Raw genomic sequence first — 71,037 nt, 5'->3', positions numbered from 1 at the left:
CGTAGGTGGACACGAGCGCCAGCCGTATGGCGTATTTCGACATGAAGCTGGCCAGGTCATTGAAGGTGACCCTCGCGTCCTCATACTCTGCCTCCGCCTCGAGCTCGAACCATTCCTTTTGTGCCTCGTAGGGTAACCTCCTGACGATGCCCTGCAGGCTGGAGGGGCCAGGTCTGAGGTTGCCGCACGTGCCGGCCTTCATCTTCTTATTGACGTTCCGCAGGAATCTGGCGAAGCGCTCGTAGTCTCCGTCCGTCCTCAACTCGGGCCAGTTGAGGGCCTTCATGTGAAGGGCCTCGAGGACGTTATCGTGGTCCGCGTAGGTGTCGTCGAGCTTGATCATGGCGGCTCGCAGCGCCCTTCCTGGGCTGAACTCGTCCTCAACTCGGCAGGCTTCGACTAGCTGGTGGGGCTCACCCTTCGTGAGGGAAGACAATAGGTCGAATTTCTCGCTGTCGTCCATGTGTTCGGAGCAGGCCTCTATGTTGGATAAGAAATGGAGATAGGCGAGATGGTCGCCGTCGAAAAGTGGAATGGTGGAGGGTGGGAGGCGCCTATTAATCCGTTCCGCCTTCGCTGAAAGCTCTATGACGTCCAGGAGCTCCCGGCGAGTCAGGCCCTGTTGTGGACGATCACTTGTGTGACGATCACTTTGTTGATCCTGGGGCGGCTGACGTTGGGAAAGGGTGGAGCCCGTGGTGGACGGCTCCGGGTCCAGGTCGTGGGTGACCGTGGTGGGCGGCGTGTGTGTGCGTGCGTGTGTGCACGCCATGCGAAGCATGGCGTCAGCGGCCTTGAAGTGGGCGTGGCCTCGGAGGTCATAGATGTCACACTCGTAGTACGTCCGCCGTCTGGCGTACTCTGACACAAAGTCCGCCAGGTTGGCGAAGGCTATGACGTGCCCCCTGTCTTCGATGTCGTTCTTATAACGGCGCCAGTCAATCGTGGCTACGACAAAGGGTAGCTTCATAACAATTCCCCGCATGAGGTTGTCGCGGGTGGTACTATCGTACCTGCCGGCGTCCATCTCCCTGCTGGCGCTCTGGAGAAACCTCGCAAAGTCGTCATATTCTTTGGCTGGGGTGTTGGGGAGGGTGAGGGGCTTCCAGCCGAGGGCCTGTCTGAAAGGCACCTGGCCCTTGGCTACAAAAAGGCTTGTCCAAGGGTCCGTGTAGGTCTGCTCGAGATGTCCTCCAGCGAGTCGCATATGGTGCATCGTCGTGGAGGTCGTAGTGAGCTGTACGGTAGGTGCCGTGGGCACCGCGACCGCTCCTTGTGCGGCGGGTAGTGGAGTCCATTGTGCAAGGGCCTGCACTTGTCTGCTCAGTGCGGGCAACTGCTCGGACACGGCAGTGATCTGTGCAGTGATCTGTGTCCAGAGAATCTTGTCAGGCTTTGACTCAGGACCGCAGGCGAGGGCTCTCGCCCGGTATATCGCCGTGTTCATCTAGTCTGCCTATGATGGTCGGTATACTAATCTCGGTAAGCGCTACTGGTATCGCTTGCAATCAGTCGAGGTGGCGAGGCTCTAAGGCTCGAGGACCAAATGTAACAGAGGTACTGTTACGTCTTCGATATATATTAAGGACTGTATCTCTTAGGCGCTTTGGGATCTTATGACTGTCGCAGTATCGTCTGGGGCTGAGGCTCGAAGCGGCTCAGCGGGCTGTGAGATATTAGGTATGGTTTCTCTGGGGTTAATTCCTCCAGTACAACTCTATGAGAGTATGTGATCCTATCTCAAGTCTTCCAGATACTCTTCAGTTCTCTTCTAACAGCTGATCTGGCACCCGCTCGCGCCTCCCGCTGTGCTTAATAGGTGGGACATGGTGTCGTATGATCTTAGGGTGACGTCATACTGACGCTACGTCCTTAATCGGGACGATTGTCCCGTCGTCATCGTCGTCTTGGCAACAGTCCTCCTTCCTACAATAAACCACACATAAAGAAACATCTGGTTACCCTTCAACATGACTCATTCCAGACATGGAATATGACAACAATAACAAAAATAGAGCACCGAAGTCCTGACGTCAATGCCAGTAGAGGGCGCTGTTCCGCTGGTTCGTGGCTTTACTTTTTGTGTTGATATCCTCATTGGGGAATCTTAGATCGCCTCATATAAGAACTGTGTTCCAAAAATAAACACACCACCCTGGCGATTTTACTCATATGGATATGAAGCATCGACTGAAGGTGTAAATGTACACATTTACCCAAAGAGTAACACTATATAAACACTAGAAACGAGACAAACAACCCAAAGACTACATTTCCCATGAACGCGGCGGCTGCTGTAGGGACAGTGATTTCAGATCCGGAAGTAGTAGTTCTTAAGACTTTTAAGGCAGAATTCATTCCATTTTCTCCAGAAACAGGCTGTATCAAATATGAATGAATATCATAAACGATGCAGAGCCACCCCCCTGACAGAAACGCCAGGGTGGTGTGTTTATGTTTTGAACACAGTTCTTATATGACGTGATCTACTAAGATTCCCAAATGGGGATTTCAACACAAAAAATAAAGCCACGAACGAGTGGAACAGCGCCCTCTAGTGGTAGTGACGTCAGACTTCTGTGCTCTACAACAACAAAATAACAACAACAGTCAACATATACAGTAGGCTATCCTTAAGGCTCCCACGGATAATTGCCCACAGGATTCTATGGAGCAAACCACTGGATGGACCTGGAGGCTCTGGAAACACAGAAAAATAAAATACATTAGCCTAAGCAGACCTAACAAAGATATCTAAAAAAACGTCTTCGAACAACCATCCCCCTCACCCTTTACTGATTCCGGCAGTGTCCCAGCCCACTCATAAACTGCCACACTTGCCGAAGTCTGTAAAGGGGATATAGAATACCACTTGTTAAAACAAGTCACCATATTAATTACAAAAGCAATAACATTGGTTAACAAGTTTCCTTGTTAGGCTGAATAACCGCAAGCCTCCAAGTCTTTCCCCAAACACTCAAATGCACGCAACCTGGTCACCCCTTTTATGCCCTCTTCTTAGAGGTATAGTGCTACATTTGTGACAATCATGTAAACGTGTTTTGACTAAACGCAATACCGGTAGTAGTCCATTAAGCTTCATTTAAAAGAAACAGTGACACTCAACAATTATTTTGTTAGTACTGAATTTAGCTTTCATCAAAATTAATTGTAAAGAAATGCTTTGGTGTTGCTACTCACAGGAGATAAACTTTGATTATGTTTTCCCTGAAACCCATATGGTCACACTTGCCCATAAGCAGCCTCAGCTCTGAGAACCTTCCGGAAATGTTTGGCTCCTGCTCATTTGGGCTCTTTCACCATACAATCTGTTTGTTCTTTTCTCCAAGGAGAATGGTCACATTTGACCTTCCTATCGCCAGCTGTGCTGAGCTCCAGAGAAGGTTCCAGGCATTTTGTCTCTGTTTTTATGACCAGAGGGATTTGTCCTCGGGGGCAATGGCAGCGTAGAGGATAGAGAGCCAGAGCATGCTGTTTCAAATTGCTGGACTGCGTGAGAAAAACATCACTCCTGCTTAAGTGCCTTCCATGGCGGCCCACCGTTAGAATACTGTAGTTGTACTTGACAGCCCCAGTGGACACCACTCTGGGAGTACTGGGCAGCTCCCAGTGGACTGCAGTAGATGACTGTGATTGTACTGGGCAGACCCCAGTAATAGTAGAATTTTGTGCTTGTACCCAGCAATAAACACTAGAACACTGTGGCTTGACTGGGCAGCTCGCCAGTGGCCAACAGTAGACCAATTTTGTTAATGAAAACAAGTATGAACAAGAAAAAGTGCTCCTTGGAGCACAGGTCTCCGCCAGGTCAGGTACGTTATTGTGGCCTCCTGGTGGCGCTATAATAGGCCAATGTGAAAAGGGTGCCATTTATTCTCAGGTCGTTCACGGCAATCGGACACTGCATTCATGATTTGAGGCATTTGTTCCAAAAATGTGATTTGCTAAATTAGACCTGCTGGTGGCGCTATAACAGGCCAATGTGAAAAAGGGTGGCATTTCTTCCGTGGCCTAGTGGGAATGTGTTTGTGAAATTTCACGGAAATCGCATCCTCATTAGCCAATGAGGATGGAATATGGGAAATCGGACAGATCCGTGTTGATCACATGACTAAAGAGATGCTGTGTACCGATTTGCATGATGTTTGGATAAAATCTGTAGGAGTAATGTAAAAAAATGGGTTTTGCACAAATCGGCCTCCAGGTGGCGCTATAACAAGCCCATGTGAAAAATTTGAGGCAGAGGTTCTGAATTGGCATCCAGGGAGTGTGTGTGCACAGTTTCGCAGCGACCGGGCCAACGGTGCCAGAGATTAGCTGCTAACACACGGACAGGACACACGGACACACACACACACGGACACACACACACACACACACACGGACGGAGGGTAAAACATACTCTCTCGCCATGCCTTTCGGCCTGGCGGAGACAAAAATGTTCAGCAATGACCTTTTGTCCGTGATGAAACCTAGAATAAAACAAAAATAAAAATGTACCTTTATGAAGACAAAATATGAAGAAATGTTATACCAGGCATACATTGACATTAATTCATGTTTGAGGAAATAATTTACATGACCTGCATGCATTCCTTTCAGACTTACAGAATGAGATAATTGCAGAGCAAATGAACAAACCCAGTGCCTTGTTCATTTGGGCAGTTCTTGCATCTACAAGATTGTCTAACGAGGTGAACATCACCACAGACACAATGTCAATGGTCAGACACTCAAATTGTTTTATTTCTGTAATATGTCAGCAACGTACAACGCAACCTGATGGCAATTAATTAATGTAGAGAGAGCACACATCTTGTCCACTGTGTCTGTCGCCAGAAATGGTTAAAGACAAATTATGTCAAAGCACGTCGGAGGTTGATATAGACAAAGATCAGCAGAGATCAGTATAATCACTGACAATTCCAGCACTCGTAGCAATATCCATTATTGTCCTCTGGTCAGTTATCTTACTTTACAATTTTTTTAGCCTCAAATCAAAACAGAAAGATCATAACTTACCTGTTATACATTTACAGAAAAGACCAAAATAACATAAATAAATGAGAATGGCTTGCAGTTCCTTAGAGCTTTGGTGGCCCTGTCAAATTGCACAAAGCCGGCAAATCAGTCGGCTTTACATTACATACTTGGTTGACAGGAGTAATCCTGTCCCCTGACCACCTCCACTAACACTCTTTGCACAATATGTTTTCACACCACAGTCTATTTGTCCAAAGTTTGTCCAAACCACAAATACGTCAATATTTGAATTCAAACTGTAACTTTGCCGTCAAGTCTGAAATGTGGACCTTGTTGACTCAACTCGCCAGTGCTTATTTATTTATTTAAGGTTAGGTTAGGCTCTGTTATTTTACTTTAATGTATATTTAACATTTAAATATATTTGAACAGCTATAGATTAAATGTAAAACTTAGCACTATCTGAAAATAATTATAGTATCAGCACTCCTAAGTTAACATTATGTTCATTTGCAGTCAAATGGCCAGAGGGTTATGAGACGGCGGACGATCCACCAGCAATGGACCAAATGCCTGTCCCTCAGCATAGAAGAGTGCTGCATTAAACTTTGCTTTTCCCACCAGGCTAAAACAGACATCTGTAATCTGCTGTCAGATGATTTGCAGACTAATGCCAGCAGTCACTGTGCACTCATTGCTGTCAATGTCACTGCAGTGCTGCATTTCTTTGTAAGAGGTGCCCGGCCACCCCTATGGGAACCCATTCCATCAACGTCCAGGTCATTTGCGATGCAACGTGTAATGTTACACGTGTATTCACAAATGATCCTGGATCAAGCTATGACTCCATATAGCCAACTGTCACTCCTGCAGATTTCCAGAGGGATCCCCCTGAAGGGGTGCATGGCTGTTACGGGACAATGGCTATCCATTAAAGACATGGCTAATTACACTTTATATCATGCCGTGACCAACTTGTCACAAACACAGGGTGAAATGAAGGAACACAAGACAAGGACAGCTCAGAGAACAGCAGCTTTATTGCCATGTGAATAACAGAGGTGCTCTCTGCCCACAGCCATGCGTTAACAGCAAAATAACTAGGAATGTGTCCTCCTCGAAGTGCAGATCTCTGCCAGACTGGGTTTCCTACCCAAGGCTGTGTTAGTTGTGGGTTGCAGCCATCAGGACATCAGGAGGTTTTGTAGTGCATTCTACACAGGCTCCCGCTCCTCCAATTTGGGGAAGATTGGATTTTGCGTTCATAATATGGCTTTTGAAATAGGACCCATTCATGTTTCTAATTTGTCTTTTGCTGGTGCGGGTTCTCATTTTCAGGAACCAGCTGCTGCACATACCCTACATAATCACAGTGTGTAGATAGTACCCCTGAGCACCACGGACAGAAGCGCTGTTGCAAAACGCATGTCAACCAAGTTTTAGGTAGCCTAGGCTACAACTTTTTGTGCTATGTTTATATCCTGCCCGTGTGACCTAAAATACCTAATCACCTGCAGCTGCGCCTGTGAGTTGGCAGCCACCCCTGCCTCCCCTACACACAGACGGCACCTAGACCATGCCCCACTATCACACATGCCAACAAAAGTCCATGGCATTTTGTTAAATCGAAGAAAGAGGAACAAAGAAAAAACATAGCTGAAAATGTGATATAGGTCAGGTTTTAGTGAAACATTATGATTATACAGCCCTCAGAAGGTCACAGCATCCTTTGTGGCATGTTGTGTGTTGCATAACATTGCCATGTGTCACGGATGTCTCTTGAACATTAATGAGGACACATTACAGGACCTATAGAAAGGCATTATGCTGAACTACGTGCCAATGCCAATTAACCCAAATATGCCAGCAGCAGCATGGGCACTGAGGGATCAGCTGGCAGATGAACTGTGTCATCTGTAGCCTGGCAAGCCAACTGACTGGCTTTGTGCAGGGATTATTGTATTTAACTTAGATGTTTTGATTTACTAGGAATGGCAAAACTGTTATGGATGAATAAATAAAAAACTAGACTTTCGGGAAAAAGAAAAAGACTAACTTGAGTGATTGTTATGACACATGAGGAGAGTAGGACTGAAGTGCATAACAACTGGAGGCAGAACAGGTGCAGTACAATAAGTTTATTATAGAGCGCGGCAGGCAGGCAGGGTCAAAACCATGAAGGCAGTCCAATTCAGGCAAACAAATCCACACAGGGAACAGGCAATAATCCAATATCCACAGGCAGGTTAAAGTCTAAACACAGAAGCAGCTTGAGCAGAACCTGAGGTGAAACTATTAAAAGAATGAAATAAATCTAACATTAGAAGGATATGGGGCCAAAACAGAATATTTGGTATACTTAAAAAACAGCAAGGAGTCCAGTCTTACAGGCAGCTGATGAGTAACAACAGGTAAGTTGTCTGATGATGAGTGACGGAACAGGAGTGTAGCTGGACTGAGGTGACAATGGGTGCGTTCGGAAATACAGCACTGAGCGCACTGGCCAATACAAACTAATAGGCGAGTGCGCTCCGGTGCGCAATTTCCGAACGCACCCTAGGTGACTAGATCTGACCATGGCTGTTCTTTTGCAGTTACATTACACAATTAGTTTTTATTGTACCAATTTTTTTTAAATACAATTATGCCTCAAAAGACGTGACAAAATGTAGTAGAAAACAAAAACACTTGGTACATGTAGTCCTCCCAAATACTCGCACTGCTCTGTCTCTTCCTCGTATTATACACTGGACATCAAAAATTATAATATCATTAAAGAAAATAAACACTCTTGGTACACTCTTCTCTTGGCTCGCACTGGCTACCCCGGGCATCCTCTTTCCTCTAGAGAAATAGACTACAGAGGAACATTTCATGCAGTTCTCTGCAGCGAGGGACAGAATAGATACCATCACTTATGACAGTCACCACGGCCTGTTCAAAGGATGACATGCTTGGCTCAACTCTATTCCTTTTAGCTGATGACACCTGGCACTGGCTGGTGTGGGCTCCCTGGCACTCCGTAGGCTTGGGATGCCTCGTTCTCGCTGGTGTAGGGATCAAGAGTGAGAGTCGATCACCTCGGTCTCATTGTTGTTGGTGAGGGATGACTCCTCGAAGCCTCCAGGCACACCATGACTGGCGGGGCCAGGCACGTTGTCACCGGAAGGTTCAGGCATACTGTCACTGGAGCGGCGAGGCATATTGCCACTGGTGGAGCGTTACTCCATGAAGGGTGAATTGAGGACATTACACCAGGGCCTGTTGCTGACTGCACCTGCCCCACTTTGCCTTTCCTTCTCCTTTGCCCTCTTGTTAGTTGTAGTGTTACCACCAGTAGTGCTAGTGTTCGTTGCAGTGTTAGTATTGTTAGTTGTAGTGATGGTTTTAGTGTTATAGTGTAGTGTTAGTCTCAGTGTGAATTGTGAGCATCGCTACATGGAGGGCAAAGAACTCTGGGTCACTGATAAGTGATCACTCGGTGTGGAGAGCAAACCAGGTTTCACTGCTGTCATTGTTACACCAGAGACAAGAAGCAGACAAATCTGGTTTACTTATACTATCACTCATGTTTTTTTGGGGTGTGCATTGCCGCCGTTCGGAACGCATACACGCTCAGAATCGACTTAACACTCAGCACTGAACTTCACTAGTTTGTAATACAACTTCCAAGTGTGAAGTTGATCAGATGAACAGTTTTCGATTGTACATAGATTATATTGTTGAGGATAATGTGTGCAAACATAGTTTAGAAGGAGGCGGAATGGGCCCGGACGGCTGGCGTAGCGGCGCCTAGGTTGCTAATGCGTTCCCGACGACCTTTGCGACCTTTGTGTCACTCCCCATCTCTAACTCCCAATTTCCTGTCAGTCTACTGTACACAATCAAATAATAAAAAATGAAAAATGAAGGAAGCGGAATGCATGGACTATAAACACGCACATAACCAGGTGGGAAAAAAATCATTATTGTGTGTGTGTGTGTGTGTGTGTGTGCGTGTGTGTGTGTTTTTGTTTATTAGTTTGTTTGTTTGTGGCAAAAAATCCAGTCTATTTTAGTGACACACACACACACACACACACACACACACACACACACACACACACACACACACACACACACACACACACACACACACACACACACACACACACACACACACACACACACACACACACACGGCGGAGCTGAGGGAGTAATTACGTTGAGGTTCACCTCAAAACCTCAACGCTGGAGCTATTCTGGACATCTGGGGAAAACAAGGAGGACTGCACTCAGAGCAGGCCAGCTTCAGTTACTGGGTTAAGATCATCTAGGATGACCTATTGTGCAGCCTGGAGCTCAGATTACTGTTTAATTGGTGGGTTGGCCCGCAGATCCCATGAATCATCAGCCACTGTTGGTCACCACCAAAGTACCTTGACCACAGGGATGGGCCTCTGTCCCTTTTTATGTATTAACCACATGAACCCTAGCGTCCCTGTTCATGGGCGAACTTTAGGTCAAAATAGCAGATCTATAAGCTCACAACACGTGAGCTTGTAGAATGCCTATTTTTGGCTAAAGGTTTTGGTGTACAGGGGAAAAAGGAGAGGCCATAGCCCCCTCGACTCTGTTCAATGAAGTACATCTAGGGTTCAAGTGGTTAATATTTATTATATAACAGCAAAACTTGTGAAACCGTTCAAGACATATCTAAAATACATGTACAGTATGTTACACATTGTAAGCCTAATACATGGTCCAGAATATGTTTTTACATGTTCAAGTTCAAGTTTATTATGTCCCAAACTGGGCAATTTATGTTACAGCAGATAATGATAAGAAACTCCAAAACACAATAAACATACATACACAAGACATAAACATAGACATAGACATGATCACTAGATCCAGATAATAATAGCTACCTCTTCCTGCTTCCATTATTGAAGGCACGAATGGAAGTAGGTACAAATGAGAATGTTGAAATGTTGAAAACTCCAATCTTACAATTATTCTGCCACATTTGGCGATGAGAGCAGTGAACTTGGAGAATTGTGGGTGAAATAGTGACACAATATGTCACTGTTATGCCTGGGAGGCCTGCAAATCATAATAATAAGTACAGCTGGTCCAGATTTAAGCACAAGGGCAAGATATTCAAAGGTTTTCTTAGTGGGATAGTGGGAATTCCACCCCCTCTTTTTGTCTGTCTCACTGACAGACATTCTGGCAGACATGCCTCAATGCTATGTCTAACCAGGTTTCAGTTAGTGCAACATCAATAATCATATAATTAACTGTACTATCATTCATTTAAAATGATTTGGTTGCTAGAGACCTACAGTATTATTGAACAGAGATAGGTTTATAGTACTAGCTGGGTCTTAAACAGATTGTGGCCAACAGGGAATAGATATCAAGTTACAAAGAGTTGCAGTATGAATTGAAGGCACCGTGTTTAGTCTTTTGCTCACCACAGGAATGGGAAGGGTTGTAGGCAGTGAACCACATGAACCCCAGCATCCTTAATCTGGGGTCTAACATTCGGCGACAATAGCATGCGTTGTGAGCTTGTAGGACGTCTATTTTATGTCAAGAGAGAGAAAAGCATATGAGCCAAGTATAAACCCCTGGGTGACTCTGCATCAATAAGTATAGAGTTGAAATGGTAAAATATGATCTCTCAGTTAGTGGTAATAGGGAATATATTGGAGGATTTGCCCTGGGTCTGAGTTTATTGTGGAGAATAAGCTACAGAGCTCAGAGTCTTTACGAGTTCTTCCATCCTATAAGTGAACCCCAGATATGGGTAATTGAAAATGTAGTTCAGCCCACTTCAGGTTCTAGATGTGTTAAGCGACAGAAGCCTGCTAAACGTGTTTATTGCTGTGTTTCCTATTGGTAGTGTTCCACTGATGAATGAGCATTCACTTTGCCAATCATTTTTGGTGGTCTCCAGTTCTTGCTTAAATTAGATATTAATTGTTCAAACCTATTCTGCAGTAATAGCATCAGTGATTACTGATTATTAATTGGTGTTGAGTGGGAACGTTTAGTTGGTTTTGTCTGACAAGCTAAAGCAGTTTCAGGAATTGCATCTTCCATCTCCCAGCAGGCAGCAGCATTACATTCAGGTGGCTCAGCGGGCTTTAAAGTAATACAATGCAGAATCCCAAATAACGATTTTTAGCAACCTCTGCTGGTCACTACCGTCACTGCATACAATTTCCGTAATCCTCGATTACCCAGAATTCCATTCGTTTTCACCGGAAGCCGGAAGCGTTTCAAAAAGCGATCTTTTAATTGTTTTATACTATCTACGGATCGTTTCTCTTAGCCAGTGGTGCATTAGTTACCATGAGCTGTGCTTTCTTTTTCTGTTCTTTTTCGATCTTCCAATCCTACATTATCTTAACATCAGCGTGAGGTTCCTTTTTGTTATAGCGCGGTAGTTCCTGGCCAAACAGGAAACCGTTGCGGTAGTTCCTGGGGACGTCGGCCACGACGTCATGACGTTGGCCAGGAACGTCATTTCCCCGGGAATGTCCCCCCAGTCCACTTTCAATAGAAAATATATAAATAAAAGGCTTCCGGGGGTGAAATTCACGGAGTGGGTGTTGTGAAACTTTTGCCACTCGCAAAAGATATACAATTTAACTTTAGTTTTGTTGAAAACGTTACCTAGTATTACTTTAATTGTGCAATTTCACTTCGACCAAGTATTATGGAGTTTATGGTGTCATCCAAGACCAGTCATACTTTCTGAGCCTGCTGCATTGCTATGGTAGTTTACCAATAGACATCCATAGCATGGCATGTTCTTCTGAATGCCAACCATATTCGAGTTTCAACCACAGGGATCTTCTGTAACATTTCATGGCAGACACAGATGATTGACAATTGACTTTAGAGTAGCCATTTGTCCCCAGGACGGTAGTTGTAGCCTACAGATTCAGTCGGTCTGGCCTATGATTACCTTCACAATGTATAATCCTGGTGATGCAATTGTTAGAAGCAATCTAACAAGCAGGAAAAAAGAGTTTGTTCATTGTGTTTCGTTCATTGTGTTTTTTTTGTGGTGAACATGTCACACTAATGCACTATACAGAGCTTCACAACAAAACTGTCAGCATCAGTTTCGGTGTGACTTATAATAGTTTTCACTCTAAACTGCTGGTTTAGAGTTTAGGTTTTAGGTGGTTAAGAACGTTGTGTGACCTTTGTGAGATCATGGTGAGTGGTTGAGACCATGCTGATTCAGACACAGTGACTGCCAAGCTGCTGAGAAGGGAAGGATCAGTTCTTTCTACTTTCTGTTTACAGTCACACATGCAGACATTCTTTGGCTGTCTGTCTGTTTGTGGGAGCATGTACTGTGCATGCATGTGGGTCACTATGTGTGTGTGTGTGTGTGTATATTTTGGGTTAGTTTGGGCCAGGTATCCAATGTTCCCTGGCAGATCATTAGGGTGGAATTCCACAGTTGCGTAACCACTGCTCTCCAAATGTTGTTTCCCAGAAGTTTGCCATGGGTTTTCCTAACCTATCACACACACGCGCGCACGCACACGCACACACACACACACACACACACACACACACACACACACACACACACACACGCACGTATAATGAAAACATAAGCCCCCCTGACTCCTCCGCAAACATGTGCCCTCCCACCTCTTTCAAGTGGAGTTTCCCAGTTTTGCCAAGAGATAATCCCTCCCTCCCTCCTCACACTATACTAACAGGAGCAGGGAGAGAGGCCTCAGTCAAACAGACACAGTCACAAGATCCAGAGATACACTCAATTTGCTACATAAAGAAGAAGAGAGAGAGAGTTACTTTTTTGAAGACGATCATTTAGGGAGCGTCTCTCTTTGGACCTGACTGAGTCTTATTTTAAAGCAGATTGTGGCTTTTATGTTGCTCAAAAGACTACCATAGTGAGCTTTGATTCTCTTCTGAACCCAAAAACCCTTTTCCTGCAGCAGCTCCTGGGTCTGTGTAGCTGAGGCACACAGAGGAGAGGCATCATGTCAGGACAGGAGAAGAAAGATAGTATCTGTCTGGGTCCTGTGGGGACGGCGGCCGAGCGTGAGCTGCTGTGTGTGTTCGGGACGGGGGACCTGGGTCGTTCTCTGGGTCAGCGTCTGCTCCAGGCCGGCTACAGGGTGGTTTATGGGAGCCGCAGACCCTACAGCTGTGGGCCCCTGCCTCATGGAGCTCAGGTACTGCACGCACGCACGCACGCACGCACGCACGCACGCACGCACGCACGCACGCACGCACGCACGCACGCACGCACGCACGCACGCACGCACGCACGCACGCACGCACGCACGCACGCACGCGCTCACACACGCACGCACGCACGCACGCACCTACTTGTTCCTTTTCACCTGTTTTGTGCACTTTAATATTTATCTCACATAGTCCCATATTTATTTAGAAACAACAAAATTCTATCTCTACCTCTATCTATAATCCTTATCTAACTCTTGGGAGTCAGATCAGGTGGCCTATATAGTGGAAGTTATAGCAACTGGATTAAACTTTAGGCTATAATCAGGCTAAACACACATGATAATTAACCACAGGTTCTGAGGACACAGCAATCCGGTTTTAGGGATCATGTGACTATGTATTGTATTAAGTGTGCAATAAAAATAAGGTTTGTTATTGTTAGCGGTAGTGTGTGTGTGTGTGTGTGTGTGTGTGTGTGTGTGTGTGTGTGTGTGTGTGTGTGTGTGTGTGTGTGTGTGTGTGTGTGTGCGTGTGCGCGTGTGCGTGTGTTCATGTGGCGCATGTCTCAATGTATTTTATGTTGTATACATTGAAACACAAGATTTGCATTATGCTTGTTTGTATTATGTATTATTGTATTATAAAACATATATAACATGTATTATTGGGTGGATCAGTGCATCTATAGTGCATTAGTGTATTGTTTACATTGGTGCTGTTCTTGAATGAGTCAACACAATGTGGCATGTGTCAACAATGTGATGCGTGTATGTTTCTACTTTGGTGTGTGTGTGTGTGTGTGTGTGTGTGTGTGTGTGTGTGTGTGTGTGTGTGTGTGTGTGTGTGTGTGTGTGTGTGTGTGTGTGTGTGTGTGTGTGTGCGCGCACGCACGTTTATGCAGGTACTGAGTCACGCAGCAGCAGTCCAGTCAGCCAGTGTGGTCATTGTTTGTGTTCAGAGAGAACACTATGACTTCCTGCAGAGTCTGGCTCCGGAGCTTAAAGGGAAGGTACGTTTCTATGCATCCAAACATCACCACACAATGCAGCAACTAGTCCTTTTTATTTACATTTAATTTCTCTATCTGTAGTATCATGAAAAGTGCTATACAAATACAATGCTTCAATAAATATTACTGTTATAATAACAATAATAATAATAATAAAAACTATTATATTATTGTTATAATGTATTATTATTATTATTGAACTTATATCGTAATCTGACTTCGGAATGATACGGGTCACTAACAGGAAATAATCAAGAGGTAGGGAAGTCATGATGTTGGTGACTCTTACATGGCTGTGATTGATTGAAAGGTGCTGGTGGATGTCAGTAATAACCTGAGGAAGGGTCTGTACCCCGAGGCCAACGCAGAGTACATGCAGAGGTGAGACAGAGAAACTTAACTCCCCAACTTCTCCCTCCTTTACTCCACAGTGATGGAATGAACTTTACAATGCAGTCCAAACAGCACCTCTCTAGTCTAGTGTATCCTATCCTATCCTATCCTATCCTATCCTATCCTATCCTATCCTATCCTATCCTATCCTATCCTATACTATACAATCTTCTCTCCTTTGATTTTTTTCCCCCAAAAATGATTAATAGGTAACCAAAACTTCTAACTTCTACACAGGCTATATGCAATTCTATCTACTAACTACTGACTAGAGACTATAGAGCCTTTAATGGCCCTATCATTTATTATATAATAAACATACAATAAACATAATGAAATATGATGAAAAATCATATTATCAACAACATAACATTAAAAATAAAGGGATCAAGTGAGGAATACAGTGTTTTGTGTTCTTGTGAACAGGCTGGTTCCTGGTGCGTCTGTGGTAAAGGCCTTTAACACCTTGTCTGCGTGGGCCCTGCAGAACTGTTCGTCAGACGCCAACAGACAGGTACAGTAATTAAAGAGAGTTGACTGAAGCCTCTTCTGTAGCAGTGGTTCTCAAGCCGCGGACCCCCATCTGAAAATGTTAAAATGTTTTGTGCCAGGGACCCCCAGAAGAGAAGATTTGTGTAACAAAAAAAAAAAAAAAAACAATCAAAATCTTCCAAAGATCTTTTGTGATTTTTCAAAGATTTTCAAAAATTGCAGATGTACAAGCTCGCAGGGCGGGCTATTATTTTTTAATAGCCAAAGTATAAAATATGGTTAAAGTGGTTAAAAATGATTGTGAGGCTATTAACTAATTATGTTGGGGACGCCCTCGAACCCCTGGGGTTCCCCGGACCCTTCTTTGAGAACCACTGCTCTACAGCACTGTGCCTGCTACACACCCACAAAGTCATGCTTTGTAATGGTTGAACTGAGTGGAGCCAAGTGCAAGTGCTGAGGTTAAAAAAAGCTCAGCAAAATAAAGGGATGAGGCTTCACTTGAGAACTAAATACAGGAATAACTAAACGCTGCTTAAACACGATGGAACAAAAGTAGAGAATGCTGAGATAAACCCAAGAGACACTGAACAAAATAATGGAGAAGTTATGCAACGCTCCTTCCATAATGCTTTTTTGTGTGCGATTTATTCGCCCAAAAATATATTCCTTTCAAAGTGTTGTTTGTGTCATGACATGAGTACACCCACACAGAACGAGAATATTGTGCAGCGATAAAGTGACACAATTATTATGAAACTGTAAATTATAAATTATAATAAGAACAACCACACACGCACGCACTAGGGCTTTCACCGACTAGTCGACTAGTCGACTAGTATAACCACTAGTCGACTTTGTTGGTACTAGTCGAATAGTTGGGGAAAAAATAGTTTTTTTTTATATATTTTTTATGCCATAGTAATGGCCCATCTTACTATTATTATTATCCTCCTGACTTTATTTTTTTTATCAAAAGGGGGTCAAAAGTATGCCCAATAAAAGCCTATTATTGGGCAATGGGGATCCTTGGAGACGCTGCTGTGGTGCTGTGCTGCTGTGCCAAAAGCGCTTCCCTTAAAACGCCATAAAAATAAGGGCAGGAGGATAATGATAATAGTAATATAGTAGTAGGATGGAATTAAAACAATGCCCCCCCCCCCCCCCTAAAAAAAAATGTGTAATTTTTAATGTAAATTTCGACTAGTCGACTAGTCGACTACTACTTGGTCTAATGAGTCGACTAGTAAAAATCATTAGTTGTGAATGCCCTAGCACGCACACGCACACGCACACACACACACACACACACACACACACACACACACACACACACACACACACACACACACACACACGCACACATCCATCCCTCAACACCTGAAGTCCATGATTCAATAGCTCTAAATTATACAGGATTTGGCCTCTAAGAGTGTAATCATTGTTTCAGCCCATATGGACTTAAGTTAGACCCATAATGTGCCTTTATTTTCATGCTAACCATGTCATTTTATGAGAATAGAGTTGTTGTCTTTGCTAGGCCAACAGGCTTATGGCACTGCTGAAATGATCGGCGTCAAACTTTGCATGCACACTCCCAGTAGGCCAAGGAAGACCTTTTACCCTTTAGTACGGTCATAGAAGTATATTCACATTATTTTTGGATTCATTGGTGAAAGGAGGAAAACGTCAATGCAAATTAGCCTCGGTGAACCCAGCACAGCTCCACATCACTGGTGGTACAGTAGGCTGCATTTGATTTGATTTTTACCAAACTTTCTCCTGTAACGTAACGGAACACTTTTAATGGCAGTAATCCTGTAATGTAACTTTAATGTTACTTTTAAAAGTACGTTACCCAACACTGGTCGTGAGTCATGTGAGAAGACCGTCAAACAGGGTTCAGATATTCCATACCGTTTGCCTGTAATTGCTTTAAAAAATATATATTTCTGACAAAAAAAATTACATACAGTAGCCTACATCATGAATGCGACATCCAATCAACCACAAATTGGAATCACATGTTGAAGGGCCTTTATAGAGTGCACCTCTGAAAGTGCTTTCTTCTGGCAATAGGGGGCACCACAAATGCTCAAAGATTTAACTGTATGTTGTAGAATTTCCCCCCACAACTTCCTTGTGTCCTTGTCCCGCCAGCTGCAACCCACGACTCACACAGCCCTGGGTGGGCCACCCAGCCTGATGAAGACATGCACCATTTTCTCATAGATTTCTTTTTTCTATTTTTTTAATCAATTATAAACTTTCAATGTTTAATGTCCATCAGCATGACACCACAGGAGTTCTGACAACCCTTTCAAGTAAAAAGACAAAATACAAACAATTTAACAATGGCAATAAACATCTAACAGTGGGAACAAACCATTAAACTGTGGAAATAAACAATGAAACAGTGGAAATAAACCATCTGACAGTGGGAACCACACACAGTTAGATAAGTTCTCCAGAAGGGGTCTTTGTGATGTATTGTTGAATGAATCAATTCCTAAAGCCTGAGTTACACACAACACGTTGCAGTGCGACCTGTTGTGAGCTTGTAGAACTGCCGGTTTTCACTGCACGACGCGATGCACAACTGAGCATAAATCAGGGTCTCTTTATAGGAGCTCTGGTGCTTGTTCTAGGATTTGCTTCCCTTTCCGTTCTCTCCCTGTTGCTGAAAAGTAGCTGCATATGTGGGATTTTTCTGTTATTTTGATCTAAAATCCCCAAAGGATAGTGAAAACCACACAGTAGCGTGTGTGTGCGTGTGTTAATTTACATAATGCATTTCTGTGTGTTTGCATTGTGCATTCATCTACATACAATGTAGTGTGTCTCTCGCACACGCACGTGTGTTGCGCGTTTGTTGATGTACAATCAGCAACAGCATATAGATGTTGACCGAGCTTCGCTAGTTCTCCACCTTCTCACTTCAACCTACATTTGGACGGCTCTGCAGGTGGTAGCAGGCTGAATCCTCCAGAGCCCAAACATTGCTTTCATTTCCACCTATGCAGATGCATGTATATGATCAGATAATGAAGACATACATAGCATATAGCCCCCAGGCGTAATATTTCAAGGACTGTTAAAAAGCGAGGAGCTGTGTGTGGGTGCACGTGTACAAACAGCCTTTCCACATGGTGCACAGCAAGATATGGGGAGATTTCATACGTACACTATACAGTATGTGATTGTACACTTAAATACACAGTTTTCTTCAGAATGTTTCACTTTGGACCTCAATTTGGGATTGATCATTTAATCAGAACCCCATGCATGTTACTCACACAATATTCCTCTATAAGGTTCTTTAGGTCCAACATCGTAAGAACATCATGTGGCCTCCTTTTTGCTCTAATGTCCAGTAGGCCTATGTTCCTACAATTACAATTGAGGCATTTAGCAGACACTCGCACACAAAGTGCAAGATTGGAGTGAGCTGACATGACCTATGTCAACCACTAACAGGGTAATTAGCTGAGTTAGTGCTGAGAAAACAAGTAAGTGAGTAATTACTGAAGGATAGCAAGCAGACATCAAACCTGGCATCTATTTAACATACAAAGCATCTTTGTACAGGTAAGCCACATACTGTACCTTGCATCTATCTGCAGAAGAACTATGAACAAGTGTCTACAAACAAATAATTAAAATACATGTATTTCTGTGCTGCAGGGGCAATGTATGGATGGACAGTGTGTCAACTCTCCACATGTCTCTTTTGTACTGCAGGTGCACATTTGTGGGGACAGTGCTGAAGCCAAGCAGATGGTAGCAGACCTTTCCACCAGGCTGGGTCTCAGCATCGTAGACAGGGGTTCCTTGTCATTGTCCAGGGAACTGGAGGATTTCCCCCTGCGGCTTTTCCCCCAGTGGAGACTGCCTCTGTACCTGGCCACCGGCCTCACCGGCTTCTTCTTCTTCTACCTGCTCGCCAGAGACGTCATCTACGCTGCCGTGGAGCAGAAGAAGGACGTCTCCTTCAGAATCATGGTGTCCCTGGCCAATAAGGTACGCTGTTTGAACAATGGAAGCCAGCCGCAGAGCTCCACGCCGCTACACGGGGCGGGATGAACAGCCCAGTGGGTTAACATGGCGCTTTGCAGCAATTTGTGGTGCTTCCAGGTCCAGTGTGTACCCAGTGTGAGAGAGTCACTCTTCACATGTAATGTTGTACGTTTAGTATGCTATAGTTGTTTCTGTGTCCATCAGTGATGTTAATTACTTCCCATGCATTTGTCTCGTCATGCTTCAGGCTAAGACAAATAGAAAAGCAAGACTCGGCATCTCCGGTTTACTTCCCGTATCTGCGTGATGTAGGTGGCCGCCTCTTTAGGAGATAGAATTAGGTTGGAGTCTATTAATTCCAATGGGAGAGTGAACGTGAACACAGCGTCGGAACGATTTGTTAGCCCCATGGTCACTGAACTAAATATTGGAAACAATCATCACAAGCCACACAATCTTCCCAACATTCTGACACTAAAATTGCTTTTTTTCAGAGACAAATTAGGAGAAAATCTACTTTCAAACTTTTTTTTCCAACAGACCAGAAACACTCGCAAGATCTAGCGACAGTAAACATATGACGTTTGCGAGATTTTTCGTCAGACGATGCCCACTTACTGTAGGAGACCATTGCATGCCATTTGTGTACCATTTTGCCTCTAGTGGCTCAAATTGGGTTGGCGGATCTTCCTAAATATCCACCATCTTTGCTTCAGGTCTTCCCTATTGTGTCTCTGATCATGTTATCTCTGTGCTACCTGCCTGGAGTCCTGGCCGCCATTCTACAGCTCTACAGAGGAACCAAATACAGGTCAGAGCTGCAAGTTTGCGTCCAGCTTTTGTTGTCTTGCTTTGACATGTAGAACAAACCAACATTAAAACGAATTATAACAATCATAATAGTGAATTTATCTTGCAATTGTTTTAGTATTGACTCTTCTATATAAGAGAAAATATATTACATAACAAATCTGGTAAAACAAGCTTACAGCAATAAATGAAGGCGGGTCATGTTTTGCAGGCGTTTTCCTGATTGGCTGGACCGCTGGATGCTGTGTAGGAAGCAGATCGGTCTACTGGCTCTGGCCTTGGCTTTCCTCCATGTTTTCTACACTCTAATCATCCCTATTCGGTAGATACACCAGTCATCTTGTCACAAAATAGATGGAAACACACTCACTCCCTGTACAAGCATTAACCCACTCAATTCCTCTACAGCCATACATCCACTGTCTGGCACCCTTTATAATGTTATCATACCCCCACCCTTTAACAGAAACGCAACCTCCTTTGGATTTATTTATTTATTGATTGATTGATTGATTGATTGATTGATTGATTGATTGATTTTCCCCCCCAATAAAATTAAAAAGCCATGATTAGATTCTCTATGTGGAAAATATTAGTTTAAAATCCAGACTAATTAGATCTGCACCTGAAATGTATTCTGTAAAAAGTGCATTGCAAGGAATGGCTCCGCTTTCTTACCTTCCAGACCAATTTAACAGGTTTGATTAGCTCAATTTTTCCCTCCTTTTTCTCTCTCCACTTTTAGGCTGTCACCAAGCAACCTTATGATTGTGTACTTCATCTGTAGTTTTCCTTTAAAGGGTACACATGTAGTAATGTTGTGCATTTTCCCACAGGTATTATGTAAGATACCATCGCACCCAGAATGCAGTGTCGCAGGTAAGGTTGGCAGTGAGCAGCAATGAAAGATAAGAAATGCTGTGTACAGTATGTGGTATGGTGTACTGTATGTGTATACAATGTACTATGTAGTAGCCAAGTCAGCTTTATGGCTTACACAGTAAAATACTGTTATTTTAACTCACTTAAAATATATATATATATTTAGGCTACTTAACAAAAGGATTAAATAAACGTAATAGATTTGTTTGTGTTTTGCCTAGAACACAAATTATATTTATATAAATATATGAATAATGTAGACGTGTCGAAATGTTGACAGCAACTATACAAATTATCCACCTTAATCGTGGTGTTTAAAAAATGTCAAAATTTTTAAATCAAAACTTTTCAAAAGTAAGCAAAAAATATCAGACAAGCTCACAACACATCATGAGCCTGTAGGTCGGCTATTGTCGCAATTTGTCATACGATGAAATGTATAGGGCTTAAGTGGTTAACACCCCCCCCCTCCCCCCTCTCTCTCTCTCTCTTTCAGATCAGGGAAAACAAGACAGCAGAGTTTGACAACACCTTAGCCTGGCGGACTGACTCCTACTACTCTGTGGGGATTCTGGGTTTTGGGTTGTACGTCGTGCTGGGAATCACATCTCTGCCCTCTGTCACCAACGCACTCAGCTGGAGGGAGTTCAGCTTCGTACAGGTGTGTGTGTGTGTGTGTGTGTGTGTGTGTGTGTGTGTGTGTGTGTGTGTGTGTGTGTGTGTGTGTGTGTGTGTGTGTGTGTGTGTGTGTGTGTGTGTGTGTGTGTGTGTGTGTGTGCGTGCGTGCGTGCGTGCCTGTGTGCGTGCGTGCGTGCTTGTATTTGAGAGTGTCTTTGTATGTGTGTGTCCTAATTTCTTCACCTCCCATGGCACCCTGGGTTGTCTGTGTGTGCAGCTGTGCCAAAACACAGATGCAAGGGGAAGAAATCAAAGATGAAGCTTTTGCGAGTCCAGATACGACTTTGTTCCTATTATATACACTTTATTAAAGTACAGGGATTACTGTATGACAAAGCTTATTGTGAGGGTTTTTCAGCCAACACATTGGTATGGTATGGACATGAAAAATGTGTTGAGGTGTAACATGCAGAGGTAGCACAGGCAACGCTGTCAGACTCATATTGATTTGATTCATATTCCCTCATAGTTTCGAACAGCCCACAGATACAAGCAAGGTTTTCTGATTCTGTGATGCTGATGTGATTCTTTGGGCAGGACAGGTATTGCGAAAGCGTTTTCAGGTTAATTTTGGATGAACCAATTATTTTGAGCCTTGGCTGTGACCTTGCGAGTCCAAACTGACAAAATGGATGGATGATCCAGTTAACACACAGACACGTGATCACAATGTTTAATGGGCTTCCTGAATAGCCACTTAGGAATCGGTCAGATGAGAAAATTAGTTACCTGGTGTGCCATTATCACTGAAGGTAATTTGGGGAAAGATTAGGTTTTGACTTATTGGCTGGGTCCAGGCTTTTTTTTTTTTTTACAGATGCGACAGCGTGGTTGTTATTGTGTTCACCTTGTGAGTCAAGTGGTGTTTACAGCAGGGGTTTCCAAACGGTGTGTTGTAAGTCAAGTCCGGGTGTGCCTTAGCATTTTGTGACAACCACACATTATTATTGCAATATATACAACTATACATGAATCCCTGTTTTTTTATCTACCATATCATGTCATTTCATAATGCAGAGGCAAAATCTATACCCTAAAACTATATATTTTTACAACAATATATATTTTTACCACAACCTGACTTCCCTATTTTGGGCATGTCATTATAGGCAAAAAAAAATAATGTAACCCTGACTGTCCTGTCACAGCGATTTGCTCATAATCAGTACACTTGCCTGTGGCATTCAAAGTTAATGCGGCGAGTTGTGAGCTTGTAGATTACATATTTTCACTGTGAATACAGGTATGCATTGAGATTGTGAGATTGAGGCCATGGCACCCACTTCAGAACATGATCCACCCTCATATCCAACCCGCTCACTTAAACCTGGTTCAGACCAAAGATTTGTGACACCGATGGAACTGTTTTAAGCCTGATTCATTAAAAAAAGGTGATCTACAAGCTCACAACGTGTCACGTCAGTGACGTGTTGTGAACTTGTAGATCAGCTATTTTCGGCACACGACACCACAGTACGATTAAGTATAAATCAGGTTTAAAACAGTGACATCAGAGTCACAAGTCTTTGGTTTGAACCAGGAGTATATGATGGAGTATAGAGATTGTATAAGCTTGTATGATGGAGTATAAAGATTGTATTTAAGCTTGGATGATGGAGTCTAAATCAAGCATTTAGAACGTCAAGCATTTCGAATAAAATCGCAGTGGTCGGAATTGCTAACACAGGGAATTTGATATCATTGCATAACTGGACATGACATGTCACCATACACACTGATTTGGTGTTGCTGCTGATCCCAACACAAGATGGTCTCTAGTAGGCCAAGTTTTTCATTTAAATAGGAATGGTTTGACTTTCATGATTTTATAATTCATGATTTAGTCTAAATAATGAAGCTTGTGCTTGGTTAAATGACATGCTAATGGAAAATGGTTGAGAGTCAGGAAGTTTGTCCTCAGCAGACTGAAGTTTATTTGATGTTTGTGGTTTTGTTTTTGAAGCATTTCATTTGTTATTTTCTTTCCTTTGTAGGAAGGATTATGAGCTTATAGCATAAAGTTAATTGATGGATTCCCATGAGGAGTGAGTAGAAAGCATGTTATATGCCAGCAAAGGCACTGTTTCCCAAACAGTGGGTCGGGACCCATGTTTGGGTCGCGGACCAATTTTTATGGGTTGTGATTAAATGTCCCGTTTTTTTTGTTTCCTATAAAAAATTATAATTATTATTTCTAAAAATTTACAAAAAAATCACAACTTTTCATCAATTAAAAACAAGTCCAACATTTTTCTAAAGTATTTGATAAAATACCAAAACATTTAATACAAAATCTAATTCCCATAAATAAATAAAAACAACGTTCAAGAAGTAGTGAAAAAAGCAGGTATACACTTGTTAAACTGTTCTTTAATTGAAAAATGTAGTTTCTTAATGCCATGTACATTGTGACACTCTAAATATGTTTTTGGTGACATTTGAGTAAAAATATCAGTGCGTACATGTCGGTATGCGTTCATTTCTTTCTTTCTTTTTCTTTCTTTCTTTCCACAGCTGAACAAGAAATGAACCTCCCCATAGGGAACACACTCATTCATAAATGTAACTGGGTCACGCCAAGCTCATTTAGTAATTCTCTCCATCCTCCTCCTTCACTTTGGCCACAAATTAGAGCAGAGCTTTAAATGTTAAGTTATTCATCAAATGTAATTCAGGGAAGGCATTCATTATACCAGGCCACGCATCTTCAGGAGTGACTTGCTTGTGTGTGTGGGTGTGTGTGTGTGTGTGTGTGCGTGCGTGCGTGCGTGCGTGCGCGCGCGCGTGCGTGCGTGCGCGCGTGCGTGCGTGCGTGCGTGCGTGCGTGCGTGCGTGCGTGCGTGCGTGCGTGCGTGCGTGCGTGCGTGCGTGCGTGCGTGCGTGCGTGCGTGCGTGCGTGCGTGCGTGCGTGCGTGCGTGCGTGCGTGTGTGTGTGTGTGTCTGCATGCGCGGTCGTGTGTGTGTCTGTGCCCAGGTGCTGGTATCTGCATGTATGAACTGGACTGGATCGGTTTGTGCGAATGTTGGAACATGTGTGTGTGTGTGTGTGTGTGTGTGTGTGGGGGGGGGGGGGGGGGGGGTGGGTGTGTGTGTGTGTGTGTGTGTGTGTGAGTGTGAGTGTGAGTGTGCATGTGAAGGTCAAAGGCTTATCTCTATAAAGGTCAGGCTATCACACACCTGCTCATTAAACCTATTACACAGCAATTAGATTTCAACAATCTGTGCCAGTAGATGAGTGTGTATGTGCGTGCGTGCGTGCGTGCGTGCGTAGTTTTGATTTGTGTCCTATCTTGTCGTTTTATCTCTGCCGTCCTCTTAGTCCTGGTCCTTGCTGGGGGACATTGTTACTGTTAACTGTCCTTGTCGGGGGACATTTCTCTCCCTACCTGCTTCCCCTATAGTTCACGTTGGGTTACTTCCTCTTCACACTCATAAATTTGGTGTCTCATTGTCTGTCTCTTGGTCACGCGTCACTGCATGAGTGACGTGCGACAGAGTGAAACAGGGCAGACATTCAGTGAATGAAAGTACTTTTGACAAGGCAACCTGTGGTGCGCTGGACAGTTGAGGCTTGTCAACATTTGAAAAGAAAACAATATATAACGTGTCTTCCCAGACATTTCACAACCATTCGTCCATTACCACTGCAACTTTAACCAGCTGTATACGTTGTTTATAATGTGCGTCTACATGTGATCAGATGAGATGAGATCACATGAGGTGTTGCGTTGCTCCGCCAGGCACAGTAATGTTAATAAAATCCTGTAGTGTGTGATGCTCCATTATTTTAAATCTTGTAGTGTGTTCATGTTTAAGATTATATTGTGTATCAGACATGGTCTGCTAAAGTATTACATAGGCTTCATCTATCCAGAAACAAGTTGGCCAGAATGTACAGTGTCCAGGTTTAGACCCTAAATGCTTTTCTCTCCTCTCTCTCTCTCTCTCTCTCTCTCTCTCTCTCTCTCTCTCTCTCTCTCTCTCTCTCTCTCGCTCTCTCTCTCTCTCTCTCTCTCCCTCCCTCCTTTTTTCCAGTCCAAGCTGGGGTTCCTGACACTGTTCCTCTGTACGCTTCATGCCTACCTGTACGGATGGAACAAGTTCCTAAAGCTCTCCAACTACAAGTGGTGCACTCCTCCAGGTTACATGCTGTGTCTGGTCATTCCCTCTGTGGTGCTGTTCTGCAAACTGCTGCTGCTTCTCCCCTGCGTCGACCGCAGCCTCACACGCATACGACAAGGCTGGGAGAGGAGGAGCGACCCAGGAGCTGAGAGAGGGGACGAGAGAATCAGTCAGCCACTGATGAGATGAGATGGTCTCACATGCACACGCACGCACACATACGTGTAGCCCTGAAACCCTGACTGTCATATCATGACAGTCATGTCGCAACTTGTTCCTGGTTTTTGAAATGTCTCCATTTACAACCCGTACATCTACATAAACGTTCAGATTTCAAATATAATGTGCTGACCCCACGGCCATGGATGTAACAAGTTGAAACACTCGAGTCTAAGTACCCGTATATTCCGTGTTGTTCAATAAAAAGTATTTTAATCCGATCGCCGGCCATTTTCTCATAGAGTTATAAGGTATCAGAGTGCAATACACCTCCCAACCGATCGCGTAGTTGAAAGCATATAAAGGACATTTTGAGAAAATGGCCACTGATCGGATTAAAATGCTTTTTATTGAACAATACGGCAGATACGGGTAGGCCTACTTAGACCGGGTTTATGTAGATATACGGGTTGTAAATGGAGAAATTTAAAAAAACAGGAACAAGTTGCAGTTACACCATGACGCTTGTGACAGAAGAGCGTCATGTGAACCATGTCTAACATACGTGTTGACTTCGACATTGCATTGACATCCCTATCCCATTTCTAACTTTAGGCTGATGCAGTGTTCACTATAGCAGCTACCAAAGTTACAAAACAACTAAGCATTGCCAGCTACATTGCTGCAAAGTCGCCGTTGAAGTGTTGCTCAAGCCACATAATGCCAAATGAAAAGCGTAGTAGGCTTAAATATCACAAATAGCACTGATTAATAGCAAGAATAGTTTTTATTTCATTTCCAGAACATAATTTATCAGGAACTGTGTGGAGAGAGAAGGTGGGTGGAAATGGTGAAACGAAAACATACGATCGCTTGAAGCTTTATTGCGGCATTGGAGCACGAAAAAAAGTTGAAACTTGCTCAGCTTTTTTTTACTTTTGTAGCGTGTCACACAGTGTCGGGCAGGGCAGGCCATGGCCGCCGTTGCCCCTCATTTTGGCCGTATGCCCTTGAAAGAATTATATACCCAAAAGCCACAGTGGCATTGATGCCCGCCCTGTATGCCAGCTGATTTCAGGCCTGGTGTCCGGCATCAGTTTGTAGCTTCATGTCACGGACTCGCACTGAAAATGGATTGTAGCCCGTCACTTTGTCGCTGATTGTGTGAACGCAGCATGAGGGTTGTTATCGGTTATGGACCTGGTTACATAACTAATATAACACAAACCCTAACCGATATGCCTAATGTCAACACTTAACCTAAGGGTGCCGGAATCGTATGCACTATGCGTCTAGTATGAAATCATACCGGGGACCCCCTTTAGACAAGCTGCCTGCATTTTTTTAATCCAAAATGTGACCTAGCAGAACATGCACGCACGCATGCACATGCACGGTTGTATGCACAGACACTTGCAATCCAGGCCAGGACAACAAAAAGTGGAATAAATGTTCAGCTGAAGAAAGTACAACTCAAAAATCTAACAAACAACTTAAATCAATGGAGACACAAAGTGTTAACCTCTCCATGGCAGCCTGCTACTGAGCTGTTTCCCTTACTCTGCAGACTCCACCTCGATATCTAATCAACCAACCACAGTACAATAGCCATCCACCCAAGATGCACCCCATATTCTAATACATTCAGCTAACATTAACAGGCACCCCTCAATCAGATCTTCAGGCACAAATCACTCAACTCCACAGCTAGGCTTCAACATGCAGCTCCCCATAACAGCATCTTCCTGTGCAGATAAACACAAATATATGAAAGAGATTCCAGTCACAACAGAATGCACCTTCTGTGTGACTGGGAATCTACAAGTTACAAGCATTGCAATACATATATGCAAGCCATGTATACTGCTCAACATAGAGAACATTATTCTAAAAGGCTGCACTATGACAAACTGATACACAAAACACACGTGCAGTAAAGGTGATCTAAACATATGCTTGCCGTATGTAAAGTGAAACTATAAATGCAGGCATAATCACTCATGCTCATACACAGAAGTTTGTATGTACACACACACACACACACACACACACACACACACACACACACACACACACAGTCACACACACACACACACGCACACGCACACGCACACGCACACACACACACACACACACACACACACACACACACACACACACACACACACACACACACACACACACACGCACTTTCAAACTGACTTGCACAAAACACTTTCTGACACCACTGCAGGCATTGGCTGGCAACCCTGTCATTATCTCATCTTGGCTCTTTGTTTAGGCTGTCACATGATCAACACAGCATGGAGTCAGAGCTATTGCACAGCTCACTGCATCATACTGACACACACACACACACACACACACACACACACACACACACACACACACACACACACACACACACACACACACACACACACACACACACACGTAACACTCACACAGATTATACCCTCCATTTATGTAACCATGTCTAAACCTTTACATCTTCACAGCAGGCAGTGTTGTATTGTCCAGTAGATTATCTATCTTGCCTGATTTGTACTTAGTTCCACACCGGTATTGCTCGCCGAAAATTGCAGATCTTCAAGCTCACAGCGTTGTAGATCTGTTTTTGGCATGCGACACTGGTGCGCAACAAAGTCTAAATTAAGCATTACACACACATGCACGCAAACACAGGCATGTACACACCTCACATAACGTGCAAAGATCCTGACACACCTACAGTACAAACCCACAAACGTGCACAGGAATAACTGCACGCGTCAATGCAGCTGCGCTCGTGTTTCAAGCTATTGTCCTTTGTCTTTCTTTGTGAGACCAAGTCTTTGTGCTGATATTACACCCACATACAGTACATTACCACAAGAACCCTGACCCACAGCCTGCCTGTGGCATTCAGCCGGCACCCACGTGTCCACACAACGTCGATTGGACCCACTCTCTTCTCTGTACCACTGCAGCTATTTATTTTTTTATCACGTTTAAAAAACAAACAATGTTGACCAAAGTGTTGGACTATATCAAAGTTGAAAAGTGACCAAAGTGTTGTACAATATCAAAGTTAAAAGTGAATAAAATGCTGTACAAAGTTAAAAGGGTCCAAAGAGCTGTAAAATGTCAAAGTTAAAAGGGACCAAGGAGCTGTACTATATCAGAGTTTCAAAGTGAGCAAAGCGCTGTACAACATTAGAAAAGATACAAAATCAGTAAATAAGGCATTACAAGGCACAACAAACGGGCCTTGTTGTGCTTATCAAACTTGTTCCACCTGGTGTCATGGTGAAAATACATATGTAAAACATAATATGCAAAGAAAATAAAGAAAAAATAAAAGAAAAAAGATAACACTGTAAAGTTATGTATTTTAAAACATGTACTGTATATAGGAGTGCTTGAAATACATTTTTGGAAATTATTTGAAATTTGAAGAATATTTTATATTTGTTTCAGCTTTTTATGCTGAATTGGCAGGGGGGGGGGGGTATTCAGGGGTTTATTTTGTATCATTTGTGATGTCTTGTCTTGGCTTAGGTAGCCTGTCATGTTTCATCTTCCATTTTCTTCCAGCTACTGTAATTCCCTTTCCCATACTTATTGTCAAATGTACCTGTTCCAAAATAAACTCAACATCAACCTGGACTCTTGGGCTCCTCTGATTACTTTCATGTTTACAATACTCTTAACCCCTTTCTCTCTCTATTTCTTAGTCACTCTCTCCTTTGTCTCTACCCATTATATGGTCTTGGCTCAGGATAATCCAGCTGATCTGAAGCAACAAAAAACTCCCACGTTTTTTGTTGCTTCAAATACTTGCATGTAATTTGCTATACTCCAACCAGCTATGTTTGCCCAGAGAGGTTGAATGGTGAGTTTCGATGTGCGTCGGTAATAGTTACAAAGTACGACATGTCTTTGAATACTGTCCATGGGTACTCAACAGACGGTCCGCGACCCATAGGGGCTTCTCAAAGTCATTGCAGGGGGGCGGCCAAGTTATTGTTTGGTTTTAAAAAATAAGTATGTTTTACATATTTATATATATCAGAAAATATCCAACAATTTTACACAATATTATGTAGGAGGGGGTCCCTGCTTTTTCTATATGTATGTATCACCTGGGGTCCTTGGCCTGAAAAACATTGAAAACACACACTCTTAATACAATGTATGAAATACATTCAGTGAAACGTTTCTTGCTTTATCCTTTACAATTGCTTTGGTTTTTACCCATGTTGCTGTTTTCATGACTCAGGCATTCTGAAATATGGTTAGACAGCATGTCTGAAAAATAGCAATGGAGGAGCAGGATGTAAGGGTTGAGCAAGCGGATAAGTCACCGCTCTGAATTTAGCGACACCACCCCCAACATTCAATTGTTCTTTTCTTGTTATAGTACGAGTCATGCTGCAGCGTAAAATCCTTTCTCTTTTACATTTTTCCATGAATAACACTTTTACAGTAATACCAGGCTACCAGTGGTGTAAAGTACATTTACTCAAGTACTGTACTAAGTAAAATGTTGAGGTAGTTTTACTTTACTGGAGTATTTCCGATTGTCTATACTTTTACTTCTATTCCACTACATCTCAGAGGCAAATATTGTACTTTTACTCCACTACAATTATTTGAAAACTTTAGTTACTAGTTACTTTGCAGATAAACATTTTTACATAATAAAACATACATTAACCACTTTAGCCCTATTTTATACTTCCAAAGTCACTTCCAAAGATCGGCTATTTTCAAATAGCCGATCTACAAGCTCACAACGCGTCGCATCACGAAGCGTTGTGAACTTGTAGATCTGCTATTTTCAAACATTTTAGTACTTTTACTTTTGGTACTTTAAGTATATTATGATACCAATACTTTTGTACTTTTACTCAAGTAAATTTTGAATTCCGGACTTTTACTTCTACATTGCAGTATTGATACTTTTACCTAAGTAAAACATTTGAGTACTTTTTCCACCATTGCAGGCTACTTCCGTAATTTCCATCCTATGTGTCTTAATGTCATGAGCCACAATTGCATTTCATCATGAATATAAAACAAATATAATGGAAAGGATAAAGGAAGTCTTCACGCAACTCTACGTGTCAGAGGAAAGGAACCAGAGCCACAGTCTCCACACAGAGGGAAGAACTAGAATTCACACAGATCAGCACGCACGGTAAGGTCAAGACATGAGCAGAGTAGTTTATGTTTGATTTTATGAGTTAATAATTAGAAGACAAAGACAAGGTAATTTGTGGTCTGCTATTCATACAGGCCTCAGCTCATTTAATCCTATTTAATAGTGTGTCATGGTATCTGTTTGTGTTCTTTCATTCCAGATGAAGTTCTTCCTGCTGTTTGTGATGTTGGCGGTTTGTGATGCTACTCCACAAGGTACAACACTTAATTATGAGAAATGATTTTGGTTGCAGTGTAACATTCTAGACCCACAGCCAAACAGAGAGGAAGACAGGCACATAGACCTACAGTGGAGAAAATACATGTTGGATAGATTTGATTTACTCCTTAATTTGAGTTGATCTACTTTCCTCTTTGTTCTTACTGTTCCTCGATGCAGGTGCCATCCATTATTAATGAACGTCTAATGCTTTTCCAAGGCCTACATTGCTGTCGGATAGAAACCTTGTACGTCCAAAACCGTTACTTTTCAGGAAATTGAAATAAGAATGTATTTATGTAATTATTATTTAGCCAAAAGCGCTTGTTAATACTTGTTACTGGTTAAACATTTATTAAACACACAGACAGACTTAAAGTTATACAATGCAGAATCCCAAATAACGATTTTTAGCAACCTCTGCTGGTCACTACCGTCACTGCATACAATTTCCGTAATCCTCGATTACCCAGAATTCCATTCGTTTTCACCGGAAGCCGGAAGCGTTTCAAAAAGCGATCTTTTAATTGTTTTATACTATCTACGGATCGTTTCTCTTAGCCAGTGGAGCATTAGTTACCATGAGCTGTGCTTTCTTTTTCTGTTCTTTTTCGATCTTCAAATCCTACATTCTCTTAACATCAGCGTGAGGTTCCTTTTTGCTATTACCGCGGTAGTTCCTGGCCAAACAGGAAACCGTTGCGGTAGTTCCTGGGGACGTCGGCCACGACGTCATGACGTTGGCCAGGAACGTCATTTCCCCGGGAATGTCCCCCCAGTCCACTTTCAATAGAAAATATATAAATAAAAGGCTTCCGGGGGTGAAATTCATGGAGTGGGTGTTGTGAAACTTTTGCCACTGACAAAAGATATACAATTTAACTTTAGTTTTGTTGAAAACGTTACCTAGTATTACTTTAACCACTTTTACAAGATTCTTAAAAACAATTCACACGTAGTGAGCTTATAGAAGAACAATTTTCGCAACATTTGCATGACTACTGATACAATAGGGCATTCATGAAAAAGAAAACGCAAAATATGATCTATGGAGATACAATGTTTCTGCTCGACAGCAATGTGCAAAGCAAAATGTTTACAATCCTCAGTGTTAATTTATCCATTTGTAACTGAGAGTATACAAAAGTACCCAAATGGACCCACGCTTTCAGGGTTATATTAACAATTTTACAGTATAATTGTAGTCTCATGCAGTGCACCTGGTTTGGTTCGAGCACATCTAGACTTCTTGTTGTCTCTTCTGTGCTGATAAGAATCCTGTGCAACAGGTCTCATTAACAAACACATAGTCAGTAGCTTCGGTGCATGCAGCTTAAAAGAAGTTCACCACACCATGAAGAGAAGAGATGAGGAAGTCTGTCTGTGCCTGTTGCCTAATCGGAGTGAAAAGTTGGAAAGATTCCAGGGGAGCCCCTGGCAGCCCATGTGAGAGTTGGCCAAACAATAGAGTGGAAAGTATGTTTTGGATCCCAGAAATTCATCTCCACTGTATTTATGTGGAATGTTTTCAACCCATTCCGTCTGTTTGCAAATTAATTCTGAAACGGATGGGCAGTATAAGAAAGAATAAAGAAAATAGCAAATTTAGCAAAGAGATAATTTAACTTTTGGTTTAAAAAGTCAAAGGTCAATGTCACAATAAAGAACGGATTGGTGCATTTTCATGAAAGTGGTAATGATCAGTAGGCTGCCTCGAAGAGAAAAAAACTGTCAAAATGTCAATCAAGAGCAAGGCCTTTTGCTGTATATGCTACCCAATTTGGGCACATCATATACACTAATGTAGCCATTATATTGTTTTCTAAAATATGATGGCCACTTTTATATTATTCTTTTCAATTTAAGATGTATATTCTTCAGGGTCTATAGTGTGACATGTTGAGATGCGGAATTCCAAATGGCAAATATTAAAGCTACAATGCTATTACGTTTTATGCCCGTTGAGGTACAATAATTGCAATGATGTCCAAACTACAAAAACAATGGTGCACTTCTAGTGTGCTGTCTGCCTCAAATAACTTTATTGATATTGACAACCAGTCATTGTTCTACCTGACACTAGGGTTTACATTTCTCATGGAAAAGTAGGGCGTCCACCTCCAATCACTGCAGATGTGTTAGTTATTGTATTACCATACTCTACCATACCAGATTGGTTAAATAAAATTGTAGTCATTAAAATAAGTCACAGATTATAGCAAGTGCTATTCTAGGTGTTCTGAAGTGTTGTTTCTTATTATCTTTACGTTTTGACAATTATGCATCATGTCTATTGAGCCAAAAGTGTAAAAAAAAAAAAAAGAAAAGAAAAACAGACAGCATAATTTAAGAACAGTCCGGTTGTTTTTCTTCTCTGATGCTAATTTAACTTGACCACAACATAATTTCTTCATCTGTCATTTTCTGTTTAGACCTTACAGGTAAAATATTCACCTTCCCACAGCAGACCAACACAGCTCGTGTGAAGCTAGGGACAACTCAAGACACATTCGAAGCTTTGACTGTTTGCCTGAGGTAAGTTCATAGTTGAGCTCGGAGTAACCTTAGAAGAGACCATTTCTGTCTGAAGTTCCTATATCACACAAACAGTACAAGAAACATGAAACGGTAAAGACAGCATACAGTAGAAACAGTGGATGACATAGAGTACACCACAGATCCGTCATTGGGTGCTGGTGTCAAGACATGAGGAAACTGCGGCGGGAAATTGATTTTGTACTGCTTTTGTACTACTTTTGGACAGATGGTGCAACTTTTTGTGCTTGTCGCATTCTTACGGGCAGAAGTGAAAGTGATTGTAAAATGGGCCTCCTGCAAACTTTGGAAGAAAATCATAACCGATCAAAATGGAAAATAGAAAATCTGAATGATATATGTTCATCACATTTGTACCAATTTGTGTGAGTTTTGGATAAAATCTACAGGAAGAGCAAAACAATTAAGTTATTGGCCCGAAATGGGTGTGGTCTATATGGGAAGTTGCATCATAATCATAATACAAGTAATCCAGGGAATGTAGTATTTGATTATATAACCTACAGTTCAGGAGTTATAGGCTAAAATGTAAAGTGGTTTGTTATAGCCCCACAATGGCTGATTTGAAAGAAATAGGGTGGAGTTTTTTCCTTTGCCTAATCTGAGTGTGTATTAACATTTGACACCGAATGGTCCACCTTTATCTGAGATTAAGGTGGACCAAACACACGCACGCACGCACGCACGCACGCACGCACGCACGCACGCACACACACACACACACACACACACACACACACACACACACACACACACACACACATACTATGATGTCATAATTGTACACCTGCCTTTAGGTCCTTTACAGACCTCACCAGGAACCATGGCCTGTTCTCCATTGCCATTCCCTCCGATGGTAACGCATTCCTCATCTTTAAGTCGGAGGCCGCCAGCCAGATTCAGCTGTGGATGGGCTCGTCAAAAGTGAACTTTGATGGGCAACAGTACAAGCTTAACACCTGGCACGACGTGTGTGCCACCTGGGATTCCAAGACTGGACTGGGACAAATGTGGGTGGATGGAAGACCCACTACCAGGAAATTTCTCAAATCAAATCAGATCAACGGAACTGCAATCATCTTGATAGGACAGGTAGTGTTGTACAGCTGTACATCTATGGATAGTGTGGCTAAATCAGACGGTAGCTGTGATACAATAATACATAGGTTGAAAATGAATAATAAATTCATAATTTTTTTTTAAATTATTGTCTCGAATGAAGAGCATACAGTATACTGTATTTACAATATCTCAGAGCTATTGTCTCATTTGCATTCTAAATTAATATGAAATCTTTTTTTCAATGAGCAGCTCAAGTAGCTATGGAAGTTAACATTACTGTTTCCTCTTATACAGTAGAACAACATCTTTTACCTTCCTTCATTCTTCAGGTGGTCTTCTTTACAAAATAAAACAATACATCCAATGGAAAATAGTACAGCAGGTCACTTATGAGGTCTTTGGTTTGTTTTAATGTCTATTTTGGGCACATGAAACCTCATTGTTACTGCTCCAGCTAATATTGACTCTCTTCCATGCTTACAGGAGCAGGACTCTCATGGTGGTGGGTTTGATGCTTCCCAGTCCTTTGTTGGGATGATGTCTGACGTCCACATGTGGGACTATGTCCTCTCATCCTGTGAGATCCAGCGGTACATGGACAATCTCAACTTCACCCCAGGGAACGTGCTCAACTGGAGGGCTCTGGAGTTTGAGACTGTAGGAAAGGTGGTGCTGGAAGAGAATCAAAAAGAGTGCGTTCAATGAATCTCAAAACTAAAGGAATCCAAACTATTAGACCCAGCGGATGCGGAAGAATTGCTGTAGAAGTCTGTCTTGAATTACCAATGTGATTAAATAATTGACTATTAAAAACACTTGTTTTTTCTTTCTTTACATCAAGTAACAAAAAGGGCCATTCTATTCTTTCACATTATGCCACTATACTACTGCACTCATCATGGGTTTCTGAACTTCTGACCCTGTAATCATTAAGGAAGTGTTCTCTGTGGTGTTATTGTAGCCACCAGACTATAACATTCTTAGGAAATAGCCATTCCAAAACAACTTAACATCCTGATTTACGGATGGACATAAATTAAAGTAGGCTAATTACGCAGGAAATATGGCATCACATGACATACGAGTTCTAGCAGAAAAGGTATGTCAGGGAATTTCAAACATTGCGTTTAAAAGTCCAGTGATCATTATAGAAATGTATGTTTAGCTGTTCATTCACTCAAAACGGCATATTTCAGATTCATCTCCTATTTTCTTCTAACTTAAAAATCAAGATAAATCAGATCAGTGGTTGACTGTAACAGTGTCATTACTCGTTACGTTTAAGCATAGCTTTGAAGTTCTATTTGAAGTTCTATTTGAAGTTCTATCTATTTTCCTAATAGTGTTTGGCCATACACAGTTCCTCATGGGAGGAAACAGTCAGTAAATGCTCTCTACTGTGTATGGTGTAAGTGGAAACACACCATCCAGCTCTGTGAACAAGCGTAAGCAAGATTCACTTTCCAAGTAAAATCTATCTGTTCCCTTTTTGTAAGCAATGTGTCAATGACTTACCCGGTGGCAGTAATGGAGACAGATGCATACCTGACATGTACAGCTGGAGGTATGGACATTTTTTACATCTCACGAAAAGAGGTTTATGCCCCCCAACCCCCCCCCCCCCCCCCCCACGTGAGCAAGCATGTAATGTCCACACACAGTATAATACTGTCCCATGCTTTATTTAAAAAAACATTATTTTGCCCAGGAAGGGCTTCATCAACCCAGCTGTATCCTACCTATTGCCCAAGTTAAACACAGGCCTACCTGCCTTTATTGCCTGAGAAAGGCCCTTTGGAGCAGCTGGATTGATCTCTTTGGTCCAAGAAGGGGGCAAATTATTTCACTCTTCTAAAACCAGCTTCTACTGAAGTTGAATAAGATTCCTGTTTTAATAGTTTTAATCATCTGTCATCGATTTAGGCCTGTTTCACCTCATTTGAGATGGACAGATGGGACACTGCATTACAATTCATTCCTAACAAACTGTTTACATTGACTGCAGAATTGCACTTCTTTTCTCCTTTAAAACAGAGTAGATGACCTAAAAATGAAAAATAAAAATCAATAAAAAGGCTATACTGTAGTTCCTTGCTTTGCTTTGAATTATGAGTTTTCTACAGTAGAAATATGGAACAGGGATTTTTGTATTTGTGTTTCTGAGGAATCTGCAGTTATTTCACTGTCTGAATAATGCTCACATCCCCCCCACTGTTACACGCATGCACACACACACACACACACACACACACACACACACACACACACACACACACACACACACACACACACACACACACACACACACACACACACACACACACACACACACACACACACACACACAGTAATCATGCTTATCCCAGTAATACGTTTCATGCTTTATCATTAAAGAAGTTGCTGAGAAAGCTAAGTTGAGAAAGGAAGTCTCCCCAGTTCCCACAGAGGAACAAGGAACCAGAGCCCTGTCTCTCCACCCAGAGGAAAGAGGAAGTTAGAGAGGTCAAAATCTCTTACCATACGTCCAAGATCTCACACAACAATCCAACACTCACACAGATCAGCACAAGGTAAGGTCAATGAGCAGACTAGTTTATGTTACTGGATTATAGTTAGTGTAGAATTGTTGCTTTGGTTAACTATCTGCAGTCACATCATGTTAAGGACAGACATAGCAAAGTGATGTGAGGTCTGCTATTCATACAGTCCCACAGGCAATAGGTCTCATTTAATTCTATTTAATAGTATTTCATGGCTCAAGATTCAATATTGTAATGTTACAGTCAATCTTATATGCAATTAAGTACACAAGAATAAAAACGTACAAAAAAAATAAAACATATTTGTTCTTGGTTCCTCAACATTTATGTATTAGCGTTAACAACAACAAAGAAATGACTGAGAATGGCAACAATAGCAATTAGATGGAATAATATAAATTGCAACAATGTCCAAACTACAATAAAGATGACATTGATTTCTGTTCTTTCATGCCAGATGATGTTCTTCCTGCTGTTTGTGATGTTGGCTTTTTGTAATGCTACTCCACAAGGTACAGTACAATGCTTGGTTTACTTAATTATAAAACATTACAGTACTTTGGTTGCAATGTAACAATCTAGACAGACAGGCAGAGGGAGAAAGACAGGCACATAGACGTACAAATAGATGGATAGACTTACTTCTTAATTTGATCTACAGTACTGTCCTCCACTTTGTGCAGCTGTGGTGGACAGTCTCGCGATGACAGGGAGCCCATATAGCCAGGTCTGTGCTGTTTAGATACCTCAATAAAATGATACAATCTGTACATGGGAAAACCAAGTGATCAGAGGACAATGTATATTATGTCTACTTTTAAGGCGAGAAAGGCATGGCGAGAGAGTATGTTTTGCACCCTGTCCGTCTGTCCGTGTGTCTGTGTGTCTGTGTGTCCGTGTGTCCTGTCCGTCCGTTAGCACCAAATCTCCGGCACCGTTGGCCCGGTCACTGCGAAACTGTGCACACCTCGATGCCAATTCAGAACCTCTACCCCAATTTTTTCATATGGGCCTGTTATAGCGCCACCAGGAGGCCGATTTGTGCAAAACCCTTTATTTGATATTACTCCTACAGATTTGATCCAAACGTCATGCAAATCGCTACACAGTATCTCTATAGTCATGTGATCAACCCGGATCTGTCCGATTTTCCATATTCCATCCTCATTGGCTTAGATTGGCTTCCAAAGTTTGCAGGATTGGTCCGTTTTGAACAAAATACCTCAAATCATGAACGCAGCTTGCGATTTCCGTGAAATTTCACACGCACATTCCCACTGGGCCGAGGAAGAAATGCCACCCTTTTCACATTGGCCTGTTATAGCGCCACCAGCAGGTCTAATTTAGCAAAACAATTTTTTGGAACAAAATGCCTCAAATCATGAATGCAGTGTCCAATTGCCGTGAAAGGCCTAAGCTGAAATGCCACCCTTTTCACATTGGCCTATTATAGCGCCACCAGGAGGCCACAATAACGTACCTGACCTGGCGGAGACCTGTGCTCCGAGGAGCACTTTTTCTAGTTTCATATTATTTTTATATGTATAATGTCTATTATACAAAAGTGTAAAAATGCAGATGACTTCCTTTAAGAGCAGTCTAGTTGTTTTTCTTCTCAGATGCACATTTTTGTTGACAACGACATAATTTCTTCATCTGTCATTTTCTGTTTAGACCTTACAGGTAAAATGTTCACCTTCCCACAGCAGACCAACACAGCTTACGTGAAGCTAAGGACAACTCAAAACACATTCGAAGCTGTGACTGTTTGCCTGAGGTAGACCTGAGGCGATGTTAATAACAGTTTTCTGAAAAACTTTACAGAATTGTCAACGTTCACTGAAAAACTGTATTTCTCAGCCTCTGTAGCACAGTGGTTCTCAACCTTTTCAGGCTGTGACCCCCCAAAATAATCATATTTCAACTGGGGGACCCGGGCCCCCCACCCTGATAAGTACTTGGAATGTAGGAGTTGAGGCATTCAACTTTCGCTTCCACAGATAAATATTATGAAAATAGCAGATCTAAGCTCACAACGCCTGGCGTTGCGAGGCGTTGTGAGCTTGTAGATTGGCTATTTTCACAATGTTTGCCTCTTTTTTATATTATTTGACAATTTGGCCAATGTTTGACCAGTTTTTATAGTTTGTTGATTATACTTTTGATGCAGTAAATGGTCTTTTAAAAAAAAGTTTTAGGTATTAAAAAGGTCTTAAAAGTCCTTAAATTGTCACTTCACTGTCATCATGGGGGTGGGGAGTGGGGATCCCCCTGGGGGTCCCAACCCACAGGTTGAGAACCACTGCTGTAGCAGATGGAAACATGAAAAAAGAAGGAATTAAGCATTTTAGAGCTTAAACCTTTGGCTTTTACTGATACATTTTCTCCTGGTCTGGTGGAGATATCCAGATTCAAACTCAGAATATTATGATTATACTGTATGGTCAACTGATTAACCAGAGAAACCATGACATACTTTGGTGCCATAATTGTACACCTGCCTGCAGGTCCTTCACAGACCTCACCAGGAACCACGCCCTGTTCTCCATGGCCATTCCCTCCGATGCTAACGCATTCCTCATCTTTAAGGACGCGACTCAGATTGCGCTGGACGTTTTGAGCTCGACAAATGGGAAATTTAACTGGCAACAGTACAAGCTTGACACCTGGCACAACTTGTGTGCCACCTGGGATTCCAAGACTGGACTGGGACAGCTGTGGTTGGATGGGAGACCCACTACCAGGAAATTACTCAAGTCTGGAGGCATCAAAGGAACCCCAAGCATCATGATTGGACAGGTAGTGTTGTACAGCTGAAAAAGTGCATTATGCATACAGCATGAATCTATCTATGCCTAGTTTATTAGCTAAATCAGATGGTAGCTGTGATACGTTAACAAATAGTTAACTTATAATAACTTGATCACATTATTGTTTTGAATGAAGAGCATATACTGTACAGTATATCTCTTCTGTCCGGCAGGAACCAGCTAAGTCCAAAATGTTCATTTTTCAAAAAATGAAAAAAACTAAACAAAAATGAAGTTAGGAGGTTTTGTTCATCATTGCTAAGAACAGCTGAATGGAACTCCAAGCTCACAATGAGGTTGGAGGTCAAAAGGGGGTGGAGCCTGGAGTCAGAAAAAACAGCTAACTCCACCCCACTTTGCTGGAGTTAGCTGGTTTAGCAGAAAGTTTGAGGATCCAATGGAGTTAGCTGCTTTGGTCAGAAGCACTTTTTAATACGTTTCATTGGTTCAATATTTTTTTTTACCAACACACAGACGTAAAGGGTGTTCAATAGCACTGATTTATGGAAAACAATGCAAAAGCGGAAAAATGGAGTTAGCTGGTTCCTGCCGGATAGCAACGAATACTCAATATCTCTGAGTTATTCTCTCATTTCCAATTAAAAAAATGGATATGGTTCCTGTTTTCAATGAGCAGGTAGTCTTCTTTACAAATAAAACATATATAACATCCAATGGAAAATAGTACAGCAGGTCACTATGGTTTGTTTCAATGTCTACAGTATGTTGGGCACATGAAATCTCATTGTTACTGCTCCAGCTAATATTGACTCTCTTCCATGCTTACAGGAGCAGGATTCTCATGGTGGTGGGTTTGATGCTGCTCAGTCCTTTGTTGGGATGATGTCTGACGTCCACATGTGGAACTATGTCCTCTCATCCTGTGAGATCCAGCGGTACATGGACAATCTCAACTTCACCCCAGGGAACGTGGTCAACTGGAGGGCTCTGGAGTTTGAGACTGTAGGAAAGGTGGTGCTAGAAGAGAATCAAGTAGTATGTGTTTAAATGAATCTCAAAACTAGATGTATCCAAACTATTATACCCAGCAGGTCTCATATTCTCTGAATCTCAACTGCAATATAAGTGTATAATCTCAAAACCAGAATTTCCAAACTGTGGATGTCTGTTTTGAATGTCCAATGTGATTAATGACAATTAAAACTGTAAAATCCCCACCCCTGTCTTTACATCAAGTAACTTAAAAGGTAATTTAAATTGTACATTTTCAAATTATGTCACTATACTATTATGCATCACTCTTGTGACAAGTGAAGCACCTGTCTACTGTTGTGTTACGCTACTTTGTGTTGTGTTGGGTTGTGTTGTTACTGTATGTTATACTACACGATTATCCATGTACCTGTACACAATATTACATTACATTACATTGCATGATGCTGCACAGCACTACACTATGCAGTATGTTATCTCTGCTGTCGGGCAGAAACCAACTAACTCCAAAATGTAAATTTTTCAGGAAATGACCAAAACCAAACAAAAAGTGGAGTTAGGAGGTTTTGTTCATCATTGATAAGAACAGCTAAATGGATATCCAAGATCACAATGAGGTCAAAAGGGAGTGGATTCTGGAGTCAGCAAAACCAGCTAAATCCACCCTCCTTTGGTTTTGTCAAAAGCGCTTTTTAATACTTTTAATTGGTTCAATATCTTTTTTACCAACACACAGACGTAAAGGGTGTTCAATAGCATTGATTTATGAGAAAGCGGAAAAATTTAGTTAGCTGGTTTCTGCCCGACGTTATGTTAATGGTACACTACATTATGTTGTGTTACATATGTTATGTATGTTATGTTATGTGGCAGCCTCTTTTGGGTACTAAAGTTTAGGGCAAATGCTGGTTTAGTCAATTAACATTGTTGGCACACACACACACACACACACACACACACACACACACACACACACACACACACACACACACACGCGCGCGCGCGCGCGCGCACACACACACACACACACACACACACACACACACACACACACACACACACACACACACACACACACACACACACACACACACATGCTTCATCGTTCAGGCGTTCTAGATTGCATATCTGACAAATAGCAATGGAGCAGCAGGATGTGAGGATTGAGCAAGCGGACAAGTCACAGTCCGAGACACCACCCCCAACATGTGGATTTGTATTTTCTTGGTTTGGTATGAGTCTTAATACAGCAATAGCACTTTTACAGTAATACCAGGCTACTTCCGTAATGCTCATCCTGTGTGTCTAAAGGCAATCAATGTCATGAGTCACTTCTAAATGCCTGCTGTTCAGGGATTTGCTAAAAAAAAATAAGTTTGACATACAGGTATGAATCCTATTTCACAATGAGTAACTCATTTCTAATGGAAAGGATGAAGGAAGTCTTCACGCAACTTTAAAGGTCAGAGGAACAAAGAACCAGGGCCACAGTCTCCGCCCATAGGAAAGAGGTAGAGGTTAAAATGCTCCCATGAGTCCACGAGCTCACACAACTACCTGACTCTCACACAGATCAGCACAAGGTAAGGTCAAGACAAGAGCGGAATAGCGTGTTAGGCTACTGTGATTTTATGAAATATAATGAATACACAACACATTAAGACACAGCAAAGTAATTTGTGGTCTGCTATTCATACAGGCCTGCAGGCTGAAGCTCATTTAAAACTATGTTGTGTTTCATGGTATCTGTTTGTGTTCTTTCATGCCAGATGAAGTTCTTCCTGCTGTTTGTGATGTTGGCGGTTCGCGATGTTACTCCACAAGGTACAACACTTAATTATAAGAAAGGATTTTGGTTGCAGTGTAACATTCTAGACCCACAGCCATACAGAGAGAGGAAGACAGGCACACAGACCTACAGTGGAACAAATATATGGATAGATAGATTTGATTTACTTCTTAAAGGGTGATGTTTTTGTTAAAAGGTCAAAGCTCTTTATTGTGATTGGTAATCTCAAATAACTTTATTGACATTGACAACCAGTCAGTGTCCTACCTGACACTACTTTAAATGTCCTCAATGGAAGAGTAGGGAGTCCCACTCCAATTAATTGCAGATGTGCTGCTTATTGTACTACCATACACTACCATAGAGATTGGTTAAATAAAATTGTACTGTATGCATTCAAATAAGTTTGTATAGCCAGGTCTATTCTAGGTATTCAAAAAGTGTTGTTTCATATTATTTTTACGTTTTGACATTTATGCATAATGTCTATTGAGCCAAAAGTGTAAAAAAAATGTTGACAATAAATATAATTTCTTCATTTGTCATTTTCTGTTTAGACCTTAAAGACCTGACAGGTAAAATGTTCACCTTCCCACAAGAGACCAACACAGCTCACGTGAGGCTAAGGACCACTCAAGACTCATTCACAGCCGTGACTGTTTGCCTGAGGTAAGTTCAGTTGAGCTACATTAGGAGTAACCTTAGAAGTTAACATTTCTGTAAGTGTGAAGTTCCTATATCACACAAACAGTACAAGAAACATGATACAGTAAAGAGAGCCCTCTGTAGGGGGTGGGGAATTTGTGCTTTGATTTGGGATGATTGGATGTTGTGTTCATGAAATATGGCACAGTGAGTTGTACAATTTGGTACAAGGTCAACTGACTAACCAGAACACTATACAGAACTTAAAAATAATAAGTATACATTTGCCTTCAGGTACTTTACAGACCTCAGCAGGAACCACGTCCTGTTCTCCATGGCTCTTCCCTCCGATGCCAACGCATTCCTCATCTTTAAGAAGAGGAATACAGCTCAGATTCAGCTGGACGTTTTTAGCGCACAAGATGTGAATTTTGACGGGCAACAGTGCACTCTTAACACCTGGCACAACTTGTGTGCCACCTGGGGTAACACAACTGGACTGGGACAACTGTGGTTGGATGGAAAACCCACTTCCAGGAAATTCCTCGGGTCTTCCGCCATCAGAGGAACCCCAAGCATCATGATAGGACAGGTAGTGTTGTACAGCTGCAAAACGGCATCATGCATTTATTATTTTTGTATTAGATATATCAGATCGTACCTGTGATACAATAACAAATAGGTAGGTAACTAATAATAACTTGATAAAAAATATCAAATAATTGTTTTGAATGAGCATATTGTATATTCACAATAATGTCTCAGAGTTATTGTCTCATTTCCATTCTAAATTAATATGCTTCCTGTTTTCAATGAGCAGCTCAGGTAGCTATGAAATTTGCCATTACTGTTTCCTCTTATACAGTACTAGGTTACCTTCCTTCAGCCTTCAGGGGTCTTCTTTACAAAATAGAACAATATAACATCCAATGAAAAAATGTACAGCAGGTCACTTACTGCAGGAGTTTTATGGTTTGCTTTAATGTCTATGTTGGGTACATGAAACATCATTGTTAATGCTCCCTCTAATATTGATTATTTTCCATGCTTACAGGAGCAGGACTCTCAGGGTGGTGGGTTTGATGCTGCTCAGTCCTTTGTTGGGATGATGTCTGACGTCCACATGTGGAACTATGTCCTCTCGCCCTGTGAGATCCAGCGGTACATGGACGATCTCAACTTCACCCCAGGGAACGTGGTCAACTGGAGGGCTCTGGTGTTTCAGACTGTAGGAGAGGTGGTACTGGAAGAGAATCAAAAAGAATGTCATTATTGAATCTCAAAACTAGATGAATCCAAACCATTAGGTCTCATATTCTGTGAATCTCAACTGCCATATACATGGAAATTTTGGCTTTGAGAAGATTATACAAACGGTGGATGTCTGTTTTGAATGTCCAATGTGATTAATGACTATTAAAACTGTAAAAACGATTCCCTCTCCCCTGTCTTCACATTAAGTAACAAAAAGGGCCATTCAAATTGTGCACTTTCACATTATGTCACTATACTATACATCCATCACACTTTTGACAACTTGGCTCAGGTTAATTGCTCAAGTGAGGTACCTGTCTACACTTGTTATGTTACTTTTACTTTATTTGTTTATTTAGACCGCATATTAAAGGAGAATTCCGGACATTTTAAGTGTTATCTTTGATGTGTCGTTACTCACCTACCGACGTAAACAGTGGCATTGTTTATTTCCAGTTATTCCCCTGTCGTCATATTTTCAACCCCCTCCGTTGTCATAATGGGAGCGCGTGTCATAGGGAAATTCGTCTATTATAACCGATGCAAAGTTATTTTTTTCTCTACTACTACTCATTGTGGAGTCTTATGATAGTCAAACATGCAGTGAAAGTTCCTGAGAGGCTACCGCTAATGACGAACGAGCTAACGCTAGTTGCTTGTTTCTCAACATGGCAACACCAAGTTGCCAGGTTCTGGGAGAGAAACAAGCAACTAGCGTTAGCTCGTTCGTCATTAGCGGTAGCCTCTCAGGAACTTTCACTGCATGTTTGACTATCATAAGACTCCACAATGAGTAGTAGTAGAGAAAAAAATAACTTTGCATCGGTTATAATAGACGAATTTCCCTATGACACGCGCTCCCATTATGACAACGGAGGGGGTTGAAAATATGACGACAGGGGAATAACTGGAAATAAACAATGCCACTGTTTACGTCGGTAGGTGAGTAACGACACATCAAAGATAACACTTAAAATGTCCGGAATTCTCCTTTAATGGACATTACATAACAATGCAGTGTAGAATACACCGGATTTAGCAAAGATGCTAATTTACATCCGCAGTCCCCACAGAAAAACATATAAAAACAAAAACAGGCAGACAGTGGAGTAGGCTACATTACATTACATTACACAGGGAAACAGAGCATAAAACACACAAACACAAAGGTACATATATTTAAGGCTAAGTCAAGTTGTTAAACTACTTTGTTTTCTGTTACTTTGTGTTGTTATCCTACATATGATTTTAGAAATGTCAGTCAGTCAGTCAGTCAGTCAGTCAGTCAGAGCAATGTTGACAATATTATATGTGTTGCATGAAGAAGATGGCTTGTCCTAAGATGTAAGTTAAAGCTTCATTTATAGGGAGCGGGGGTGAGAGAGAAAAGAGAAAGGCAGGCACAATGAATTAAATGAAGGGATTGAGTCGCATGTTGCCCATGGCTCTGGTGTTGCCATGTCTGCTTATTATAAGCAACCTTTTTTTCTTTAAAGTTGTTGTGAGCTTGTAGATTGGCTAGTTTCAAATAGCTGATGCATATAGGTTTAAAGTGCGCATGTGGCCTATAATAGTCACTTATTTTATGCTTGTTTTCATATAGACCGGCAGTGGCAACACTGGTCGCAACACAGCTGTCTTGTATTTATTAATATGGCCATTTAAAAAAAAAACAAGCGACATTGACATTTCAAGATATGTTGTCTTGGACATGAGAATTTAGGCTAGAAACAGAACTAACTGGCAACTCCCCCTGTTAACCCCCACGTCCCCGTGATAATGATTGAGAGAGTGAGAAAAAAAAAAGTGAGAAATCCGCTCGCTTATCCTCTGTTCTTTTGGTGGATTAAAGTTACAATCTCGCGTGCTTACAGTCACCTCTCGAGTTTAAAGTACTATACCGTTAGAAGATAAACACATGAAAACTGTGGCTTATCAGGCAATACCAGGACTTTTGCTGCCAAGGAGGGCATCATGTGAAAACGGCCTCTCCCATTGCCATTCCAGCAAGTTATGCTAATTATTTTGCTGGAAAGATTCTGGCACTGTAGTGAAAACGTGGCTCATATTATGTAAGTTATACTACATTATGAGTATCACTGTATTATGCGACATTATGTTACGTTACATTATTGTCTCCGCCCCCTGTCTGTCTGTCCGTGTGTGTCCCTGTGTGTCCGTCCGTCTGTTGGCCCGAACAGAATATCTCAAAATATAGTCTATATTTCCTTCATTATAACGTAAAAACATATTAAAATGTGTTTGAATAACTTCGGTTATTCAAACACATTTGAATGTGTTTGGAAAATAGTTTCGAATTAAACTATTGTGACACTGCATTCAATTAAAATCCTGGCATGCCCTTCATTAATCACTCATCATGTACACATCTTCTTTGTCTCAAGTTTCCTTGTTCCAGTGTTCCATTGGCATTTTATCCTTGACGTTTCCGTGAGAAGCATTTGACATGTTTATTACGTCTAATAAATCAAATCAAATCAAATCAAATCAAGTGTAGCTTGTAGGGTGTGTCTTTTTCCATTGATACATTTGCATTCCTTGGACTTTCTCATCAACAGAGAATACCTGATCACCTTAATGGAATCCACAACTATTGAAGCTACCTTGCCAAACCAAACAAACAAACAAACAAACAGACAGTTTAGCTGGTAGAACTTGATCTCCTCTCAAGACAAGTAACAATGTCCTTTGAAAAGCCAGCAATCTCTATAATAGCCATATGATGTACTGTATAATACGCACCCACTCACCTTTGCAGCTATGTGGCCCTTTTGCGATGGAAACACTGTCTGTATTGATGAGACTCAATTATTTTTTTATTTTTTTAAATGGATTAATTTTTTGGGGTGGTTAAGTGACTCAGTAGTTAATGCAGACATACTATTGTTTTAAAATGTGCAGCACATTGCAATTGACCCTATGACACATTATGAGTCCATTATGATACATTTAGGGCTAGGCCAATGTGTTTTGGGTAAAATGATTATTTTGCACGTCCGTGGCAAAAATAAAATGTCCATCACAAGCTGCCATGGTGATGACCCCTGTTCCTAATCCAGCCTGATTGGCTAAGACTGCCATCTAAACTTTGCAGGAGTGGTTCGCTTTGAACAAAATGCCTCAAATCTTGAATGCAGTGTCTGATTGGTGTTAAAGGCCAAGGAAAAAATGCCACCCTTTTCACATTGGCCTATTATAGTGCCACCAGGAGGCCGATTTGTGAACAATTCTTTTTTTATATTACTCGTCTAAATCTCACGCATGTCTATAGTCATGTGATCAAGATGAATCTGTCAGATCTTTCATACTTCATTCATCATTTCAATGAGCAGGTAGTCTTCTTTACAAATAAAACATATATAACATCCAATGGAAAATAGTACAGCAGGTCACTATGGTTTGTTTCAATGTCTACAGTATGTTGGGCACATGAAATCTCATTGTTACTGCTCCAGCTAATATTGACTCTCTTCCATGCTTACAGGAGCAGGATTCTCATGGTGGTGGGTTTGATGCTGCTCAGTCCTTTGTTGGGATGATGTCTGACGTCCACATGTGGAACTATGTCCTCTCATCCTGTGAGATCCAGCGGTACATGGACAATCTCAACTTCACCCCAGGGAACGTGGTCAACTGGAGAGCTCTGGAGTTTGAGACTGTAGGAAAGGTGGTGCTAGAAGAGAATCAAGTAGTATGTGTTTAAATGAATCTCAAAACTAGATGTATCCAGCAGGTCTCATATTCTCTGAATCTCAACTGCAATATAAGTGTATAATCTCAAAACCAGAATTTCCAAACTGTGGATGTCTGTTTTGAATGTCCAATGTGATTAATGACAATTAAAACTGTAAAATCCCCACCCCTGTCTTTACATCAAGTAACTTAAAAGGTAATTTAAATTGTACATTTTCAAATTATGTCACTATACTATTATGCATCACTCTTGTGACAAGTGAGGCACCTGTCTACTGTTGTGTTACGCTACTTTGTGTTGTGTTGGGTTGTGTTGTTACTGTATGTTATACTACACGATTATCCATGTACCTGTACACAATATTACATTACATTACATTGCATGATGCTGCACAGCACTACACTATGCAGTATGTTATCTCTGCTGTCGGGCAGAAACCAGCTAACTCCAAAATGTAAATTTTTCAGGAAATGACCAAAACCAAACAAAAAGTGGAGTTAGGAGGTTTTGTTCATCATTGATAAGAACAGCTAAATGGATATCCAAGATCACAATGAGGTCAAAAGGGAGTGGATTCTGGAGTCAGCAAAACCAGCTAAATCCACCCTCCTTTGGTTTTGTCAAAAGCGCTTTTTAATACTTTTAATTGGTTCAATATCTTTTTTACCAACACACAGACGTAAAGGGTGTTCAATAGCACTGATTTATGAGAAAGCGGAAAAATTGAGTTAGCTGGTTTCTGCCCGACGTTATGTTAATGGTACTACATTATGTTGTGTTACATATGTTATGTATGTTATGTTATGTGGCAGCCTCTTTTGGGTACTAAAGTTTAGGGCACATGCTGGTTTAGTCAATTAACATTGTTGGCACACACACACACACACACACACACACACACACACACACACACACACACACACACACACACACACACACACACACACACACACACACATGCTTCATCGTTCAGGCGTTCTAGATTGCATATCTGACAAATAGCAATGGAGCAGCAGGATGTGAGGATTGAGCAAGCGGACAAGTCACAGTCCGAGACACCACCCCCAACATGTGGATTTGTATTTTCTTGGTTTGTTATGAGTCTTAATACAGCAATAGCGCTTTTACAGTAATACCAGGCTACTTCCGTAATGCTCATCCCGTGTGTCTAAAGGCAATCAATGTCATGAGTCACTTCTAAATGCCTGCTGTTCAGGGACTTGCTAATTTTTTTTAAGTTTGACATACAGGTATGAATCCTATTTCACAATGAGTAACTCATTTCTAATGGAAAGGATGAAGGAAGTCTTCACGCAACTCCGCCCATAGGAAAGAGGTAGAGGTTAAAATGCTCCCATGAGTCCACGAGCTCACACAACTACCTGACTCTCACACAGATCAGCACAAGGTAAGGTCAAGACAAGAGCAGAATAGCGTGTTAGGCTACTGTGATTTTATGAAATATAATGAATACACAACACATTAAGACACAGCAAAGTAATTTGTGGTCTGCTATTCATACAGGCCTGCAGGCTGAAGCTCATTTAAAACTATGTTGTGTTTCATGGTATCTGTTTGTGTTCTTTCATGCCAGATGAAGTTCTTCCTGCTGTTTGTGATGTTGGCGGTTCGCGATGTTACTCCACAAGGTACAACACTTAATTATAAGAAAGGATTTTGGTTGCAGTGTAACATTCTAGACCCACAGCCATACAGAGAGAGGAAGACAGGCACACAGACCTACAGTGGAACAAATATATGGATAGATTTGATTTACTTCTTAAAGGGTGATGTTTTTGTTAAAAGGTCAAAGCTCTTTATTGTGATTGGTAATCTCAAATAACTTTATTGACATTGACAACCAGTCAGTGTCCTACCTGACACTACTTTAAATGTCCTCAATGGAAGAGTAGGGAGTCCCACTCCAATTAATTGCAGATGTGCTGCTTATTGTACTACCATACACTACCATAGAGATTGGTTAAATAAAATTGTACTGTATGCATTAAAATAAGTTTGTATAGCCAGGTCTATTCTAGGTATTCAAAAAGTGTTGTTTCATATTATTTTTACGTTTTGACATTTATGCATAATGTCTATTGAGCCAAAAGTGTAAAAAAAATGTTGACAATAAACATAATTTCTTCATTTGTCATTTTCTGTTTAGACCTTAAAGACCTGACAGGTAAAATGTTCACCTTCCCACAAGAGACCAACACAGCTCACGTGAGGCTAAGGACCACTCAAGACTCATTCACAGCCGTGACTGTTTGCCTGAGGTAAGTTCAGTTGAGCTACATTAGGAGTAACCTTAGAAGTTAACATTTCTGTAAGTGTGAAGTTCCTATATCACACAAACAGTACAAGAAACATGATACAGTAAAGAGAGCCCTCTGTAGGGGGGGGGGGGGGAATTTGTGCTTTGATTTGGGATGATTGGATGTTGTGTTCATGAAATATGGCACAGTGAGTTGTACAATTTGGTACAAGGTCAACTGACTAACCAGAACACTATACAGAACTTAAAAATAATAAGTATACATCTGCCTTCAGGTACTTTACAGACCTCAGCAGGAACCACGTCCTGTTCTCCATGGCTCTTCCCTCCGATGCCAACGCATTCCTCATCTTTAAGAAGAGGAATACAGCTCAGATTCAGCTGGAGGTTTTTAGCGCACAAGATGTGAATTTTGACGGGCAACAGTGCACTCTTAACACCTGGCACAACTTGTGTGCCACCTGGGGTAACACAACTGGACTGGGACAACTGTGGTTGGATGGAAAACCCACTTCCAGGAAATTCCTCGGGTCTTCCGCCATCAGAGGAACCCCAAGCATCATGATAGGACAGGTAGTGTTGTACAGCTGCAAAACGGCATCATGCATTTATTATTTTTGTATTAGATATATCAGATCGTACCTGTGATACAATAACAAATAGGTAGGTAACTAATAATAACTTGATAAAAAATATCAAATAATTGTTTTGAATGAGCATATTGTATATTCACAATGTCTCAGAGTTATTGTCTCATTTCCATTCTAAATTAATATGCTTCCTGTTTTCAATGAGCAGCTCAGGTAGCTATGAAATTTGCCATTACTGTTTCCTCTTATACAGTACTAGGTTACCTTCCTTCAGCCTTCAGGGGTCTTCTTTACAAAATAGAACAATATAACATCCAATGAAAAAATGTACAGCAGGTCACTTACTGCAGGAGTTTTATGGTTTGCTTTAATGTCTATGTTGGGTACATGAAACATCATTGTTAATGCTCCCTCTAATATTGATTATTTTCCATGCTTACAGGAGCAGGACTCTCAGGGTGGTGGGTTTGATGCTGCTCAGTCCTTTGTTGGGATGATGTCTGACGTCCACATGTGGAACTATGTCCTCTCGCCCTGTGAGATCCAGCGGTACATGGACGATCTCAACTTCACCCCAGGGAACGTGGTCAACTGGAGGGCTCTGGTGTTTCAGACTGTAGGAGAGGTGGTACTGGAAGAGAATCAAAAAGAATGTCATTATTGAATCTCAAAACTAGATGAATCCAAACCATTAGGTCTCATATTCTGTGAATCTCAACTGCCATATACATGGAAATTTTGGCTTTGAGAAGATTATACAAACGGTGGATGTCTGTTTTGAATGTCCAATGTGATTAATGACTATTAAAACTGTAAAAACTATTCCCTCTCCCCTGTCTTCACATTAAGTAACAAAAAGGGCCATTCAAATTGTGCACTTTCACATTATGTCACTATACTATACATCCATCACACTTGTGACAACTTGGCTCAGGTAAATTGCTCAAGTGAGGTACCTGTCTACACTTGTTATGTTACTTTTACTTTATTTGTTTATTTAGACCGCATATTAATGGACATTACATAACAATGCAGTGTAGAATACACCGGATTTAGCAAAGATGCTAATTTACATCCGCAGTCCCCACAGAAAAACATATAAAAACAAAAGCAGGCAGACAGTGGAGTAGGCTACATTACATTACATTACACAGGGAAACAGAGCATAAAACACACAAACACAAAGGTACATATATTTAAGGCTAAGTCAAGTTGTTACACTACTTTGTTTTCTGTTACTTTGTGTTGTTATCCTACATATGATTTTAGAAATGTCAGTCAGTCAGTCAGTCAGTCAGTCAGAGCAATGTTGACAATATTATATGTGTTGCATGAAGAAGATGGCTTGTCCTAAGATGTAAGTTAAAGCTTCATTTTAACTTACATCGGGGAGCGGGGGGTGAGAGAGAAAAGAGAAAGGCAGGCACAATGAATGAAATGAAGGGATTGAGTCGCATGTTGCCCATGGCTCTGGTGTTGCCATGTCTGCTTATTATAAGCAACCTTTTTTTCTTTAAAGTTGTTGTGAGCTTGTAGATTGGCTAGTTTCAAATAGCTGATGCATATAGGTTTAAAGTGCACATGTGGCCTATAATAGTCACTTATTTTATGCTTGTTTTCATATAGACCGGCAGTGGCAACACTGGTCGCGACACAGCTGTCTTGTATTTATTAATATGGCCATTTTAAAAAAAAACAAGCGACATTGACATTTCAAGATATGTTGTCTTGGACATGAGAATTTAGGCTAGAAACAGAACTAACTGGCAACTCCCCCTGTTAACCCCCGCGTCCCCGTGATAATGATTGAGAGAGTGAGAAAAAGAAAAGTGAGAAATCCGCTCGCTTATCCTCTGTTCTTTTGGTGGATTAAAGTTACAATCTCGCGTGCTTACAGTCACCTCTCGAGTTTAAAGTACTATACCGTTAGAAGATAAACACATGAAAACTGTGGCTTATCAGGCAATACCAGGACTTTTGCTGCCAAGGAGGGCATCTGTGAAAACGGCCTCTCCCATTGCCATTCCAGCAAGTTATGCTAATTATTTTGCTGGAAAGATTCTGGCACTGTAGTGAAAACGTGGCTCATGTTATGTAAGTTATACTACATTATGAGTATCACTGTATTATGCGACATTATGTTACGTTACATTATTGTCTCCGCCCCCTGTCTGTCTGTCCGTGTGTGTCCCTGTGTGTCCGTCCGTCTGTTGGCCCGAACAGAATATCTCAAAATATAGTCTATATTTCCTTCATTATAACGTAAAAACATATTAAAATGTGTTTGAATAACTTCGGTTATTCAAACACATTTGAATGTGTTTGGAAAATAGTTTCGAATTAAACTATTGTGACACTGCATTCAATTAAAATCCTGGCATGCCCTTCATTAATCACTCATCATGTACACATCTTCTTTGTCTCAAGTTTCCTTGTTCCAGTGTTCCATTGGCATTTTATCCTTGACGTTTCCGTGAGAAGCATTTGACATGTTTATTACGTCTAATAAATCAAATCAAATCAAGTGTAGCTTGTAGGGTGTGTCTTTTTTCCATTGATACATTTGCATTCCTTGGACTTTCTCATCAACAGAGAATACCTGATCACCTTAATGGAATCCACAACTATTGAAGCTACCTTGCCAAACCAAACAAACAAACAAACAAACAAACAGACAGTTTAGCTGGTAGAACTTGATCTCCTCTCAAGACAAGTAACAATGTCCTTTGAAAAGCCAGCAATCTCTATAATAGCCATATGATGTACTGTATAATACGCACCCACTCACCTTTGCAGCTATGTGGCCCTTTTGCGATGGAAACACTGTCTGTATTGATGAGACTCAATTATTATTATTTTTTTTTAAATGGATTAATTTTTTGGGGTGGTTAAGTGACTCAGTAGTTAATGCAGACATACTATTGTTTTAAAATGTGCAGCACATTGCAATTGACCCTATGACACATTATGAGTCCATTATGATACATTTAGGGCTAGGCCAATGTGTTTTGGGTAAAATGATTATTTTGCACGTCCGTGGCAAAAATAAAATGTCCATCACAAGCTGCCATGGTGATGACCCCTGTTCCTAATCCAGCCTGATTGGCTAAGCCTGCCATCTAAACTTTGCAGGAGTGGTTCGCTTTGAACAAAATGCCTCAAATCTTGAATGCAGTGTCTGATTGGTGTTAAAGGCCAAGGAAAAAATGCCGCCCTTTTCACATTGGCCTATTATAGTGCCACCAGGAGGCCAATTTGAGAACAATTCTTTTTTTATATTACTCTTCACATGTTGTCTAAATATCACGCAAATCAATACAAATTATGTCTATAGTCATGTGATCAAGATGAATCTGTCAGATCTTTCATACTTCATTCATCAACATGAATCCCTCAACTTCTACAGATTCTACTAACCTACTGAACTTCGAACATTGCTGGCCCACAATAACCTACCTGTGGCCTCCTGGTGGCGCTACAATAGGCCAAAGTTAAAAGGGTGACATTTCTTCTTAGGCCTTTCACAGCAATCGGACACTGCATTCATGATTTGAGGCATTTTGTTCCAAAGATGTGTTTTGCTAAATTAGACCTGCTGGTGGCGCTATAACAGGCCAATGTGAAAATGGTTCTTTTTTTCCTTCCTCATCTTAGTGGGAATGTGCGTGCAAAATTTCACGGAAATCGCACACTGCATTCAATTTCCTTGGCCTCTAGGGAGTGTGGTGCAAAGTTTCACGCAGATCGGTGCAGTTATAGGTGAAAATGCGAACTGTTATAGCGCCACCATGAGGCTGATTTGAAAATGTTCAAGTGGCATTTCTTCCTCGGCCTATAGGGAATGTGCGTGCAAAATTGCACGGAAATTGCATGCTGCATTCATGATCCGGGGAGTGTGAGCTGGCAATGTACAATTCCTGCCTTCCGTGCCTACCTGAACTATCCCTACACTAGTTTTTATTTATGTCCACACAAGGGAAATTGCATACTAGGGATGTTCGATATTGACTTTTTTACCAATATCCGATATTCCGAATATTGTCCAACTCCTAATTTCCGATGCCGATATCAACCAATACCGATGCAGGCTTTTTCACCAAAAGTCTACTTGTCAGGTAACAATATCACATATCTAATAAAATAAAATAGCTATAATATCAATATAATGTCTAATCAATCTAATATAATACAGTGATGTTGTTAGGTTTTCAATGAAGTGAAAATGTTGGTCATTTGAATGAGTCCCCCACTAACTCTTAGATTAGACACACACACACACACACACACACACACACACACACACACACACACACACACACACACACACACACACACACACACACACACACACACACACACACACACACACACACTGCTTTGGCTTTTACCCATGACTCAGGCGTTCTGAAATGGTTAGCCCTTAGACAACATGTCTGAAAAATAACAATGGAGCAGATAGAGCAAACGGACAAGTCACGCTCTGAATTTTGTGACACCACCCCCAACATGTGGACTTTTTATTCTCTTGTTTGGTACGAGTCTTGCCACAGCGTAAAATGACATCCATTTTCCATGAATAGCACTTTTACAGTAATACCAGGCTACTTCCGTAATACTCATCTTAAGTATCTAAAGTTAATGAATGTCATGAGCCACTTCTAAATGCCTGCTATTCAGGGACTTGCTACATGATACATTTTTTAAAGTTCAACGTGAATCCTATTACACAATGAGCTACTAATATCCAATGGAAAGGACAAAGGAAGTCTTCACGCAACTCTAAAGGAAGGAACAAGACGAACATGGAACAAGGAACCTGCAGATCCACAGTCTCCACCCAGATGAAATAAATGAGAGAGGCGATGAGTCCACGATCTCACACAACAACCTGACACTCACACAGATCAGCACAAGGTAAGGTCAAGACGTGAGCAGAATAGTTTGTTAGGCTACTGTGATTTTATGAGTTACAATTAATAAACTTTTTACACTGCAGTCACAGCAGGCTACAAGGACAGACACAGAAATGCAATTTGTGGTCTGCTATTCATACAAGCCTGCAGGCAGTAGCACATTTAATCCTATTTAATAATATTTCATGGTATCTGTTTGTGTTCTTTCATGCCAGATGAAGTTCTTCCTGCTGTTTGTGATGTTGGCGGTTTGTGATTCTACTCCACAAGGTACAACACTTAATTATAAGTAATTATTTTGGTTGCAGCGTAACGTTCTAGACCCACAGCCATACAGAGAGAGGAAGACAGGCACATAAACAAATAGATGGATATATTTGATTTATTCCTTAAAGGTAGGGTAAGTGATATTTTTGGGTTAAAACTAAAATGTTTTTTTTTAAAGGTTAAAGCTCTATATAGTGATTGGTAACCATTGCTATAGTGTTTGATCAGTAACCGGGGTCTCCCCATCTCTCCAGCTATTCAATAAATAGAAAATAAATGTTCAGTTGGGTTGCCAATTTCAATTAGGAGAGTTGGCTACCCATTTATCAGCTTACATTTTATAGTGTTCCATCACTTCCAATTTCACCTGTTTATCTTGTATCTTGTATCCTGTATGAGTTCTTTCTCCTGAATGGTATCCCAACCTGCAAATGTTTTTTTCTGTTTACTTAGAGCTGGAGAGAAAGGGACACCCCAGTTACTTAAAGGAGTAATTCACCCAAAAAATTACTTATTTTCTATCATTTACACAGCCCCTGAAGCATTGAATTCATGGCGATTTTTGTCGCATTCCTAAGCCAATTATTTGATGACCGGCGGTCTCTCCGGTAAGAGACTCAAAGGAGACTTTTTGAGTCTCCTACCGGATACATTAGCATCTTTCCGCCGGTCATCAAATTATTGGCTTAGGAATACGACAAAAACAAAACAATCTCCATGAATTCAAGGCTTCATGGGGTGTGTAATTGATAGAAAATAAGTCATTTTTTGGGTGGACTACTCCTTTAACAAACACTATAACAATGCTATCAGAATATGGAGCAATTCAACACTTATTTTAACAACAAAAAATATTAATTACCCTACCTTTAATTTGAGTTGATTACTTTCCTCTTTGTTCTTACTGTTCCTCTGTGCCAGGCATTTCCAGTGCCATCCATTATTAATGAACGTCTAATGCGTTTCAAGAGCCTACATTACTCATTGGAAACCTTGTACTGTATGTCCAAAACTTTTCAGGAAATAAGAACCTGTATTCCAACAGGAGCCAACAGTGTAAAAGCACAGACGGTATCATTTAAGAGCAGATCAGTTGTTTTTCTTCTGCACATTTTTGTCTTCATTTGTCATTTTCTGTTTAGACCTTACAGGTAAAGTGTTCAACTTCCCACAGCAGACCAACACAGCTCGCGTAGAGCTAATGACAACTCGAGACACAATCGCAGCCGTGACTGTTTGCCTGAGGTAAGTTCAGTTGCGCTACATAAGTAACCTTAGAAGTTAACATTTCTGTAAGTGTGAAGTTCCTATATCACACAAACAGTACAAAAACATGAAACAGTATAGACAGCCTACTGCAGAAACAGCAGATGACATACACCATAGATCTGTAATTAGAAAAGTGCGTTCCTCAGAGCACAGATCTCTGGCAGTCTGGGTTGCCTGGCAGGACTGTCAGTCTGGTGCAACTTTTCGTGCTTGTGCTGTTCCCTATTGGAACAAGAAGAAGTGATTTGGGATGATTGGACGTTGGGTTCATGATATATGGCACAGTGAGTTGTACAATTTGGGGCATCCCATATGGGTGTACATGAAATGGGCTCCTCCTACAAAGTTTAGCAGGAAATCCTAAAATGGATCGGATCACAGTCAGTGGCTGTGATGCTTTAATAATAATTGAGTGGAGGTTTGCATACTTTGCATCCAGATTAACTGTACACACACACACACACTTACACACACACACACACACACACACACACACACACACACACGCACACACACACGCACACGCACACACGCACACACGCGCACACACGCACACACGCACACACACACACACACACACACACCGACAGCCACACACACGGACACAGACACGGACACACACGGACAGGGGCAACTGGTGGAGATATCCAGATTCAGATTCTGAATATTATGATTATATACTGAAAGGTCAACTGACTAACCAGAACACTTTACAGAACTTAAAAATAATAATTATACATCTGCTTTCAGGTACTTTACAGACCTCGCCAGGAACTACGTGCTGTTCTCCATCGCTGTTCCCTCCGATGCCAACGCATTCCTCATCTTTAAGAGGATGACTCAGATTGAGCTGTCAAATGCGATTTTTGACGGGCAACAGTGCACACTTAACACCTGGCACAAGTTGTGTGCCACCTTGGATAACACAACTGGACTGGGACAAGTGTGGGTGGATGGAAGACACACTTCCAGGAAATTACTGAGGTCTGCAGGCATCGAAGAAACCCCAATCATCCTAATAGGACAGGTAGTGTTGTACAGCTTCAAAAGGGCATCATGCATCTATAATTGTTTTATCAGATATATCAGATGTTAGCTGTGATACAATAACAAATAGGTAGGTAATTAATAATAAAAATATCAAATTATTGTTTTAAATGAGCATATTGTATATTCACAATGTCTCAGAGTTATTGGCTCATTTCATTCTGAATGAATAATGGTTCCTGTTTTCAATGAGCAGCTCAAGTAGCTATGGAATTTATACAGTATAACACCAGGTTTTACCTTCCTTCAGCCTTCAGGTGGTCTTCTTTACAAATATGAAAAATAGTACAGAAAAGTAGTATAGTATGGTTTGCTTTAATGTCTATGTTGGGCACATGAAACATCACTGTTAATGCTCCCTCTAATATTGATTATCTTCCATGCTTACAGGAGCAGGACTCTTTTGGTGGTGGGTTTGATGCTGCTCAGTCCTTTGTTGGGATGATGTCTGACGTCCACATGTGGGACTATGTCCTCTCGCCCTGTGAGATCCAGCAGTACATGGACGATCTCAACTTCACCCCAGGGAACGTGCTCAACTGGAGGGCTCTGGTGTTTGAGACCGAAGGAAGGGTGTTGCTGGAAGAGAATCGGAAAGGCTGTCATTAATTAATCTCAAAACTAGATGAATCCAAACTATTAGACAGCGGGTTGAAGATGGTCTCATGTTCTCTGAACGTGTAAAAGTACATCATTATCTCTACACCAGAATATCCAAACTGTGGATGTCTGTTTTGAATGTCCAATGTGATAACTATTAAAACTGTAAATTCCTTTTGCTTTCCTGTCTTTACATCAAGTAACAAAAAGGGCCATTCGTGTACACTCTTTCACATTATGTCAATATACTGTACATCCATCACTCTTCAACAACTTGTCTCAGATTAATTGTTCAAGTGATGTAAAAGGCACCTGAATGTCAGCACTCGATCTTGAAGTGGTTCAACTTCTGACCTTTAGTCATTAAGAAAGTGTTATCTGTACGACCACCAGACTACTGCATATTATTCTTACTAGATGTGGCCTTTGTGCAAAACAACTAAACATCCCATCTGTGTCTGGATGTTCATCTATTATTACCTTCCCTCCATACACCTGGTGAAAGAGTATCCTAGTCTACATGTATCCACTTCACTTAAAATGCCAATGAGCAATTTTCATTGAAATGAATAGCTGCGGGCGATAGATATACTATAACTCTGTCCTGATGATCTGTTTGAGTGTAAACAGAATGTTAATAAAGGTTTGGTTAAAGGTCTTTCTCTCTCTCTCTCTCTCTCTCTCTCTCTCTCTCTCTCTCTCTCTCTCTCTCTCTCTCTCTCTCTCTCTCTCTCGCTGGATCTCTCTGTCACTCACACTCACACACACACACACACGCACACGCACACGCACACACACACACACACACACACACACACACACACACACACACACACACACACAGTGGCTTTTACCCATGATGCCGGCGTTCTGAAATGGTTAGCCCTTAGCATGTCTGAAAAATAGCAACGGAGCAGCAGGCTGTAAATATTGAGCAAGCAGATAAGTTACCACTCTAGATTTAGTGACACCACGCCCAACATGTGGACTTGTTATGTTCTTGTTCTGTATGAGTCTTGCTACAGCATAAAATTACATTTCAATCCTGTCTCTTTATAATTTATTCCATGAATAACACTTTTTTATTTTTTTATTTTTATTTTATTTTATTTAGAGTAGCCAATAATTTTTTACCCCCTTTTTCTCCACAATGTAGTCTTTATGCCAATTTATTCCTCCCCACACACATTTCTGTGTTGTCGCTGCGGTTGTATCCTACTGGCTCACCTGCCAGTGAGGAGCCCCCACCCGGAGGACGTAGGGCCTTCGTGTTATTCCTCCCACCCAACACACCCCGCTGACAGGTGCCGCCGCAGCCCCTAGGAGTATGTGCAACGACCAATATCACCCTCCCCGCCCGGCTTCCCTCCCCCGAACACGGGCCAATTGTGTTCGCATAGACGGCCGACAAATGCACCACGGTGGATTCCAACCCACAGCCTCCGTGGTGGTTGGCAGGGACTTTCCCACTGTGCCACCCGAGGGCTTATGAACACTTTTACAGTAATACCAGACTACTTTCATAATGCCAATGCTAAGTAGCAGTCTTCACGCTCTAAAGGAAGGAACCAGATGAACAAGGAACAAGGAACAAGGAACAAGGAACCTGCATATCCACATACTCCACCCAGATGAAATAAGTATAAAAGAGGCGATGAGTCCACTATCTCACACAACAACCTGACACTCACACAGATCAGCACAAGGTAAGGTCAAGACATGAGCAGAATAGTTTGTTAGGCTACTGTGATTGTATGAGTTATAATTAATACACTTTTTACACTGTAGTCACAGCAGGCTATAAGGACAAACACAGCTAAATAATTTGTGGTCTGCTATTCATACAGGCCTTCAGGCAGTAGCTCATTTAATCCTATATAATAATATTTCATGGTATCTGTTTGTGTTCTTTCATGCCAGATGAAGTTCTTCCTGCTGTTTGTGATGTTGGCGGTTTGTGATGCTACTCCACAAGGTAGGCCTACAACACTTAATTAGAATAAATGATTTTGGTTGCAGTGTAACGTTCTAGACCCACAGCCATACAGAGAGAGGAAGACAGGCACATAGACACACAGTGGAACAAATAGATGGATAGATTTCATTTACTCCTTAAAGGTAGGGTAAGTGAAGTTTTGGGGTTAAAACTAAAATATTTTTGTTAAAAGGATAACGTTCTATATAATGATTGGTAATCATTGCTATAGAGTGTTTGTAACCGGGATCTCAGCATCTCTCCAGCTCTTCAATAAATAAAATACATTTTCCGGTGGGTTGCCAATTTCAATCAGGAGAGAGTAGGCTACCCATTTATCAGCTTAAATATGATAGTGTTCCAGTTCCAATGGGGTCTGCTCATTTCTGTGTGTCCATCCAATTTCACCAGTTTATCGTGTATCCTGTATACTCCTGAATGGGATCCCAACCTGAAAATATTGGAGAGACAGGGAGACCCCGGTTACTACAAACACTATAGCAATGCTATCAGAATATAAAGCAATTCAACACTTATTTGAAAAAAAAAAAAAACACTTGCCCTACATTTAATTTGAGTTGATTACTTTCCTCTTAATTGTTCTTACTGTTCCTCGATGCCAGGTATTTACAGTGCCATCCATTATTGTTAATGAACGTCTAATGCGTCGGTTGGAAACGTTGTATGTCCAACACTTTTCAGGAAATAAGAACCTGTATTCCAATAGATCCAATGTAGTTATTATTTACTCAAAAGCGCTTGTTATTACTTTTCATTGGTTAAATATTTTATTAAAACCCACTTGTTTGGGTTTGTGCTTAACAGCAAAGTAAAACATTACAATACAAGGTAAATGTATCCAATTGTAACTGAGTGTGTACAAAAGCAACCAAATGGACCCACACTTTCAGGGTTAGATTGTCACTGAGGGTTATTATAGTCTCATGATATGCACCCATGGTTCGGTTCGAGCACATCTAGACTGCCTGTTGTCACTTCTGTCCTGATGGACAATCTTGTGCAACAGGTCTCATTAAGCAACACATAGTCAGTAGTTTTGGTGAATGCAGCTTAAAGAGTCATCCACTGTATGCTGGCATGTGCGGTCCTGATACAGACATGAAATGTGGCATGGTCCAAGTGTGTTTGGGATTTCAATAATTGGGTCTTAGTACAGTCAGTGCTTCTATCAATGTAGAAACACTCTGTTACAAGTAAATAGGGGTCCCAGCTGTTACTTTGCTATAGGTCATATGGTTGTTATTTTCAGAGAATAGTGTTATTTGAGGACAGGAGGAGCTCAAGTTGTTTTTTGTTTATCAGGGAAGCTTCAATAATTGTGTTTTCCATTAAGGTGAACAGGTATTCTATCTTGATGAGGAAATCTTAGACTATGCGTAGGTGAAATGTAAGGTATGCCAATGGACAATGGAAAACTTAAGGTGAGAGTCAAACCAGACATGTAGGCTACTATACATGAGGAGTGATTAGATAATCACCTGTCATGCACTCAGAAGGGCATGACAGGTTTTTAAAGGAATGCAGTGTCACAACTAGTTTGATGCAAACAAGGGCTCGTAACTTTGATCGGAGGTGAGCAGACTTTTAGGTTGGAGGTCTTATGGTGATTGCAGACCCCCAGGCTGTGGATCGAAGCTTTCCATGGATTATGGCAACGATATCGAAAATGTATAAGAAAGGAAAAACTTGCGCTTCCTCTGGATACCTTCTTAGTTTAGGCAGTGGGTGCTCAGCTATGTATACAACTCAAATCAAAAACCACCTAAGTGGAAAGAGCGGCACTCCAAAAGAAATACTGCAAAACAGTGGCTCAGATGTAGTTTCTCATTTTATTGCGAGAACGCTAGCGCGTTTCGGCCGCAGCCTTCCTCAGAGCAGATTAAAAAGTCACTTTTTAATTGTCATCGCAATATCAACATGCACAATACACATATCACAAAAGCAATATACATATCACATTTCAACTTTCAAGGTATAAGGGATATCTTTGTTTGGATTAGAAGAAAACGTTTTAGGGGGAGCAGTGACAAACTGTATCGCTATAAGTTTTCGGTATATTCATTGTCAAATAGCAGCTGTAGCAAGGTGCAATGTTTTCAGTAAAACCATCTTTTGTTGGAATGGAAATATACAGTAATTGATTTCTTTCTTCTTCTACTTTTCAGTTTGTGCATATACCTTTTCCTTTTCTGGGTGCTATGTTAGTAGAAAACCAAGGGCAGAAAGATATTCAAACTGTATATACTATACTTCAATATTTGTTTACTTATCATGAGTCATATCATCATCGCATCACGTATTGTGTTCCTAATATTGAGCAGCCCTACGGTGTAGTGTTATTACCGTTTTTATTGTTATTATTTGACACTTTGAAACACTTTCCCTCGATTTATGTTCAGCTTTACTTGCTTGTCCAGTTCTGTTTTTGCTCTTTTCCTGCATGGACATGGACATGTTGGTGACCCCTGCTTAGTGGGAATGATCAGTAGGATGCCTCTAAGAGGGAAAAAATAATCAAAGGACATGTCAGTCACTTTGGCCACTTTTATATAATATAATTGTTGTTTCTTCTCAGATGCCAATTTTAATCTTCATTTGTCATTTTCTGTTTAGACCTTTCAGGTAAAATGTTCACCTTCCCAGAGCAGACCAACACAGCTCACGTGAAATTAATGACAACTCAAGACACATTCACAGCTGTGACTGTTTGCCTGAGGTAAGTTCATAGTTGAGCTAGGAGTAACCTTATAAGTTAACATTAATGTAAGTGTGAAGTTCCTATATCACACAACATGAAACGGTAAAGACAACATACAACGTTTCGTGCTTGTGGTGTCCCCTATATTAACAAGTGAAAGTGATTTGGGATGATTGGAAGTTGTGTTCATGGTTGCGAACGCGGAAGGAGGCGCCCCCGACCAAGTGGAGCTTACTATGTAACCGTGCTCGGGTTGTGTGTGTGTGTGTGTCTCTGTGTGCAGCTTCTGTGTGCAGCCACGCTCTCATTGGCTCGCGCCCCCATGTGACTCACGTGCGTGCACTGCCTGTGTGCAGCCGCCAGAGTGCGCCAGAGTGCAGGAATTTAGACAATGCTCTGATTAAAATGCACAATAGCCTGCAAAACACACACACACACACACACACACACACACACACACACACACACACAATGTCAATGTTCTCTCCCCATCACGGTGAAATACAAGTCCGTAAATACACAATATTTTCGAGCTGCGTTCGCTTCCAGCGTTCGCGCGTCTTACTTGTTTATGGAACAGTGAGTTGTACAATTTGGGGCACCCCATGTGTGTCCATCAATGTGTGATTCAAATTGGGGTAGATCGGGGGCTGTTTTGATGATTCTTTTTTTCTTTTTTTTAAATGGGCTCCTCCTGCAAAGTCTAGAAGGCAATCCTAGAATGGAATGGAATGGAATCAGAATAGAAAAGAATATAGAAAATATGAATGATATATTCATAACATGACTCCAGAGATGCAGTGTACTGATTTGTGTGAGTTTTACACACAAAAAACTGTAGGAATAGTTGCAAAAAGTATGTTTTGAAGAAAATTCTAAATGGCGTAAATTGTAATTAGGCAGATATTGACATGCCTATATGGGAAGTTGCATCATGATCCAAGTAATCCAGGCAATGTACTTGATTGTACGACCTATAGTTCAATAGTTATAGGCCAAAAATGTAAAGTGGCCTGTTTTAGCGTCACACGCACGCACACACGCAAGTACATACGCACACATGCACATACGCACGCACGCACGCACGCACGCACGCACGCACGCACGCACGCACGCACGCACGCACGCACGCACGCACGCACGCACGCACGCACGCACGCACGCACACACACGCACACACACACATATAGACACATACAGACACATACAGACACACGGACAGGGGCACCTGGTGGAGATATCCAGATTCAGACTCTGAATATTATGATTATACTGAAAGGTCAAGTGACTAACCAGAACACTATGCTGATTTTAATAATAAGTTTACATCTGCCTTCAGGTCCTTTACAGACCTCACCAGGCACCATCCCCTGTTCTCCATGGCTCTTCCCTCCGTTGATAACGCATTCCTCATCTTTAAGTCGACGACTCTGAATCAGATTGACCTGTACCTTAATAACGCCAGTCCAAATCCAGCAAATTTTGGCGGGCAACAGTACACACTTAACACCTGGCACAAGTTGTGTGCCACCTGGGATAACACAACTGGACTGGGACAAATGTGGTTGGATGGAAGACCCACTTCCAGGAAATTACTGAGGTCTGCAGCCATCAAAGGAACACCTAGCATCCTATTAGGACAGGTAGTGTTGTACAGCTTCAAAAGAGTATCTATTATTTTTGTATTAGATATATCAGATGGCTGTGATACAATAACACATAGTTAGGTATATTGTATATTTACAATGTCTCAGAGTTATTGGCTCATTTAATTCTAAATTAATATGGTGTAGCTATGGAATTTACCATTACTGTTTCCTCTTATACAGTATAACACTAGGTTTTACCTTCCTTCAGCCTTCAGGTGGTCTTCTTTACAAATAAAACAATATAACATCCAAAGTCTATGTTGGGTACATGAAACTTCATTGTTAATGCTCCCTCTAATATTGATTCTCTTCTATGCTTACAGGAGCAGGACTCTTTTGGTGGTAGGTTTGATGCTACTCAGTCCTTTGTTGGGATGATGTCTGACGTCCACATGTGGGACTATGTCCTCTCGCCCTGTGAGATCCATCGGTACATGGACGATCTCAACTTCACCCCAGGGAACGTGCTCAACTGGAGGGCTCTGGAGTTTGAGGTTGTAGGAGAAGTGGTGCTGGAAGAGAATCAAAAAGGCTGTAACTATTAGACCCAGCGGGTGGAAGATGGTCTCATGTTCTCTGAATCTTAAGTGTAAAAGTATATCATCTTCTCAACACCAGAATATCCAAACTGTGGATGTCTGTTTTGAATGTCCAACTATTAAAACTCTAAACACTTGTTTCTTTCCTGTCTTAACAGTAACAAAACAAAAAGTAACAAAAAGGGCCATTCATGTACACTCTTTCACATTATGTCACTATACTATACATCCATCACTCTTCAACAACTCAAGGGATGTAAAAGGTACCTGAATGTCTGCTCTCGATCTTAAAGTGTTTCAACTTCTGACCCTTTAGTCATTAAGAAAGTAATCTGTACGACCACCAGACTGTATATTAGTCTTAGTAAATAGGAATTACTAGATGTTGTCTTTGTGCGAAACAACTAAACATCCCATATGTTTTTGGATGTTCATCTATAATTATATTCGCGACACTGCGCTCATGCGCAGCTCAAGGGGTTTGGGGTTTGGGCATAGAGGTTATCCACTTCACTTCAAACACCACTGAGCAACTTTCATTGAAATGAATAGCTAGGGGTGGGGCAGTCCGCCCTCTAGATATATTAACACTGGTTGCCAACCGTCCCGTATTAGCTGGGACACCCCATATTTTGACCGAAACAGGCGCATCCCGTACAGGGCGTCACTTGTCCCGGGTAAAGGGAAGATGCATATGAAATAGTTTTTTTTCTGTGCGTGCGCCAGGCAGTGCATCTGTCTGCCTGCCTATGTGTTTGTGTGCTGTATACGAAGGGCGCTAGGACCCTGGGGGTGCCGCTCACGTGCGTATGTGTATGTGTGTGTGCGTGCTTTTGAGAGATTTCCTCATTGACGTGTGTGGAAAAATGTGGGCCATTCATGTACACTCTTTCACATTATGTCACTATACTATACATCCATCACTCTTCAACAACTTGTCTCAGATTAATTGTTCAAGTGATGTAAAAGGCACCTGACTGTCTGCACTCGATCTTGAAGTGGTTCAACTTCTGACCTTTAGTCATTAAGAAAGTGTTATCTGTACGACCACCATGTACACCACTGTATATTATTCTTAGTAAATAGGAATTACTAGATGTTGCCTTTGTGCAAAACAACTAAACATCCCATCTGTTTCTGGATGTTCATCTATTATTACCTTCCATCCATACACCTGGTGAAAGAGTATCCTAGTCTACAGGTATCCACTTCACTTCAAACTCCAATGAGCAATTTTCATTGAAATGAATTGCTGGGGGCGGGGCAGTCCGCCCTCTAGATATATTATAACTATATTTTTTGTCAAATCTTCTTGAATGGGTAGGAATGTCCTGATGATCTGTTTGAGTGTAAACAGAATGTTAACAAAGGTTTGGTTAAAGGTCTCTCTCTCTCTCTCTCTCTCTCTCTCTCTCTCTGTGTCGCTCTGTCACTCACACGCACACACGCACACGCACACACGCGCACGCACGCACGCACGCACGCACGCACGCACGCACGCACGCACGCACGCACGCACGCGCACGTGCGCGCGCACACACACACACACACACACACACACACACACACACACACACACAGTGGCTTTTACCCCTGACTCTGCAGTGTTAAATATTGAGCAAGCAGATAAGTTACCACTCTGAATTTAGTGACACCACGCCCAACATGTGGACTTGTTATGTTCTTGTAATGTTCGGTATGAGTCTTGCTACAGCATAACATTTCTCTTTATAATTTATTCCATGAATAACACTTTTTTCTTTTTTTCTTTTTCTTTTCTTTTATTTAGAGTAGCCAATTATTTGTTACCCCCTTTTTCTCCACAATGTAATCGTTATGCCAATTGATTCCTCCCCACACACATTTCTGTGTTGTCGCTGCTGTTGTATCCTACTGGCTCACCTGCCAGTGAGGAGCCCCCACCAGGAGGACGTATAGGGCCTTCGTGTTATTCCTCCCACCCAACACACCCCGCTGACAGGTGCCGCCCCAGCCCCTAGGAGTATGTGCAACGACCAATATCACCCTCCCCGCCCGGCTTCCCTCCCGCGGCTCTGTTGTCTGCTCTGATGCTCTTCTTTAGTAGCTTGTTTCCTTCTGCCTTGGCCTTCTCTGCTCTTGTCCGGCTGTTGTTCACTGCCGCCTTCTTCTCCCTCCTCTTCAATCTTTCGTAGACTGTCCCCTAAGATCCACTCCTTGTGCTGGTGCTTCTTGGGGCCAAGCACTTCCTGGCAGGTAGATGTTACTGCCTCTTTTATCTCCTTCCACCTGCTCTCCAGGGTGCACTCGTCCTCTTCCAACAGCTCCTGTAGAACTTGGAACTTGTTGCTGAGTGTTACTCTGAACTCTTCCAGCTTGCTGGAGTCTCTCAAGAAAGCTGTGTTGTAGCCTACCTGTGTCGTGTTGTGTGTGCCGACAGTTCTTTCTCAACTTCAGCTTCAGACTGGCTACGACGAGGTGGTGGTCTGAAGCGTCATGAAGAGGAGCACTCTCTTTACTCTTACATCCTGCATGGACCTCCTGAATTTCTTACTGATACAGACGTGGTCAATCTGGTTCTCGGTTATGTGGTCTGGCGATACCCAAGTGGCCTTGTGGATGTTTTTATGGGGAAAAACACTGCCGCCAATGACGAAGATGTTCATAGCGCACAGGTCCGCCAGCCTCTCCCCATTTTCATTCATGGTCCCCAGTCCATGTCTTCCCATGATATCGTCATACCCCTTGTTGTCCGTTCCGATCTTGGCATTAAGGTCTCCCATCAGGATTGTGATGTCTCTCTCTGGGTGCTTTTCTATAATGGACTGCAATCTGTTGTAGAACTGGTCTTTGTATGCTTCCTCGCCGTCATTGGTAGGAGCGTAGCACTGTATAATGTTCATATTGATCCTATTGATCCTCTTCTCGATGTAAAATTGGCTATTTTGTCCAATATGTTAAAAATATATATATTTGAAAAATGGTATTAAGTAATGTAATTGTAAAGTATCCATGATGTGAACATGCACGGTGCATCATTATTAGACTTAATGTTATCCTTCAACCAACCATTTTCCCAGCGCTATTTTCCCATCAATCAGCTGACTCAATACACAAAAACACACAAACACACACACACGCACACACACACACACACACACACACACACACACACACACACACACACACACACACACACACACACACACACACACAGACAGACAGACAGACAGACAGACAGACAGACAGACAGACAGACAGACAGACAGACAGACAGACAGACAGACGCACGCACGCACGCACGCACGCACGCACGCACGCACGCACGCACGCACGCACGCACGCACGCACGCACGCACGCACGCACGCACGCACGCACGCACGCACGCACGCACGCACGCACGCACGCACACACACACACACACACACACACATAAACACAATTGGAGCTGTTATCATATCAGCCTTGGATTTTCTTTGCAGTATTTGAATCATTAAACATTGCACTGTTCAGCTGGTTAGTGCAGTCCATGCTGTTGAGGCTCAGTCCGTGTCTAACTAACTATAAGCTAGTATGATATACTAACGTAACCTCACATGCAGGAACTTATTTTCGAGAGCAATATTAGATGCACCTTTATTTCGTGTCGCCCACTTAAGCATATCTGTGCCAGCATGTTATGAAAACTCCCTCTGACATACAGTAGCTCTGGTCCAGAGCGTTGCAGGGAGTTCAAAAGCATGCATATACACACACATACACACACATACACACACACACACACACACCCAAGTACCCCTGACTGCACCCCCAGGGTCCTAGCGCCCTTCGTATACAGCAAACAAACACATAAGCAGGCAGACAGATGCACTGCCTGGCGCACGCACAGAAAAAAACATATTTTATATGCATCTTACCCGGGACAAGTGACGCCCCTTACGGGATGCGCCTCTTTAGGTCAAAATACGGGGCGTCCCGGCTAATACGGGACGGTTGGCAACCAGTGTTAATATATCTAGAGGGCGGACTGCCCCGCCCCTAGCTATTCATTTCAATGAAAGTTGCTCAGTGGTGTTTGAAGTGAAGTGGATAACCTCTATGCCCAAACCCCAAACCCCTTGCACTGTGCATGAGCGCAGCGTCGCGATTATAATTAGATGAACATCCAAAAACATATGGGATGTTTAGTTGTTTTGCACAAAGACAACATCTAGTAATGCCTATTTACTAAGACTAATATACAGTCTGGTGGTCGTACAGATTACTTTCTTAATGACTAAAGGCCAAGGGTCAGAAGTTGAAACACTTCAAGATCGAGAGCAGACATTCCGGTACCTTTTACATCCCTTGAGTTGTTGAAGAGTGATGGATGTATAGTATAGTGACATAATGTGAAAGAGTGTACATGAATGGCCCTTTTTGTTACTTGATGTAAAGACAGGAAAGAAAAAAGTGTTTAGAGTTTTAATAGTTATCACATTGGACATTCAAAACAGACATCCACTGTTTGGATATTCTGGTGTTGAGAAGATGATATACTTTTACTCTTAAGATTCAGAGAACATGAGACCATCTTCCACCCGCTGGGTCTAATAGTTACAGCCTTTTTGATTCTCTTCCAGCACCACTTCTCCTACAACCTCAAACTCCAGAGCCCTCCAGTTGAGCACGTTCCCTGGGGTGA

At 41.7% G+C, this 71,037-nt stretch overlaps 8 protein-coding genes across 8 annotated transcripts in view; 7 read left to right on the top strand and 1 right to left on the bottom strand.

Moving 5' to 3' along the window:
• The first annotated feature begins 12,749 nt into the window (after positions 1-12,749).
• Positions 12,750-28,231, top strand: LOC308084809 (metalloreductase STEAP4-like). The gene is made up of 10 exons (XM_080427718.1): positions 12,750-13,220; positions 14,138-14,245; positions 14,556-14,626; positions 15,065-15,152; positions 18,872-19,150; positions 19,864-19,958; positions 20,169-20,279; positions 20,794-20,836; positions 21,336-21,500; positions 25,553-28,231. Exons 1-10 carry the CDS (start codon positions 13,026-13,028, stop codon positions 25,826-25,828), a joined length of 1,431 nt encoding a protein of 476 aa, XP_080283844.1. The 5' UTR covers positions 12,750-13,025; the 3' UTR covers positions 25,829-28,231.
• Positions 28,232-30,905: 2,674 nt separating this feature from the next.
• Positions 30,906-35,777, top strand: LOC308084054 (serum amyloid P-component-like). Its single transcript, XM_080426530.1, has 5 exons — positions 30,906-30,980; positions 31,144-31,198; positions 33,635-33,737; positions 34,556-34,850; positions 35,304-35,777. The coding sequence occupies exons 2-5, from the start codon at positions 31,144-31,146 to the stop codon at positions 35,523-35,525; spliced, it is 675 nt and encodes a 224-aa protein (XP_080282656.1). The 5' UTR covers positions 30,906-30,980; the 3' UTR covers positions 35,526-35,777.
• Positions 35,778-37,357: 1,580 nt separating this feature from the next.
• On the top strand, positions 37,358-41,326 carry LOC308084055 (C-reactive protein-like). The gene is made up of 5 exons (XM_080426531.1): positions 37,358-37,390; positions 37,818-37,872; positions 39,035-39,137; positions 39,868-40,159; positions 40,960-41,326. The coding sequence occupies exons 2-5, from the start codon at positions 37,818-37,820 to the stop codon at positions 41,176-41,178; spliced, it is 669 nt and encodes a 222-aa protein (XP_080282657.1). The 5' UTR covers positions 37,358-37,390; the 3' UTR covers positions 41,179-41,326.
• Positions 41,327-42,618: 1,292 nt separating this feature from the next.
• LOC308083288 (C-reactive protein-like) lies at positions 42,619-44,992 on the top strand. Its single transcript, XM_080425564.1, has 5 exons — positions 42,619-42,707; positions 42,894-42,948; positions 43,471-43,582; positions 43,853-44,150; positions 44,613-44,992. The coding sequence occupies exons 2-5, from the start codon at positions 42,894-42,896 to the stop codon at positions 44,832-44,834; spliced, it is 687 nt and encodes a 228-aa protein (XP_080281690.1). The 5' UTR covers positions 42,619-42,707; the 3' UTR covers positions 44,835-44,992.
• Positions 44,993-49,851: 4,859 nt separating this feature from the next.
• LOC308084760 (C-reactive protein-like) lies at positions 49,852-52,200 on the top strand. Its single transcript, XM_080427618.1, has 5 exons — positions 49,852-49,935; positions 50,122-50,176; positions 50,695-50,806; positions 51,081-51,378; positions 51,838-52,200. The coding sequence occupies exons 2-5, from the start codon at positions 50,122-50,124 to the stop codon at positions 52,057-52,059; spliced, it is 687 nt and encodes a 228-aa protein (XP_080283744.1). The 5' UTR covers positions 49,852-49,935; the 3' UTR covers positions 52,060-52,200.
• A 4,088-nt stretch (positions 52,201-56,288) lies between these two features.
• On the top strand, positions 56,289-66,510 carry LOC308084761 (mucosal pentraxin-like). The gene is made up of 5 exons (XM_080427619.1): positions 56,289-56,309; positions 56,524-56,578; positions 64,101-64,203; positions 65,525-65,828; positions 66,158-66,510. The coding sequence occupies exons 2-5, from the start codon at positions 56,524-56,526 to the stop codon at positions 66,377-66,379; spliced, it is 684 nt and encodes a 227-aa protein (XP_080283745.1). The 5' UTR covers positions 56,289-56,309; the 3' UTR covers positions 66,380-66,510.
• On the top strand, positions 57,740-59,688 carry LOC308084762 (C-reactive protein-like). The gene is made up of 3 exons (XM_080427620.1): positions 57,740-57,820; positions 58,595-58,871; positions 59,282-59,688. Exons 1-3 carry the CDS (start codon positions 57,777-57,779, stop codon positions 59,498-59,500), a joined length of 540 nt encoding a protein of 179 aa, XP_080283746.1. The 5' UTR covers positions 57,740-57,776; the 3' UTR covers positions 59,501-59,688.
• A 4,293-nt stretch (positions 66,511-70,803) lies between the features above and the next one.
• LOC308084010 (mucosal pentraxin-like) overlaps positions 70,804-71,037 on the bottom strand; it is a 5,311-nt gene continuing 5,077 nt past the window's right edge. Inside the window, exon 5 of the mRNA XM_080426474.1 lies at positions 70,804-71,037. This exon is cut by the window's right edge and continues 127 nt beyond it. Coding sequence (XP_080282600.1) covers positions 70,943-71,037 — 95 coding nt within the window. The 3' untranslated portion in view covers positions 70,804-70,942.

Source organism: Gymnoscopelus braueri, assembly GCF_963280865.1.
Source record: "Gymnoscopelus braueri genome assembly, chromosome: 4".
In the NCBI taxonomy this organism is placed as follows: Eukaryota; Metazoa; Chordata; class Actinopteri; order Myctophiformes; family Myctophidae; genus Gymnoscopelus; species Gymnoscopelus braueri.
The sequence above is the reverse complement of the archived record's forward strand: the minus strand, read 5'-3'. Positions and strand labels throughout refer to the sequence as shown.

Coding starts and splice junctions, on each gene's coding strand:
- LOC308084055 (XM_080426531.1), top strand. CDS start 37,818: ATGATGTTCTTCCTGCTGTTTGTGATGTTGGCTTTTTGTAATGCTACT. Junction 37,873..39,034: donor TTGTAATGCTACTCCACAAG/GTACAGTACAAT, acceptor TTTTCTGTTTAG/ACCTTACAGGTAAAATGTTC. Junction 39,138..39,867: donor GCTGTGACTGTTTGCCTGAG/GTAGACCTGAGG, acceptor ACCTGCCTGCAG/GTCCTTCACAGACCTCACCA.
- LOC308084809 (XM_080427718.1), top strand. CDS start 13,026: ATGTCAGGACAGGAGAAGAAAGATAGTATCTGTCTGGGTCCTGTGGGG. Junction 14,246..14,555: donor CTCCGGAGCTTAAAGGGAAG/GTACGTTTCTAT, acceptor ATTGATTGAAAG/GTGCTGGTGGATGTCAGTAA. Junction 20,837..21,335: donor CCCAGAATGCAGTGTCGCAG/GTAAGGTTGGCA, acceptor TCTCTCTTTCAG/ATCAGGGAAAACAAGACAGC.
- LOC308084761 (XM_080427619.1), top strand. CDS start 56,524: ATGAAGTTCTTCCTGCTGTTTGTGATGTTGGCGGTTTGTGATTCTACT. Junction 56,579..64,100: donor TTGTGATTCTACTCCACAAG/GTACAACACTTA, acceptor TTTTCTGTTTAG/ACCTTTCAGGTAAAATGTTC. Junction 65,829..66,157: donor CTAGCATCCTATTAGGACAG/GTAGTGTTGTAC, acceptor CTATGCTTACAG/GAGCAGGACTCTTTTGGTGG.
- LOC308084760 (XM_080427618.1), top strand. CDS start 50,122: ATGAAGTTCTTCCTGCTGTTTGTGATGTTGGCGGTTCGCGATGTTACT. Junction 50,177..50,694: donor TCGCGATGTTACTCCACAAG/GTACAACACTTA, acceptor TTTTCTGTTTAG/ACCTTAAAGACCTGACAGGT. Junction 51,379..51,837: donor CAAGCATCATGATAGGACAG/GTAGTGTTGTAC, acceptor CCATGCTTACAG/GAGCAGGACTCTCAGGGTGG.
- LOC308084054 (XM_080426530.1), top strand. CDS start 31,144: ATGAAGTTCTTCCTGCTGTTTGTGATGTTGGCGGTTTGTGATGCTACT. Junction 31,199..33,634: donor TTGTGATGCTACTCCACAAG/GTACAACACTTA, acceptor TTTTCTGTTTAG/ACCTTACAGGTAAAATATTC. Junction 33,738..34,555: donor GCTTTGACTGTTTGCCTGAG/GTAAGTTCATAG, acceptor ACCTGCCTTTAG/GTCCTTTACAGACCTCACCA.
- LOC308084762 (XM_080427620.1), top strand. CDS start 57,777: ATGACAACTCGAGACACAATCGCAGCCGTGACTGTTTGCCTGAG. Junction 57,821..58,594: donor GCCGTGACTGTTTGCCTGAG/GTAAGTTCAGTT, acceptor ATCTGCTTTCAG/GTACTTTACAGACCTCGCCA. Junction 58,872..59,281: donor CAATCATCCTAATAGGACAG/GTAGTGTTGTAC, acceptor CCATGCTTACAG/GAGCAGGACTCTTTTGGTGG.
- LOC308083288 (XM_080425564.1), top strand. CDS start 42,894: ATGAAGTTCTTCCTGCTGTTTGTGATGTTGGCGGTTCGCGATGTTACT. Junction 42,949..43,470: donor TCGCGATGTTACTCCACAAG/GTACAACACTTA, acceptor TTTTCTGTTTAG/ACCTTAAAGACCTGACAGGT. Junction 43,583..43,852: donor GCCGTGACTGTTTGCCTGAG/GTAAGTTCAGTT, acceptor ATTTGCCTTCAG/GTACTTTACAGACCTCAGCA.